Genomic DNA, 61,961 nt, shown 5'->3' with positions numbered 1-61,961 from the left:
TTGTAAAATTGAGTGCCCAGAAGTCAAACATAAAGTAAATTCAGACTAATCTCCAAGTGCAGACACGACCTACCAGATTTATCAGGTCATAAGCTTTGGTGAGTAAAACCCACTTCATCAGTTTTACTCACAAAAGCTTACACCCAAATAATTCTCCTAGGGTATGCCTAACCAGTGGGGCTATCTCAGGATACATCCAATACCCCCAAAATAGCTGCCTCACATCTTTTAAATGCACCCATTATTTGGAAACATTTTTCAAAATAATGGCCGTGCTACTTCAGCATCCCTGTAACCCTTGTTTCCCAAATTTTAAGGGATATTTAAATAATATGCTATTTATTTTGAAATTTGGAGGTGTGCATAGCACAAATTGCATATCTTATTTTCACTTTAGGGTTCTCAAGTATTCCTTAGCTTGGAATAAGCTATGCAAATTGCATATCTTGTTTCAAAAGTATTTCCAAATAGCCTTTTATGCTGTCTAGACAGCACCAAATTTTGAAATAACATGGAACAAGGGTTACAGGGATGCCGGAATAAAATGCCCATAATGTCAAACAATGTTTTGAAATCACATGTGCATGTAAAAGATACGGAAGAGCTATTTTGGGATGTCTCCAGTATCCCGAAATAGCTCCACTGTCTTGACATACCCTAAGGTGCCACAAGATTCTCCATTGTTTTGGCAAAGATTTGTTTTATCCCAATCTCAGATTTTATTCAAGCATGTGCATTGGGATCTCCCAAGAGCATGGAAGCTTTTGCCTGGCTCTCACTGCAGCAATGATGGATAACCAGAATCCAGACCCATATTGCCAGCTGGTGCCTTTTAAGGTCTCCCCCACAAGACATGCAGGAAGTCATGACACATGGAACAAGACAAGAAACGGAATTGGCCTTAGTAGAGTTAGTTGATCAGAATCCATTAATCAGAATAATGAAATTGTAACTTCCCAGTGTGCGAAGGGCAACCAATTTGCTTCACCTATGAGAGCAGCGTCTGATAGTGTATGTCGTGAATATTATTAATATTCTCTGTCCATCTAGGTGTTTGTACTATGTCCATTACCTGAAACCCTGGGCACACGGGAGAACAAGAGAACGTTCAGTAGAGACGGGAGACAACATTCTGCCTCAGAGTTGGAGTCGTTCACCGTGATTCCATGTCACGTTCCAATGCAACTGGCTCTCCCAATCCCTCCACCTTCATCTTGTTGGGCATCCCTGGCCTGGAGGGGGCCCATGTCTGGATCGCCATCCCCTTCAGTGTGATGTACGCCATCGCCTTCTTGGGTAACTTTACCATCATGCTCATTGTGAAGATGGAACCAAGTCTCCATGGGCCCATGTACTATTTCCTCTGCATGCTGGCTGCCACTGACCTGGTCCTGTCCACATCCACTGTACCCAAAATGCTGAGCATCTTCTGGTTCAATGACCGAGAGATAAATTTCAGTGCCTGTCTCACCCAGATGTTCTTCATTCACTGCTTCACTGCAATGGAATCGGGAATCTTTGCATCCATGGCGTTGGATCGCTATGTGGCCATCTGCAATCCTCTGAGACATTCCACCATCCTGACCAACCCCATTGTGGGCAAGATTGGCCTGGCCATGTTGCTGCGTGGTGGCTTGATCACATTGCCCTGTCCCTTGCTGGCGAGGCTTTGGCCATATTGCAGAACCAATGTCATGCTTCATACATGCTGTGAGCACACAGCAGTAGTGAATCTGGCTTGTGCTGACATTCGCATCAGTAGCTACTACGGCCTCTTTGTAGCAGTCCTTCTCTTGGGTCTTGACGTGCTTTATATAGCTGTGTCATATACCCTGATACTCAGGGCCATCTTCAGTCTCCCCACCAAGGACGCCAGACTTAAGACTTTTGGGACCTGTGGTTCCCACCTCTGTGCCATCTTAGCCTTTTACATCCCAGGTCTCTTCTCTGTCCTCACATACCGGTTTGGCCAGAGTGTGGCTTTGCATTTCCATGTTCTCTTTGCTAATGTGTGTCTCCTGTTCCCCCCGATGCTGAACCCCATTATCTATGGGGTGAGGACAAAACATATCCGGGACAGGCTGCTCCGGCTCTTTACTCAGAAAGGGACCTAAAGTTTTCTTGTGATACTTTGGCTCTCAGATGGAGGACTGGGCAAAGCTGGCTGGAGACATGCTGCTGGACCCTCTTCCCTGATCCACTTGCCTGGTCATTCAAGGACACATTAATCACTTTCCTGAATTTATTTTGTACTATCAGTGTGACACATTGGGGTATCTTTCTGTGTGTATCTCATGGAATGGACCTTTCTAATTTCTGTTAATTGGTCCCCTAAGGAATCATCTCCTGATTCACATCTTCCACCAAGGACCCTCACCTGTTCCTAAAATGGCTCCACACCTGCCGCTTGGTTCTCCTCCGCTACCTCTGTCACTCACTTGATTATATCCATGTCACTCCTCCCCCAGAGAAACTTAAAGGGAGCCATTCCAGATGTTGATAGGTGTGACGCTGTGCATGATTCAAGGAGCTACTTCAGCACTCAAAAACTCTCATTTTTTGGCAGATAACTTGGCAATTAACTGAAATGAGTACTGTATCTCATTCCTATATCAAAGAGGAAAAACAAATATAAGACCCATTCACTTCTAGTACAAACACGTTCTTACATCTTGTGGAAAGTTTTGCTTAGGTTTAAAAATTTAATGTATACTTTTCATTTGTTACGAACACTGTGGGAAGACTCCTGGGATAAATCTCAGCTCTGAGAGGGCTGTGGGGCCTAGTGCACTACAGCGGAGCAGAGAGGTAGAGATATCCCGGCTCTATAACACCATGACCATTCTGAGGAAGCCCAGTGGTCCACCTTGTCCAGTCTTCCAACACTAGCCAATACGAAGGGATTCAGAAGGAATTAATGGAATATAGGCATCATAAAGGGATTCATCACCTATCACCCACTAACATGTTCTGGAAAACCGACATTATGGACACATGGACCGTGTTGTTGGATCCCTGCCCACCCTGCCTAATACCCGTTGATGGCCTTATTGTCCAGGTATTTACACTTGGCCTTCACAGTCAAAGGGTTTCACAAGTTGACTGTTGAAAAAATTATGTGATTCGCTTCTTTTTAATCTGATGCCCTTTAATTTCATTGGCTGACCCCTAGTTTTTATATGGTGTGCATAAGTAAACAACATATCCTTATTCACTTTTTCCACACCACTCATGATTTTATAAACCTCTATCATATTCCCCCTTAGTCTCTTGTTTTCTAAAATGAAAAGTCCACGTTTTTTTAATCCCTTTTCATTAAAACAGGTCAGGATCCGTTCTCAACCCCTAATAATTTTTGTTGCATTTTTCTGGACCAAGGACAGGGTTGTCCCATTACTCAGTGAAGAGGGAACAATACAATATGAGATACTGTAGAATAGGTAGAGGTGCTTAATGATGTCTTTGTTTCAATTTTCACCAGGAAGAGTGGTAGTAATTAGGCGGTTGGCATAGTGAATGCCTGTGAAAATAAAGTAGGAAAATAGGAAAAGAACATGTCAACAATTGCTTAGGAAAAGCTAGATGTTTTCGAGTCACCATGGCCTGATGCAGGGCATCTTAAAATACTTTTCCCTACTCTGTTCACTCCCTCCGGGGTACCTGGCATTGGCCACTGTCAGCAGACAAGATACTGGGCTAGATGGACCTTTGATCTGACCCTGTCTGGCCATTCTTGTGTTCTTATAACTTCTTAGGTGAGGCAGAAACCCTGCTGGGATTCCACAGAGATGGACTTAAGCATCCTGGGATAGCTGTCTTCTGGTACTGCACAGAACTTCTCCAGACAATTCCTGCAGCCTGGGGCATCCCTCCTCTGCTCAGGAGGAGCTGAGTGAGTGCAGGACTTTGGATCTTTGAAGGCCAGGAATGGTGTTCTTTGACAGCACCTCGCCTATACAATTGTAAAGGAAGCCCAGAGAAGGGGCACGTGAAGGGCTCTGGGCTGGGCAGTTTGTTCCCTGACCTTCAGAGCTCACAGAGGGGGGCTCTGGGCCTGGGGAAAGAGAAGAACTCACCTGTCTGGAAGTCTGTCCTAGTCTACGCATGTTTTGTCCCATCTTCGCCACTGCTGAAGCTGAGAGCATAAGAATGGCCAGACGGGGTCAGACCGAAGATCCATCCAGCCCAGTGTCTTGTCTACCCACAGTGGCCAATGCCAGATGCCCCAGAGGGAGGGAACACAGCAAAGAGACCCATCCGGGCTAATCCTGAGCTGGAAAAAATGGCCGGGTGCCACTAAAGTGGCCCCCATTGACGCCAGCTGGAGATCCAGCCCAGGGCAGCCAATGGAAAAAGAGACTAGATCTGAACCATTTCTGCTGACTGCGCATTGCCTGCTGACTGGCTGCAGTAGGGGAGCGGTGAGAAAGTGAAGGGGGATTTTCATGAGTGAGATTGGATGGCTCAGTCCTGATGGCCGTGGCGCCGTGCTGGCTAACTGGTCCCTTGGAGGGAATCTCTGCAGACAGGCACCATGGAGCAAACCCACGAGGCTCAGCTGCTGTCCCTGGACTTAGAGGCAGCCCCTGTTATTCAGAGATGCTGTGAGTTGGCCTGGTGTGAAGGATATAGAATCCTAGAATCCTAGAATCCCAGGGTTGGCAGAGACCTCAGGAGTCATCGAGTGCAGCCCCCTGCCCAAAGCAGGACCAACCCCGACTCAGTCATCCCAGCCAGGGCTTGGTCAAGCTGGGACTTAAACACCTCTAGGGATGGAGAATACACCCCCTCCCTAGGGAACCCAGCCCAGTGCTTCTGGTGAAATAGTTTTTCCTAATATTCAACCTAGACCTCCCCCATTGCAAATTAGGACATTTGCTCCTTGTTCTGTCACCACTGAGAACGGCTTCTCTCCAGCCTCTTTGGAACAATCCCACCCTTCCCCCTTCCCCTCTGCAGGAAGTTGAAGGCTGCTAGCAAATTCCCCCTCACTCTTCTCTTCTGCAGACTAAACAAGCCCAAATCCATCAGCCTCTCCTCGTAGGTCACGTGTTCCAGCCCCCTCATCATTTTTGTTGCCCTCCGCTGAACCGTCTCCAATTCATCCACATCATATGCAAACTTCTTTTACGCTTCTGTACCAGTGACAATGGACTCAGTCAATAATAGAATTTCCACTCCATGCATCTGACGAAGTGGGTCTTTGCCCATGAAAGCTTATGCTCCAATAAATCTGTAAGGGTATGTCTACACTAGCCCCCTAGTTCGAAGTAGGGAGGCTAATATAGGCATTCGAAGTTGCAAATCAAGCCTGGGATTTAAATATCCCGCGCTTGATGTGAATCTTCCCAACTGGTCGTTATTTTTTGAAATTTACAAGTCCGGACAAACTGCCCGCGTCTACACGCGGCAGGGACCCAGTAGTTCGAATTAAAGCCCTAAATCGAACTACCTGTTATTCCTCCTGAAACTGTTTTATCATGTGCTGGCTTGGGGTGTCCTTGTCCCATCCTGGTGGAAGGTATTTACATGTTCCGTGGGAGTTAGCCATGCTAGCCATACTGCATCGAGTTCATGTCCCAGACACTCACTTGCCGAGAAAAAACATCTGCTTTTGAGAAGGTCTCTCTGTTACTCATAGCAACACTCTTGCTCACTTTGGTTCAGGTCTCAGACCTTTCACTAGGCCCTGCCTCTGCTCTACCCCTTCTCTGAGGCCACCCCCTTCTCACTGCATCACCCTGCCTCCCCCATCCTCACTCACCTTCACCAGGCTGGAGTAGGGAGTTGGGGTGCAAGCTCCGGTCTTGGCCAAAGTGTTCAGAGTATGGGAGGGCTCAGGGTGGGTGATGTTGGTCCAGGAGGGGTCCTACTTTGAAGTAGGAATAAGATCCTCCTGAAAAGGGCGCTTTTTCTGGAGGATCGGGGCCAGTGTAGACGCTCTTTTCCGGCTTTTCTAAAAGCCGGAAAAAAGCGGCAGACATTTTTATTTAAATGCCACGGGGGATATTTAAATCCCCCTCGTATTTCCCTATTGCGATTTCAAAAATTACCATGCCCCTTCTGGAAAAGGGGCCAATGTAGACGAGCCCCTAAAGTATATATTGGGTTGGGAGATGAGTGAAGGACAGTGTGGCTGTGTCTAGATTACATGCCTCTGTCGGCAGAGGCATGTAGATTAGACACATAGGCAAAGTCAAATGAAGCCGCGATTTAAATGATCGCGGCTTCATTTAAATTTACATGGCTGCCGCGCTGAGCCGACAAACAGCTGATCAGCTGTTTGTCAGCTCAGCGCGATAGTCTGGATGCTCCCCTGTCGACATCAAAGCCCTTTGTCGCCAGCTCCATTATTCCTCGTGGGATGAGGTTTACCGGAACGGCCGACAAAGGGCTTTGATGTCGGCAGGGGAGCGTCCAGACTAGCGCGCTGAGCGGACAAACAGCTGATCATCTGTTTGTCGGTTCAGCGCGGTAGCTATGTAAATTTAAATGAAGCCGCGATCATTTAAATCGTGGCTTCATTTGACTTTACCAAACAAACAAATCTACATGGCTCTGTCGACGGAGCCATGTAGTTTAGACGTACCCTGTGTGTTTGTGAGAATGACAGACACATTCAGTGTGTAAGAGTGACTGAGATTTGTATTGTTGAGCTCCCTCCATACCCTTCTCTCTGTGTGGAGATGGGGTACAGAAGAGGGGGGAGGAGGGACACCCCGACATCAGTGCCCCTCCCTTCTCTCTCTCACTCCCTGCACACAAGCAGAAGGTAAGTGCATTATAAGTTCTACCTCATGCCCAAATACCCTCACCTCATGTCCTTCCCGCTCCTTCTCTGAGGCCCCGCCCATGCTCCCCCCTTCTCTGAGGCCTTACCCTGCTCACTCTGTCCCCCTTCACCTCTCTTCCTCACTCACTTTCACCAGGCTGGAGTTGGGGTGCAGGCTCTGGTCTTAGGCTAAAGGGTTCAGAGAGTGGGAGGGGCTCCGGGCTTAGCCCAGGGTAGGAGCTTGGGATCCAGATGAGTTTCAGGGGGCAAGTGCTGGGAAGGAGTTTGGGAGCAGAGAGACTCATATCTGGGGCAGGAGAGGGTTCAGGGCTGGTAAAGGGGTTCAGGAAGCAGTCTCTGGCTGGGCACCTTTGAACTGAGACTCCTTCCAGGTGATGGAGCAGTGGGGTTAAGGCAGGCTTACCGCTGCCCTGGCCCTGCACCACTCCTGAAAGGAGCTGGCATGTACAGCAACGGCTCCATGGCCCCATGTGCTGCCCTTCAGTTACAGGCACGGAGCCCACAGCTTCTCCTGGCCACGGTTCCCCGTTACTCATCAATGGCAGCTGCAGGAGCGGTGTCTGCAGGCCAGGACAGCATGTGGAGACCCCCAGCTCTGCCTCTCTTAGGGCTGCAGGGACAGGCCAGCCAGGACCAGGAGCAGCAGTTACCATGGGGATAATGACTGCAGCCATGGCAGGTTCGGCATTTCACAACTCACTCCTCATTTAAGCATCAGAGACCAGTCAAAACCCAAAACTAACCCACTTTGCGATCAGTACAAGAAGTAACAACCACCCCCCACAAGTGGTTGAGAGCAGCCTTCAACTTCCTGAATAGGGTTCCAAAGAGGATGGAGAGAGGCTGTTCTCATGGGTGGCAGAAGCAGAACAAGGAGCAATGGTCTCAAGTTGAGGTGGGAGAGGTCTAGTTTGAATATTAGAAGAAAAGATTTCCCTAGGGGCGGGATGAAGCATGGGGATGGTTTCCCTAGGGAGGAGGTGGAATCTCCATCTCCAGAAGTTTCAAAGTCCTGGTTTGACCAAGCCCTGCCTGGGATGACTGAGTTGGGTTGATCCTGCTTTGGGCAGGGGCTGGACTCGATGACTCCTGAGGTCTATGCCCATTCTGGGATTCTAGGATTCTGTGATTCACGTGATGGTTCCCTGTTCTGTTCATTCCCTATGGAGCACCTGCCATTGGCCAATGAAGGAAGACGGGACACAGGGCTAGATGGACCTGTGGCCTCACCCCGTAGGGACGTTCTTCTGTTCGTATCGTTCTCCTCACACTGAGGGAGCGGCAGACTGGGTCATAAACTCACCCCATCAGGGTTCTGACCAGGGCAAAATGGCACCGCTCGGGTTCTTCGGCAGGAGAACTGGAGGAGAGGGGGTGGGGAAATGGCTGAAGACCATCTACTGCTGGTCCATGAGTGGCTAGTGAAAGCGTCTGTGTAACTGCATCAGGGTGTGTCCCTGCCTGTGTGTGGCTACGTGGGCACGGCCTAGAGAGGATCATGACGTGGCAGCTCCACAGTGTGATGGTGGGTGAGGTCTCAGCACCTCCATCTTGTCCCCGGGGAAGTCCGTCATCTCTACCCAGTGGAGAGGCCCTGCTAGACTTTGAGTCCTTTCCTCTCTGGTCGCATGCAGTGACTGATGGAGAGAGAGTGGTCACAGCAGGGAATCCAGGACTACGGGGTTCTGTGAGCTAATCACTATGATCATGGCCGTGTCAGGTCACCCTATGCCTCTGTTTACCTCCCTGTATAATGGGGACATGCTCCTAGTCGCTTTCCTCCTTAGGGGTTTTGGGGATCCTTCCGTGCTGCAGAAGGTTCTCCTGTCTGCCCTTGGTCATCTTTCTCCAGATCTCTCTGTCTACAGTCTACCGAGCCATCTTGGCATTTACATGGTATCAGACCCTGAGGGCAGCTAACGTCAACCCAAATTCTCTTACTAATCAACAGCATTTTTTCCATACACACAAAGGCACAGAGCAGCCAATTCTGCTCTGACTTGGCAGAGAGCCCAGGAGTTCTCCTCCCCCCTTGAGACGATGCCTTAATTACTGTTAACTCCAGAGCTGGATGAACACCAGGGAGGTGCCGGCAGCCTGGTCTCCCACCTATTAACATGCAGATCTCTTCTCCGCTGGAGGCCGAGTGAACCCCCCTGGGACTGCCCAGAGCTGGGTTATAACCAGTGCTCACCTCGGTGTCGGTTCTCGGCGTGGGACACTGCTGCAGATGCGGGGCTGAGAGACATGCAGGACGCGGCTGCCTGAGGAAGAGTCTGAGGGAAGACACGTCCCTCTCAGCACTCACAGGTACTAGCTCTAGCTGAGGGGCTCCCCTCCTCTGCAGACCCAATGAAATGTTTGTTCACTACGAAGGAAAGTGCTTTCCACTCTGCACAGCCACCCATTACCCAGGGCCTTTGCCACAGGGCGTGTGTGCACCAGTGTCACTGGCCAAACTGTCCCGCTTGGCTGTGCGCCCTCAGCCAATGGCCTCCAGCCCCGAGGAGGCGCATTTCCACGGCCCAGGGATGGCAGGAATTAGCATGTTTATACTGCAAAGCAAAGTCTGATGCCTTGGCCTGTGGTTTGCTCAGACTCCACTGAGGCAAAAGCTCTCTTTGTGCAGGAACTGGGTGAAGACCTCAGGAGCTAACAATGTGTTAATGCCCAGAGACTGTCGCCTCCTCCCCTTGCTTTGCAGGGCTCTGCTGGTTAATGGGGAAGAGAATCAGTTAGAATCATAAAATCGCACAGCTGGAACAGGCCTCAGGAGTCATCGAGTCCAGCCCCCTGCCCAAAGCAGGACCAACCCAACTCAATCATCCCAGCCAGGGTTTTGTCAAGCTGGGACTTAAAAACCTCTAGGGATGAAGATTCCCTCCCCCCCCCTTCCTAGAGAACCCATCCCAGCATTTCTCCTCCCTCCCATTCACCTTGGTCTCTCAGGACAGGACAAGAAGCAAAGGGCTGAAATTGCAGCAAGGGAGGTTTACGTTGGACAATTGGAAAAACTTCCTACCTGTCAGGGTGCTGAAACACTGGAATAAGTTGCCTGGGGGGGTGTGGAATCTGCATCACTGGAGACATTTGGGAGCTGGTTGGATTGACATCTCTCAGGGATGATCTAGACGGTGTTTGGTTCTGCATGAGGGCAGGGACTGGACTTGAAGAGCTCTCAAGGTCCCTTCTAGATCTAGTGTTCTATGATTTTAGCTCCCACCACAGCGGGATGTGGGTGATCTATGCCGCTAGGAGACCCTCTGTCCTTTTTGAACGTACTGTCTACTCTGAAGCACCAGGGCAGCCCTGCTGTAGCATTTCAATGTAGACAAGCCCCCAAGTCGATCTTACAGAAAAGCATCGAATCCACATCTGCAAGTGTGTGCGGCTGGAGAATCCACCCCTTCCCTTGCAGTTTGTCCCAGTGGCTAATCCCCCAGTTTAGGCAGCTAATGGCGATTTGGCCACATCATCGCACTGGGAGCTCCCGATGAACTGCAGGGCCAGAGAATGCTCATAGGGAAGAGAGTCCTTGCAGTGCTTGTAGCAAGCAGTTTGCTGCGACTGAGAGAGGGGACAGGTCCTGGCTTGGAGAAGGCATTCAAGGGAAAGCTCTGTCTGTAAAAAGCAGCAGCTTGATGTGTGGACCACTTGTTTCAGTGCCTGATGGACAGACATTATCTGTTAGCACTGACTGCAATGACTGGATTTAGAAAGATCCAATGTGGATGGGTGAGGAGAGGTCTCAGAGGGATGAGGATTATTTCAGATGAGGCAGAAAAAGCCAGAGAATTGGAGCAGTCTGAGAATCAAGTGACTGTATGCAACCTGCCTCTTGGGAAGTCAATATGTTTGGGGCAGGAGTGTTCCCAGGTTGATGATGGATTTAAAAGTAGCTAAGTAGTTTCAGGAACCAACTAGAGAGAGAGAGAGAATAGCAAATAAAAGGAAATAACTTTTCCTTATTCATTTTTCCCATACCAGTCATGATTTAATAGTCCTCTATCATACACCCGCTTAGTCTTCTCTTTTCTAAACTGAAATTTCCAAATCTTTTTAATCGCTCCTCATATGGGACCTTTTCCAAACTTTTAATAATTTTTGTTGCCCTTTTCTGAACCTTTTCCAGTTCCAAGATATCTTTTTTTGAGATGAGGCGACCGCATCTGTACACAGTATTCAAGATGCGGGAGAACCGTGGTTTTATAGAGAGGAAATACAATATATTTTGTCATACTCTCCATGGGTATGTCTACACTACCCTCCTAGTTCGAACTAGGAGGGTAATGTAAGCATACCGCACTTGCAAATGAAGCCCGGGATTTGAATTTCCCGGGCTTCATTTGCATAAGCGGGGAGCCGCCATTTTTAAATCCCCGCTGCTTCGAACCCCGTGTAGCGCGGCTACACGGGGCTCAAACTAGGTAGTTCGGACTAGGTTCCTATTCTGAACTACCATTACTCCTCATGAAATGAGGTGTATCGGTAGTTCAGAATAGGCACCCTAGTCCGAACTACCTAGTTCGAGCCCCGTGTAGCCGCGCTGCACGGGGTTCGAAGCAGCGGGGATTTAAAAATGGCGGCTCCCCGCTTATGCAAATGAAGCCCGGGAAATTCAAATCTCGGGCTTCATTTGCAAGTGCGGTATGCCTACATTACCCCGCTAGTTCGAACTAGCGGGGTAGTGTAGACATACCCTATCTCATTTTAAATGATTCCTAACCCTCTAGTAGCTGTTTTGACTGCCGCTGCACAGTGAGTGGATGTTTTCAGAGAACTATCCACAATGACTCCAAGATCTCTCTCTAGAGTAGTTGCAGTTAAATTAGTCCTCATTATATTATATATATCGTTGGGATTATTTTTTCCAATGTGCATTACTTTACATTTATCAACATTGAATTTAATTTGACATTTGGTTGTTCAATCAACAGATTTAGTCACTTAGTTTGGTGAGGGCTTTTTGAAGCTCTTCACAGTCTGCTTAGTCTTCGCTATGTTCAGCAGTTTGGTATCATCCGCAAATTTTGCCACTTCACTGTTTACCTCTTTCTCTAGATCATTAAGAAATAAATTGAATAGGATTGGTCTTAGAACAGACAGTTGGGGGACCCCACTAGTTACCTCTCTTCACCCAAACAACTTACAATTTATTCCTACCCTTTGGGTACGTCTAGACTACCGGGTTTTGTAAGCTGCTTTGTCGACAGAACCCTGTAGTCTAGACACAACCCTACAGGCAATAACACCTTCTGTCGACAGAACTCTGTCGACAGAAGGTGTTATGCCTCGTAAAATGAGGTATACCAGCGTCGACAGAACTGCTGAGTTCTGTCGACGTTATGTCGACAGAACTCAGCGGTAGTGTAGATGCTTGTATAGTTTTGTCGATAAAAGTCCACTTTTGTCGACAAAACTCAGTAGTCTAGACACACCCTTTGTTTCCTGTCTTTTAACCAGTTCTCAATGCATGAAAGCAACTTTCCTCTTCTCCCATGATAACTTACTTTACTTAACAGCCTTTACTTAACAGACCTTGTCAAAGCCTTTCTGGAAATATAAGTACTCTATATCTACTGGATTCCCCTTGTCCACATGTTTGCTGATCCCCTCAAACGCATGATTTCCCTTTACATGATTTTCCAAATTTCAAAATGAAGCACTATTCTGACAAGTCCCTCAACCCCTGTGGAACAATGGATTCACAGGTGCCGAAATAGTGTGCCCATTATTTCAAAATATATTTTGAAACAACGGGGGCATTTAAAGATGCAGAATTGCGATTTTAGGATACCTCTGCTATACCGATATAGCCCCACTGTCCAGATGTAGACTAATTATGGTTTTTTTTCTCCCCCCCTCCTTTCTTTTTCTGCTTTAAATTTGGGGTTTCTATCCCTGTTGCTTCACTCATCTGAAGTGGGTTGTGCCCACAAAATCATAGAATCATAGAACCATAGGACAGGAAGGGACCTCAAGAGGTCATCGAGTCCAGCCCCCCGCCCTCAAGACAGGACCAAGCTCCATCTACACCATCCCTGACAGATGTCTATCTAACCTGTTCTTAAATATCTCCAGAGAGGGAGATTCTACCACCTCCCTTGGCAATTTATTCCAATATTTGACCACCCAGACAGTTAGGAATTTTTTCCTAATGTCCAATCTAAACCTCCCCTGCTGCACTTTAAGCCCATTACTCCTTGTCCTGTCCTCAGAAACCAAGAGGAACAAATTTTTTCCTTCCTCCTTGTGACACCCTTTTAGATATTTGAAAACCGCTATCATGTCCCCCCTTAATCTTCTTTTTTCCAAACTAAACAAGCCCAGTTCATGAAGCCTGGCTTCATAGGTCATGTTCTCTAGACCTTTAATCATTCTTGTCGCTCTTCTCTGTACCCTTTCCAATTTCTCCACATCTTTCTTGAAATGTGGCGCCCAGAACTGGACACAGTACTCCAGCTGAGGCCTAACTAGTGCAGAGTAGAGCGGCAGAATGACTTCACGAGTTTTGCTTACAACACACCTGTTGATACAACCTAGAATCATATTTGCTTTTTTTGCAACAGCATCACACTGTTGACTCATATTCAACTTGTGGTCCACTATGACCCCTAGGTCCCTTTCTGCCATGCTCCTTCCTAGACAGTCGCTTCCCATCTTGTATGTATGGAACTGATTGTTCCTTCCTAAGTGGAGCACTTTGCATTTCTCTTTATTAAACCTCATCCTGTTTACCTCTGACCATTTCTCTAACTTGCTAAGGTCATTTTGAATTATGTCCCTATCCTCCAAAGAAGTCGCAACCCCACCCAGTTTGGTATCATCTGCAAACTTAATAAGCGTACTCTCTATCCCAATAGCTACATCATTGATGAAGATATTGAACAGGACGGGTCCCAAAACAGACCCTTGAGGAACTCCACTTGTTATCCCTTTCCAGCAGGATTTAGAACCGTTAACAACAACTCTCTGACTACGGTTATCCAGCCAATTATGCACCCACCTTATCGTGGCCCTATCTAAGTTATCTTTGCCTTGTATATCAATAAGAATATCATGCGAGACCGTATCAAATGCCTTACTAAAATCTAGGTATATGACATCCACCGCTTCTCCCTTATTCACAAGGCTCATTATCTTATCAAAGAAAGCTATCAGATTAGTTTGGCATGACTTGTTCTTCACAAACCCATGCTGGCTATTCCCTATCACTTTATTACTTTCCAAGTGTTTGCATATGATTTCCTTAATTACCTGCTCCATTATCTTCCCTGGGACAGACGTTAAACTAACCGGTCTATAGTTTCCTGGGTTATTCCCTTTTTTATAGATGGGCACAATATTTGCCCTTTTCCAGTCTTCTGGAATCTCCCCTGTCTGCCATGATTTTTCAAAGATCATAGCTAAAGGCTCAGATACCTCCTCTATCAGCATCTATTGAGCATCTCCGCCATTTCCAAGTTTCCTGTTACTGCTTCTCCCTCCTCACTAAGCAGTGGGCCTACCCTGTCCTTGGTCTTCCTCTTGCTTTTAATGTATTTATAAAAGGTCTTCTTGTTTCCCTTTATGCCTGTAGCTAGTTTGATCTCATTTTGTGCCTTTGCCTTTCTAATCTTGCCCCTGCATTCCCGTGTTGCTTGCCTATATTCCTCCTTTGTTAGTTGTCCTAGTTTCCATTTTTTATATGACTCCTTTTTTATTTTGAGATCATGCAAGATCTCCTTGTTAAGCCAAGCTGGTCTTTTGCCATATTTTCTATCTTTCCTACACAGCGGAATTGTTTGCTTTTGGGCCCTTAACAACGTCCCTTTGAAATACTTCCAACTCTCCTCAGTTGTTTTTCCCTTCAGTCTTGCTTCCCATGGGACCTTACCTACAAGGTCTCTGAGCTTATCAAAATCTGCCTTCCTGAAATCCATTACCTCAATTGTGCTGGTCTCCCTTCTACCTTTCCTTAAGATCATGAACTCTATTATTTCGTGATCACTGTCCCCTATACTGTCTTCCACTTTCAAGTTCTCAACTAGTTCCTCCCTATTTGTTAAAACCAAATCCAGAACAGCTTCTCCTCTGGTAGCTTTTTCAACCTTCTGAAACAGAAAGTTGTCTCCAATGCAGTCCAGAAACTTTTTGGATAGCCTGTGCCTCGCTGTGTTAGTTTCCCAACATATGTCTGGATAGTTGAAGTCCCCCATCACCACCAAATCTTGGGCTTTAGATAGTTTTGTTAATTGTTTAAAAAAGGCCTCATCCACCTCTTCCACCTGGCTAGGTGGCCTGTAGTAGACTCCTAGCATGATATCACCCTCGTTTTTTACCCCTTTTAGCTTAACCCAGAGACTCTCTACACAGCTATCTCCTATGTTCATCTCCACTTCAGTCCAAGTATGTACATTTTTAATATACAAGGCAACCCCTCCTCCCTTTTTTCCCTGTCTGTCCTTCCTGAGCAAGCCGTACCCTTCCATACCAACATTCCAATCATGCATCCCATCCCACCAGGTTTCTGTAATACCAATGATATCATAGTTGTATTTATTGGTTAGCAATTCCAGTTCTTCCTGCTTATTACCCATACTTCTCGCATTTGTATATAGGCATCTAACATACTGATTTTATCTTGCCTCCCTGTTGTGCCCTGACCCTCCTTGATATCATAAGATTTTGATGTTATGGGTTTGGACCATCTGCACATGCGCAGAACGATCTGCGCATGTGCAGATCGCCAGACAGTATGGCGAGCCCCGTGGATCGGTGAGCCCTGTATATATCTATCCCCCTAAACTCCCTCTATCTATCTATCTATCTATCTATCTATCTATCTATCTATCTATCTATCTATCTATCTATCTATCTATCTATCTATCTATCTATCTATCTATCTATCTATCTATCTCTAAGGGCACATTTAAACAGTAACATTATTCCAAAATAACAAAGACCATGCCTACACATCAAGCCATTATTTCAAAATAATGTTGAGCTGGAGGATTTTTATTCCAAATTCTGTAACCCTCATTTCACGAGGAATAATTGAAGTCAAAGGAAGAGTGCACTTCCTTTGACTTCTGGCTCTGTAGACACCGCCAAAAGCTGAATTAAACTATTTGTACTTCAGCTACACAATTGTTGTAGTTGAATTTGCGTAGTTTAGTTTGACTTTTGTCCTCCTGTGTAGATATATCCTAAAGTGCTACAAGACAATTCTTTTTTTTTTCTTTTTTTTTTCTTTTTTAGTTTCATTCCACACTTTTCAGGCTTTACACATATAACAACCTCCCCCATTCTCAGAACTTGTCCTGGAACTCCCTTTTCTATCTGCTGTGTTCTTGGGTAAACAAGACTAAGCACGTATTCAAAGTCGATTATTCCCCCACCATATTCCTTACGCATTCAAACATTATGTTCCTTTGGGGCACTGCTGTGAAGAACCAGGTGTTTCCATAGAGACTAAAAGAATGAGGTCCAGATCTTTTCTATGGTGTGTGTTTTAGTTGGGCTGTTTTCCTCTGATACCCATCTTGGCAAGAATTTCATCTCAAAGGGGTAGACCTTACTGTTTAAGGCCTGGTCTACACTAGGACCTTAGCCCGTAAGTTCTAATTTGTAAGTGATACATCCAAACTACCAAGTCCAAAATAATGTTAACGTGGATTCTCTGGTTCCACGTATTCAAACTTATTGGCCTTTGGGAGGCCTCCCGCAGCTTCCTAGCGTTCTCCCTGCGCTTCTGTGTCCGAGGTAGCACATTCATATTAATGGAGCCTGCCTTGCACTCTGTTCAATTCTTCCTCGTTGGAAGTCATAGAACTTCGAATTTGTAAAATCGGGTACCCAGAATTCGAAGTTAGTAAATTCGGACTCATCTCCTAGTATTGCTTTTTACCCAAGAACACTTATGCCCTAAGAATTCTGTCAGTCTCTAAGGTGCCAGAGACCTCTCCGTTCTTTTGGTAAAGATTTGATTTTTTTCCAATCACATATTTTTATCAGGCAGGTGCATAGGGAATTCCCAAGAGCATGGACCCCCTATGCCCCGCTCCCAATGCAGCAATCCAGACCCATATTTCCAGCTGGTGCCTTTTAAGGTATCCCCCACAAGACCTGCAGGAATGACTGACACGTAGAACAATATGAGAAACAGAACTGGCATTAGTAGAGTTAGTTGTTCATAATCCATTACTCTGAATAATGAAAATGTAATTTCCCAGTGTACAAAGGGAAGCCGAATTGCTTCACCCATGAGAGTAGCCTCCAGTGGTTTATGTCATTTATCTTGTTAATATTATGTATCCATCTAGGCTTTTGTACTGCGTCCAACACCTTAGACGCCAGGCACACGGGAAGACAAGAGAACCTACAGAACAGACAGGAGACGACGTTCTGCCTCGGAGTTCGAGACGTTCACCGTGATTCCATGTCACATTCCAATGCAACTGGCTCCCCCAATCCCTCCACCTTCATCTTGTTGGGCATCCCTGGCCTAGAGGCAGCCCATGTCTGGATCTCCATCCCCTTCAGTGTGATGTACGCCATCGCTTTCTTCGGTAACCTCACCATCATGTTCATTGTGAAGATGGAGCCGAGTCTCCATGGGCCCATGTACTATTTCCTCTGCATGCTGGCTGCCACTGATGTGGTTCAGTCCACATCAACTGTACCCAAAATGCTGAGCATCTTCTGGTTCAATGACCGAGAGATAAATTTCAGTGCATGTCTCACCCAGATGTTCTTCATTCACTGCTTCCTTGCAGTGGAGTCTGGGATCTTCGTGGCCATGGCCTTGGATCGCTACGTGGCCATCTGCAATCCCCTGAGACATTCTACCATTCTGACTACCCCCATTGTGAGCAAGATCGGCCTGGCCATGTTGCTGCGTTGTGGCTTGATCACATTGCCCTGTCCCTTGCTGGCGAGGCAGTGGCCATATTGCAGAACCAACGTCATCCTTCATACTTGCTGCGAGCACACAGCCGTGGTGAGTCTGGCCTGCACCGACATCCGCATCAGTAGCTACTATGGCCTCTTTGCGGCCATCTTGCTGATGGGTCTTGACGTGCTTTCTATAGTTGTGTCGTATACCCTGATACTCAGGGCCATCTTCAGCCTCCCAACCAAGGACGCCAGACTTAAGACTTTTGGGACTTGTGGCTCCCACCTCTGTGCCATCTTAGCTTTTTACATCCCATGTTTCTTCTCTGTCCTCACATACCGGTTTGGTCACAATGTGGCTTTGTATTTCCATGTTCTCTTTGCTAATGTGTGCCTCCTGCTTCCCCCCATGCTGAACCCCATCATCTATGGGGTGAGGACCAAACAGATCCATGACAGGCTGCTGCATTTCCTTATCCATAAAGGAACCTAAAGTTTTCTCTTCCTACATTATCTCTCAGATGGAGGACTATGCAAAGCTGGCTGGAGACATGATGCCAGTCTCTCTTCCCTGAACCATTTGCCTGGACATTCACGGAGACATTAATCCCTTTCCTGATCTTATTTTGTAGTATCAATGTGACACCGTGGGGAATCCTTCTGTGTGCATGTCCTGGAATGGACACCTTTCTCACTTTTGTTACTTTGTGCTCTAAGGCCACATCTCATGGCCCACATCTTCCACCAAGGACCTGCACCTCCCCTGACTCTTCCTAACAAGGCTGCATCCCTGCCACTTGGCTGTCCTCTCCTCCCACTGTTACTCACTTGATTATGTACATGTCACTCCTCCCTCAGTGAAACTTCAAGAGAGCCATTCCAGATGTTGATAGGCGTGACATTGTTATCCGTGATTCAAGGAGCTACTTTGGCACTCAAAAACTCTTTTTTTTTACATATAACTTAGCAATTAAGTAAAATGAGTGCTGTATCTCATTCCTATTTTAAAGGAAAGAAAAACAACTAGTTAGTGAGGGAATTTGAGGGAACACTTGGAGGGACACTTCAAGGACTACTTGAGGTCTCTTCACATCAGGACGCATCTTCGTCTCCGTCGGCAGACAGAAGACTAACCATTGGAAGCCTGCCTAGTGTCACTCAAGAGCCACACTCAACTTCAGTAATTATCAAGGGTGGAGGTGTTTTACTAACCTGTTGCAGACATGTGTCAGTGCTTGAGACTAAGTAGTTTAGCTTTAAGTGAAAGCACTCTTGTGTTATCCTGTTTGTACCACCCATCTATCGGTCGGACAACAGTGTCTCCCCTTAATGATTTCCTGACACCACCTTGCAGACAGTAAAAGTTACCGAGAGGTTTGTGTTGAAAGAACCCGGGTAACAGATTTTAGAGGCCCAAGCGAAGATGGTTGAGAGGAAGGAGACGGTTGGTACAAACAGTTGGCAATTTTTCCACTGCAATAGGAGGTAAAAGAAGACGGGAAGGGGCTCCCTACAAGTGCCCATGTCACAGTTTGTGAGCTCATCATAGAATACTTGGAGTGAAAGAGACCTCGAGAGGTCGAGTCCAGTCCCCTGCCCTCACGGCAAACAGATGCTGTCAATCCAGGTTTTCAGTCCTTCCTTTCAAACAAGCTTTAACCCAAGGCACTTTCCCCTTGATTCTTATGGCCTTTATGCGTACGGATCTGGCAGCCACTCGAATAAGAGATATTGTAGAGATAGCAAAGCAGGCTGATGAGGTTCAAAAAGACCTTCACACTCCTAAAAAGAAACCGGAGAAGATGGCTGCCATAACCACCCCAAATAGCACTCAGGGAAAGGAGAGGGGAGACAGACCTCTTAACGGGTGAGGCAGAACCCCTGACCCATGGTGAGGGGACATTTGGAAGCGGCTCTTGAAATACGAGTCAAAGGAAGCAATAGACAGTCTGCCTAACCCTGAGCTCCTAGCAAAGCTGGCAGAACACAATTAAATACGGATGAATGGGGGAGATTCACTGTTTATGTGAAGTTTGCAGGAGGGGCCCTCGGACAGAATTTACTGGTAGACTCAGGTGCCACATATTCCTTGATTATACACAAAAAAATACCCTGTCTGGACCTCCAGCTGGAGTCTTCGAGTCCAACCCCTGCCCAAAGCAGGACCAACCCCAACTCAATCTTCCTAGCCTGGGCTTGATCAAACCAGGACTTCGAAACTTCTAGAGATGAAGATTACCCATCTCCCTAGGGAAACCCACTTCATCCCGCCCCTAGGGAAATCTTTTCTTCTAATATTCAAACTAGACCTCTCCCACCTCAACGTAAGTCCATTGCTCCTTGTTCTGTTTCTGCCACCCCTGAGAACAGCCTCTCTCCATCCTCTTTGGAACCCCATTCAGGAAGTTGAAGGATGCTCTCAAATCCCCCCTCACTCTTCTCTTCCCTCAGCCTCTCCTCGTAGGTCATGTGCTCATCATTTTCCTTGCCCTCCACATGACTCTCTACAATGCGTCCCCATCCTTTCTGTAGTGGGGCCCCCAAATTAGACACAATACTCCAGATGTGGCCTCACCAGAGCCAAATAAAGGGGAATAATCAATTCTCTAGATCTGCTGGCAACGCTCCTCCTAAAGCACCCTAAGGGATCCCTCTTCTGTCATCCATTCCCAGCTTCTGACAAACAGAAGCTACGGACAACATCTCTACTTATCCTCATTAATAGCCATTGATGGACCGAACCTCCACGAATTCATCGTGATGTAGTGGGTCTAGTACAAGGCAGAGTTGATCTGCACAGTGCAGACACGGCTGATAGTGGTCAAAAACCAGCTGATTGGGATCTACCAGTAGATCTTGGAGCCTCTGACAGGGGATCCCAACTGGTTTGGCCGGGAAGCTATCCAATGCTGGCACTTCAGTTGCCCCTCCCTCTACTGTTATGCCCGTCCTGCCCGCTGCCTTGAAGCTGCCCCCTGGGAGCCTCCTGCTTGTTGTGAGGCATGTGGGAGGGAGAAGGGGATGTCAGGGTGTCCTTCCTCCCCCCCCCCCACTGCTGAACCCCACCTCCACATGGAGAGAAGGGGGTGGAGGAAGCTTGACAATGCAAATCTCTGTCACTCTCACACCGTGTGTGTCTCTGCCATTCTCACAAACACGCAGGGTCCTTCTCTCATCTCCAGACCTAACACACCTGTGCAGGGTGGTTGTTATATTCTACTGCTCGCAAAGTGGGTTAGTTTTGGGTTTTGACTGGTCTCTGATGCTTAAATGTAATTGTTTGAGGAGTGAGTTGTGAAATGCCGAACCTGCCATGGCTGCAGTCATTATCCCCATGGTAACTGCTGCTCCTGGTCCTGGCTGGCATGTCCCTGCAGCCCTAAGAGAGGCAGAGCTGGGGGTCTCCACATGCTGTCCTGGCCTGCAGACACCGCTCCTGCAGCTGCCATTGATGAGTAACAGGAAACCGTGGCCAGGAGAAGCTGTGGGCTCCGTGCCTGTACCTGAAGGGCAGCACATGGGGCCATGGAGCCGTTGCTGTACATGCCAGCTCTTTTGAGGGGTGGTGCAGGGCCAGGGCAGGAGTAAGCCTGAATTAACTCCGCTGTTCCACCACCCAGACACCATCTCAGTTAAATGGTGCCCAGACAGAGCTTGCTTCCTGAACCTCTTTCATAGCTCTGAACCCCCTCCTGCACCCAATCTTGTGCCCCAGACATGAGTCCCCCTGCTCCCAAACTCCTCCCCAGAGCTCGCACTCTGAAACTCCTCCTGGACCAATAGCACCCACCCTGGGTTAAACCCAGAGCCCCTCCCATACTCCAAACTTATGAAGATGGCATCAAGATGTAAGCCAACTGCAGCTACCTATTTTACATAGCTGGAGTTGTGTACTTTAAACCAACCCTCCAGGTCTTGTGTGGACCTGGCCTAATGCAGAGGCAGTGTGTCCAGGGCCCTCTTTAGGCTTTGGACATACAGACCCAGGTGTTTCAATATTGTCGTATTACGCACAGGTGTTCAGTGTATGTTTAACACTTTGGCTGTGTCTAGACTACATGCCTCTGTCGGCAGAGGCATGTAGATTAGACACATTGGCAAAGGTAAATGAAGCCGCAATTTAAATTATCGCGGCTTCATTTACATTTACATGGCTGCCGCGCTGAGCAGACAAACAGCTGATCAGCTGTTTGTCCGCTCAGCGCGCTAGTCTGGACGTTCCCCTGCCGACATCAAAGCCCTTTGTCGGCCGCCCCGGTATTCCTCGTGGAATGAGGTTTACCGGGGCTGCCGACAAAGGGCTTTGATGTCGACAGGGGGAACGTCCAGACTAGTGCGCGAGCCGACAAACTGCTGATCAGCTGTTTCTCAGTTCAGCGCAGCAGCCATGTAAATGTAAATGAAGCCGCGATCATTTAAATCGTGGCTTCATTTACCTTTTCCAAACAAACAAATCTACATGCCTCTGCCGACAGACGTACCCTTTGTGCATGATGTTCCTGATCTGCAAAGCCAGTGAATGGGCCTTGTCTAGGTTGCTAGAGTTATCTATGTGTGTCTGTGCAGTATTATTTATGATAGTGCCTTTTCAACTGGTAATAACATCAAAGCCCAGGCTGGCCAACGGAGGAGAAAGAAAGAGCATGAAGCAAGGGCCTAGTGAAAGGCCCGAGACCTGAACCAAAGTGAGCAATAGTGTTGCTATGTGTAACAGAGAGGCCTTCTCAAAAGCAGATGTTTATCGGCAAGTGAGTGTCTGGGACATGAACTCGATGCAGTATGGCTAGCATGGCTTACTGCCACGGAACATGTAAATACCTTCCACCAGGATGGGACAAGGACACCCCAAGCCAGCACATGATAAAACATTTGCAGGAGGAATAACAGGTAGTTCGATTTAGGGCTTTAATTCGAACTACCGGGTCCCTGCTACGTGTAGATGCGGGCAGTTAGTCTGGACTTGTAAATTTCAAAAAATGGCGACCGGCTGGGAAGATGCAAATCAAGCACGGGATATTTAAATCCCAGGCTTGATTTGCAACTTCGAATGCTGGAGAGAAGCCGTTCTCAGTGGTGACAGAACAAGGAACAATGGTCCTAATTTGCAATGGGGGAGGTCTAGGTTGAATATTAGGAAAAACTATTTCACTAGAAGCGGCGAGGAGTCCTATGGCACCTTATAAACTAACTGAAGTGTAGAAGCATAAGCTTTCGTGGGCAAAGACCCACTTCGTCACATGCATCTGACTCCTCGCCGCTTTTGCAGATTCAGACTAACACGGCTACCCCTCTGATATTTCACTAGAAGCGCTGGGCTGGGTTCCCTAGGGAGGGGGTGGAGTCTCCATCCCTAGAGGTGTTTAACTCTCAGCTTGACAAAGCTCTGGCTGGGATGGTTGAGTTGGGTTGGTCCAGCGTTAGGCAGGGGGCTGGACTTGATGACTCCTGAGTTCTCTTCCAGCCCTAAGATTCTAGGATTCACTTGTTGATTCCCTGTTCTGTTCTCTCCCTCTGGGGCACCTGCCGTGGGCCAAAGGACGAAGACGGGACACTGGGCTGGCTGGGCATTTGGTCTGACCCAGTCGGGCCGTTTCTCTTTTCTTCTCTTCGTATTGTTCTCCTCACACTGAGGGAGCGGCAGACTGGGTCATAAACTCACCGCGGTCAGGTTCTCACCAGGGCAAAATGGCACCGCTCGGGTACCTCGGCTGGAGAACTGGGGGGAGAAAGAGGGGAGGGAGGAACTGCCTGGAGACCATCCACTGCTGGGCCCATGAGTGGCTACTGGAAGCGTTTCTGTAAATGCAGCAGGGTGTGTCCCTGCCTGTGTGTGGCTGTGTGAGCACGGCCAACAGAGGATCATGAGGTGACAACTCCACAGTGTAACGATGGGTGAGGTCTCAACACCTCCATCTTGTCCCCGGGGAAGTCCGTCATCTCTACCCAGTGGAGAGGCCCTGCTAGACTTTGAGTCCTTTCCTCACTGGTCAAGCACGCAGTGACTGATGGAGAGAGAGTGGTCAAAACAGGGAATCCAGGACTACGGGGTTCTGTGAGCCAATCACTATGATCATGGCCGAGTCAGGTCACCCTATGCCTCTGTTTACCTCCCTGTATAATGGGGACATGCTCCTAGTCACTTTCCTTTCTTAGGGGTTTTGGGGATCCTTCCATGCTGCAGAAGGTTCTCCTGTCTGCCCTTGGTCATCTTTCTCCAGATCTCTCTGTCTACAGTCTACCGAGCCATCTTGGCATTTACATGGTATCAGACCCTGAGGGCAGCTAACCTCAACCCAAATTCTCTTACTAATCAACAGCATTTTTTCTATACACACAAAGGCCCAGAGCAGCCAATTCTGCTCTGACTTGGCAGAGAGCCCAGGAGTTCTCCTCCCCCCTTGAGACGATGCCTTAATTACTGTTAACTCCAGAGCTGGATGAACACCAGGGAGGTGCCGGCAGCCTGGTCTCCCACCTATTCACATGCAGATCTCTTCTCCGCTGGAGGCCGAGTGAACCCCCCTGGGACTGCCCAGAGCTGGGTTATAACCAGTGCTCACCTCGGTGTCGGTTCTCGGCTTGCGACACTGCTGCAGATGCGGGGCTGAGAGACATGCGGGACGCGGCTGCCTGAGGCAGAGTCTGAGGGAAGACACGTCCCTCTCAGCACTCACAGGTACTAGCTCTAGCTGAGGGGCTCCCCTCCTCCGCAGACCCAGTGCAATGTTCGTTCACTAAAAGGGAAAGTGCCACCAATTGCCCAGGGCCTTTGCCACAGGGCGTGTGTGCACCAGTGTCACTGGCCAAACTGTCCCGCTTGGCTGTGCGCCCTCAGCCGATGGCCTCCAGCCCCGAGGAGGCGCATTTCCACGGCCCAGGGATGGCAGGAATTAGCACGTTTATACTGCAAAGCAAAGTCTGATGCCTTGGCCTGTGGTTTGCTCAGACTCCACTGAGGCAAAAGCTCTCTTTGTGCAGGAACTGGGTGAAGACCTCAGGAGCCAGCTGTGTGTCAATGCCCAGAGACTGTCGCCTCCTCCCCTTGCTTTGCAGGGCTCTGGTGGTTAATGGGCAAGAGAGTCAATTAGAATCATAAAATCCCACAGCTAGAACAGCCCTCAGGAGTCATCGAGTCCACCCCCCTGCCCAAAGCAGGACCTTAAGTTCTAGACTTTAAGTTCAGAAGGGATCATTATGATTATTTAGTCTGACCCCCTGCATAGTGCAGGCCACAGAATCTCATCCACCCCTTTTAGAATAATCCTCTCACCTAGATCTCAGATACTGAAGCCTTCAAATACTTTGAAGTCCCCAAGATGCAGAGACTCCTCCAGCTGTGATCTGTGCCCCATGCTACAGAGGAAGGCGAAAAACCTCCAGGGCCTCTGCCAATCTACCCTGGAGGAAAATTCCTTCCCGACCCCAAATATGGCGATCAGCTGAACCCTGAGAATGTGGGCAAGACTCACCAGCCAGACACCCAGAAAGTTCTCTATAGTAACTCCTATCATCCCTCCATTGACCTATTTCCCACTGATAGTGAATGGTCAATTAGTTACCAAGATCATGTTATCTCAAACCATCCCCTTATCATAGAATCGTAGAACTGGAAGAGACTGAGGATTATTTCAGATGAGGCAGAAAAAGCCAGAGAATTGGAGCAGTCTGAGAATCAAGATAGTGATAGAAATGTAGCCGTGTTAGTCCGGTATGTGGCTGATGGATATTATCACCTCTGATATCATTAGCTCACAGACATTTACCTTCCCCCCGCCACCATCCCCTTCTGTTCTGAAATTTGATTTGTCCTTTTCATATGTAAAAGCGACGAGGAGTCCTGTGGCACCTTATAGACTAACTGAAGTGTAGGAGCATAAGCTTTCGTGGGCAAAGACCAGCCTGCTGGGAAGTCAGTGTGTTTGGGACAGGAGTGTTCCCAGGTTGATGATGAGGGTGGACGGTGTGTGTCCCAGAATCATAGGAAGATAGACTGCGTAGCTAAATGTGCAGAGCAGAACAGCTGTGTTGTCACTCTCTCTAGGATGCAGGAGATGGCAGTTAAGCTCCCATCTCTGGACACTGTGGACACTGGTAATCGATCAGGGAATTTGATAGCTGGTTCTATGTGGAAATAGAGGTTGGAGGTGGAAGGACGAGAGACTTGTGAGTCTACAGCTTATTGTTGTTACCTCACTGACTGGGGGGAGGAGAGACTGACATGGCCATTGTGAGCAAGGGAGACACACCCAGCCAGCCCTTTGTCTTTGTGGAGTCAAGTTTTGAGCACACAGGCTGAGGGGGAGGGCCCAAACTTCCTTTGGCAAAGAATTCTTGCAGCTCAGACCTGAAGAGCCAAGACTTCAATGGTGAGGAGTGAAAGATGTGGTATGAGAAAAAGTGCTGTCAATGGACACTGGATATGGATTTGTTCCTATTGCTGATGTTAACTCTTGTAACCAATGTGCTGTTGTTACACAGAACTGTAAAAACGTACAATGTGCATAATGTTTTGAAAAAACCATTGACCCCGTCAAGAAATGTACCAGATGACAGACTGTACCTTAAAGGATCTTGGGATATTGATAGATCATGGTTCATGCCTGTAACTGATCGTGGAACGTCTTACAGGACAAAGAAGGTTCCAGCCATAAGGTGCTGTGTGGAAAGGGAAACTGAGGCACAGCACCATTATGTTACATGGCGAAGGGCCAAGATGCCTATTCAAAGGGGGATGAGAATACCTACATTAACCCAGTGGTGTTTGGATTTCAGAGAATTGCCAGAGTCGGTCTGGATCAATTTACGATTTTCTTTAGCTCTGGGCAAGATCACCTGACACACATGGGGCTCATGCTACAAGAGTATGATTGACTATGCTTTTACCATTGACTTTGGTTTTTACCAAGTTTTACCTTGGGTTTATAAAACCGGGCAAGGATGCTGTTGTCATTATGACAGACCTTTCCGTGATGAAGCCTGTTTTAAGTAAATTTGGTTTCCATACACTTGTCCAGCTCTGCTCTGTTCTTTCTAACATTGGATTAGAAACTGCAATGACACAAGCCAAAACATGGGGAGGCCTATGATGCCCTCAGTGATGTTACTTGCATCCCTTCCTGCATCAATTTTGTGTTGGGGGTGTCAAAAGGACGAATGCCAATGGACAAGGTTTTAATACGGCCAACTTCACTCTGAAAAGCTTTTCCGTGTGTCATGTGACTGGATTTTCAGGGGAGCAGCTAGATCACTGCTGCACCTATGGGGGGGGGGGATTTGCCCCAAAAGTTGGTACAAAGAGGGCCATGTGAGGTGTCCCATGAAAGCTTCTGTTCTACTGATTCTGTATATGCCAATTGCTCAGCCACAGACAGAGAATTTTCCAGCATCCATACAGAGTACATGTTTCAAATCCACATACAGATATTATACAATTGCATGAATAGCACGTACAGAATCAGGAGAACAGAAGCTTTCAAGTGACGCCTCACATGACCCCCTTGGTATACACTTTGGAGCAAACACCCCCCATGGGTGCAGCAGTGATCTGGCTGTTCCCCTGAAAATCCAGTAACGTGACACACGGAAATGCTTATCAGAGTGAAATTGGCTGTGTTAAAACATTGTCCAGTGGTATTTGTCCTTTTGAAGCACTAGGTGTCTTTAGATGTTAGTAACTCTTGGGATGTTGCGACTACGTCTATGACTGTCTTCTAGACCATTTAGAAATAAATTGAATAGGATGGGTCCTAGAACAGACAGCTGGGGGACCCCACTAGTTACCGCTGTCCACTTGAAAAACTTACAATTTATTCCTACCCTTAGGTTCCAGTCTTGTAACCAGCTATCAGTCCATTAAAGGACCTACCCCCCTACCCCATGATAAAGTACTTTACTTAAGAGCCTTTGGGGAGGGATTTTCTCAAAGCCACTGGATCCCCCTTGTCTACATGTTTGTTGACCCCCTCAAAGGCATGATTTCCCTTTACATGATTTTCCAAATGTCAGTGTAAAGCACTATTCCGACAAGTCCCTCAGCGCTTGTGGAACAATGGTTTCAGGGGTGCCGGAATAGTGGGCCTATTGTAACAAAATATATTTTGATATAAAGGGTGCATTGAAAGATGTGGAATTGCTATTTTAGGATACTTCTGGTAATATACAGGGCTCAACAAACTGCAGAGAGAGCTACTCACCAGCCCTGCACTGAGCATGCACATGAATGGGGTGCACGGAGCAACCGGCTGAAATCTACTCGCCACGGGTGAGTAGAATCAACGGTTTGCTGAGCCCTGCCGATAGAGCCCCACTGTCTAGATGTAGCCTAATTGACAGGGTTTTTTTCTCGTTCTCTCCTTTCTTTTTCTGCTTTAAATGTGGGGGTTCTATCTCTGTTGCTTCACTCATCTGAAGTGGATTGTGCCCACAAAAGCTTATGACAGCTATCTATCTATCTATCTATCTATCTATCTATCTATCTATCTATCTATCTATCTATCTCTAAAGGTACATTTAAACAGTAACATTATTTCAAAATAACAAAGAGCATGTCTACACATCAAGCCATTATTTCAAAATAATGTTGAGCTGGACGATTTTTACTCCAACTTCTGTAACCCTCATTTCACGAGGAATAATGGAAGTCAAAGGAAGAGTGCACTTCCTTCGACTTCCTGTTGTGTAGCCAGCGCCAAAAGCTGAATTAAGCTATTTGTAATTCACAACTGATGTAGCTGAAGTCGCGAAGCTTAGTTTGACTTTTGTCCTCCTGTGTTGATGTATCCTAAGGTGATAGAAGAAAATTGTAGGGTTTTTTTTTTTTAGTTTCATTCCACACTTTTCAGGCTTTGCACATATAACAGCCTCCCCCATTCTCAGAACTTGTCCTGGAACTCCCTTTTCTATCTGCTGTGTTCTTGGATAAACAAGACTGAGCGCGTATTCAAAGTAGATTATTCTCCCACCATATTCCTTAGGCATTCAAACATTATGTTCCTTTGGGGAACTGCTGTGAAGAGCCTGGTGTTTCCATAGAGACAAAAAGAACGAGGTCCAGATTTTTTCTATGGTGTGTGTTTTAGTTGGGATGTTTTCCTCTGATACCCGTCTTGGCAAGAATTTCATCTCAAAGTAGTAGACCTTACTGTTTAAGGCCTGGTCTACACTAGGACCTTAGCCCACAAGGTCGAATTTATAAGTGATACATCCAAACTACCAAGTCCAAAATAATGTTAACGTGGATTCTCTGGTTCCACGTATTCACACTTATTGGCCTTTGGGAGGCCTCCCGCAGCTTCCTAGAGTGCTCCCTGCGGTTCTGAGTCGGAGTTAGCACATTAACATTAATTGAGCCTGCCTCGGACTCCATTCCATTCTTCCCCATTGGAAGTCATACAACTTCGAATTTGTAAAATCAGGTACCCAGAATTCGAACTTAATAAATTCGGACTCATCTCCTAGTATAGCTATGTCCCAACAGATTTATCAGGGTATAAGCTTTGGTGAGTAAAACCCACATCATCAGTTTTACCCACAAAAGCTTATGCTCTACGAATTCTGTTCATCACTAAGGTGCCAGAGGACTCTCCATTGTTTTGGTAAAGCGTTGTTTTTTTTTCCCAAACTCAGATTTTTATCAAGGAGATGCATAGGGAATTCCCAAGAGGATGGATCCTCTAGCCCGGCTCTCATTGCAGCAATGATGGAGAACCAGAATCCAGACCCATAAGGTGTTTTTTAAGGTCCCCCCCCAAGACATGCAGTAATAACTGACACATAGATCAAGATAAGAAACGGAATTGGCATTAGTAGAGTTAGTTGTTCATAATTCATTACTCTGAATAACGAAAATGTAATTTTCCAATGTACGAAGGACAGCAAATTGTGTATGTTGTGTATCTTATTAATATTGTGTATCCATCCAGGCTTTTGTACTGCGTCCATCACCTTAAACGCCAGGCACACGGGAAAACAAGAGAACCTACAGAAGAGACAGGAGACAACGTTCTGCCTCAGAGTTGGAGACTTTCACTGTGATTCCATGTCACAATCCAATGCAACTGGCTCCCCCAACCCCTCCACCTTCATCTTGTTGGGCATCCCTGGCCTAGAAGCGGTGCATGTCTGGATCTCCATCCCCTTCACAGTGATGTACGCCATTGCCTTCTTGGGTAACTTCATCATCATGTTCATAGTGAAGATGGAGCAGAGTCTCCATGGGCCCATGTACTATTTCCTCTGCATGCTGGCTGCCACTGACCTGGTCCTGTGCACGTCCATAGTACCCAAAATGCTGAGCATCTTCTGGTTCAATGACCGAGAGATAAATTTCAGTGCCTGTCTCACCCAGATGTTCTTCATTCACTGCTTCACTGCAGTGGAGTCTGGGATTTTCGTGGCCATGGCCTTGGATCGCTACGTGGCCATCTGCAATCCCCTGAGACATTCTACCATTCTGACCACCCCCATTGTGAGCAAGATCGGCCTGGCCATGTTGCTGCGTGGTGGCTTGATCACATTGCCCTGTCCCTTGCTGGCGAGGCAGTGGCCATATTGCAGAACCAACGTCATCCTTCACACTTGCTGCGAGCATACAGCTGTGGTAAAACTGGCCTGCGCTGACATCCGCATCAGTAGCTACTACGGCCTCTTTGTGGCCGTCTTGCAGATGGGTCTTGACATATTTTCTATAGCTGTGTCATATACCCTGATAATCAGGGCCATCATTAGCCTCCCCACCAAGGACGCCAGACTTAAGACTTTTGGGACCTGTGGCTCCCACCTCTGTGCCATCTTATCCTTTTACATCCCATGTTTCTTCTCTGTCCTCACATACCGGTTTGGCCAGAATATGGCTTTGTATTTCCATATTCTTTTTCCTAACGTGTGCATCCTACTTCCCCCCATGCTGAACCCCATCATCTACGGGGTGAGGACCAAACAGATCCGCGACAGGCTGCTGCATTTCTTTACGCATAAAGGAACCTAAAGTTTTCTCTTCCTACATCAGCTCTCAGATGGAGGACTATGCAAAGCTGGCTGGAGACATGGTGTCGGGCCCTCTTTCCTGAACCTTTTGCCTGGACAGTCAACGAGACATTAATCCCTTTTCTGACCTTACTTCATAGTTTCAATGCGACAACCAGGGGAATCTTATCCTTCCGTATCCTTGTACCAGGAGATTTCAGCAAATCCAGTAATGTGCCTGAATCACTATTGTTTCCTGATTGAACTTTAACAAGCAAGCTAAAAGGTGCAAAATAGGCCTAGGCAGCATGAACAAGTCAGGTACTCAGAACTCAGGCTGATTGCCTGCTCGAGTGAAGAATTATTTCCAGAGACAGGGAAACATCTAGGAAGAAAGTACAGTTGCATGCCATGTTGGGAAACAGCTTGGCAGATTTTGTTCAGGGGTAAGGGGGTCATGGATCCTGGAAGGCTGGTGCCTTTACTAGCCCGGGAGCCTCCCTGCAGCTCCACAAGCAATGGAATACCTGAGTTGGTGCAGGAAGTGGGGAAATCCGAATGTTAGGCAAAGAAGAGAGCTGCTTGGCAAGGGTTGTGGATGGTTGCTACAGCACTGGGTCAGGAGTGGGTCAGCTAAAAGAGACAGTGCAGGAATTGGAGAGAATCAGAGCAGAAAAGGAAGCTGAAGTGAGTAATCTGAATGCAGAATCTGACGGTCTCAGAGCCACAAGTCTGACTCAAGCTGCTCAGATTGTCGGAATGCAGGAGGAGGTGTGTGACTGGAAGAGGGTCCAAAGCAAGTTGCAGAAGGGTCCGTGTTAAAACAGCAGGCGACCGAGAGTGCAGCAAGAGCAGTAAGAGCCTTTTAAAATACTCCCAAGGCAGAGCTCAGGCAGAGCATGGAGAATGCTGGAGACAAATTTGTGCCCTTATGGCTCAGATAGCACAACAAAGGGGGATCCTGGCAGAGATCAGAGGAAATTGCAGCTGGGAGGAAAGATGCAGAGGCAAAGGAGGATCCCGATCCATCCCCCCTTATTGCAATGATGAGGGGAAGGACTCTGATGATTCTCTCTGGATCTTGTCGGGCAGTCTCCATATAGTCCCCTATGGAAGTCGCTGGAAGAGTTGCAAAGACCACCTCCAGTAGCCCCTATAATCAATAGCTCTGTCACAAGGACGGGACCCAGGGGAGGTGATGGAGGAACAGAGTAATGGGTAGAAACGAGACCCTTCACCCCAGACCAGATTAGGGCTGTAGGCCCACTGAATAGAAACACAGCCCTGGGGTGGTTGGTAAAAGTATCGGACAGGGCTGGATTCACTCCGGCTGGTGTGGCAGCTATGTGCAGGCTGTGTATGACCTCTGAGGATTTTTGCAGGGCTCTCTTATGATATCCAAATGGGAGCCCTCCATGGAGCAGATGATACAGAGAAGCACACAAATGTACAGAGGGAAGTAATACAAACCCTCTTCCCAGGAGAGAGCCCCACCCTTATATTCCATCAGGAGAAAGAAGAAGCCGGGGAGAGAGCAGAAAGTGACATAGCCAGAAAGGAAACATGCTGGGCAAACAGATGCTGTCAATCCAGGTTTTTCAGTCCTTACTTTCAAACAAGCTTTAACCCAGGGAACTTTCCCCTTGATTCTTATGGCCTTTATGCGTACGGATCTGGCAGCCACTCGAATAAGAGGTATTGTAGAGATAGCAAAGCAGGCTGCTGAGGTTCAAAAAGACCTTCACACTCCTAAAAAGAAACCGGAGAAGATGGCTGCCATAACCGCCCCAATTAGCACTCAGGGAAAGGAGAGGGGAGTCAGACCTCTTAAGGGGTGAGGCAGAACCTCTGACCCATGGTGAGGGGAAATTTGGAAGCAGCTTTTGAAATATGAGTCAAAGGAAGCAATAGACAGTCTGCCTAACCCTGAGCTCCCAGCAAAGCTGGCAGAACACAATTAAATACGGATGAATGGGGGAGATTCACTGTTTATGTGAAGTTTGCAGGAGGGGCCCTCGGACAGAATTTACTGGTAGACTCAGGTGCCACATATTCCTTGATTATACACAAAAAAATACCCTGTCTGGACCTCCAGCTGGAGTCTTCGAGTCCAACCCCTGCCCAAAGCAGGACCAACCCCAACTCAATCTTCCTAGCCTGGGCTTGGTCAAACCAGGACTTCGAAACTTCTAGAGATGAAGATTACCCATCTCCCTAGGGAAACCCACTTCATCCCGCCCCTAGGGAAATCTTTTCTTCTAATATTCAAACTAGACCTCTCCCACCTCAACTTAAGTCCATTGCTCCTTGTTCTGTTTCTGCCACCCCTGAGAACAGCCTCTCTCCATCCTCATTGGAACCCCATTCAGGAAGTTGAAGGCTGCTCTCAAATCCCCCCTCACTCTTCTCTTCCCTCAGCCTCTCCTCGTAGGTCATGTGCTCCAGCCCCCTCATCATTTTTCTTGCCCTCCACATGACTCTCTACAATGCGTCCCCATCCTTTCTGTAGTGGGGCCCCCAAATTAGACACAATACTCCAGATGTGGCCTCACCAGAGCCAAATAAAAGGGAATAATCCCTTCTCTAGATCTGCTGGCAACGCTCCTCCTAATGCACCCTAAGGGATCCCTCTTCTGTCATCCATTCCCAGCTTCTGACAAACAGAGGCTACGGACACCGTCCCTACCCATCCTCAGTACTAGCCATTGATGGACCGAACCTCCACGAATTCATCGTGGTGTAGTGGGTCCAGTACAAGGCAGTGTTGATCTGCACAGTGCAGACATGGCTGATAGTGGTCAAAAACCAGCTGATTGGGATCTACCAGTAGATCTTGGAGCCTCTGACAGGGGATCCCGACTGGTTTGGCCGGGAAGCTATCCAATGCTGGCACTTCAGTTGCCCCTCCCTCTACTGTTATGCCCGTCCTGCCCGCTGCCTTGAAGCTGCCCCCTGGGAGCCTCCTGCTTGCTGTGCAGGATGTGGGAGGGAGAAGGGGGTGTGCTGATGTCAGGGTGTCCCTCCCCCCCCACTTCTGTATCCACCTCCACATGGAGAGAAGGGGGTGGAGGGAGCTTGACAATGCAAATCCCTGTCACTCTCACACCGTGTGTGTCTCTGCCATTCTCACAAACACGCAGGGTCCTTCTCTCATCTCCCGACCTAACACACCTGTGGGGGGTGGTTGTTACTTTTCTACTGCTCGCAAAGTGGGTTAGTTTTGGGTTTTGACTGGTCTCTGATGCTTAAATGTAATTGTTTGAGGAGTGAGTTGTGAAATGCCGAACCTGCCATGGCTGCAGTCATTATCCCCATGGTAACTGCTGCTCCTGGTCGTGGCTGGTCTGTCCCTGCAGCCCTAAGAGAGGCAGAGCTGGGGTCTCCACATGCTGTCCTGGCCTGCAGACACCGCTCCTGCAGCTGCCATTGGTGAGTAACGGGGAACCGTGGCCAGGAGAAGCTGTGGGCTCCGTGCCTGTACCTGAAGGGCAGCACATGGGGCCATGGAGCCGTTGCTGTACATGCCAGCTGCTTTCAGGAGTGGTGCAGGGCCAGGGCAGGAGTAAGCCTGAATTAACTCCGCTGTTCCACCACCCAGACACCATCTCAGTTAAATGGTGCCCAGACAGAGCTTGCTTCCTGAACCTCTGTCATAGCTCTGAACCCCCTCCTGCACCCAATCTTGTGCCCCAGACATGAGTCCCTCTGCTCCCAAACTCCGCCCCAGAGCTCGCACCCTGAAACTCCTCCTGGACCAATAGCACCCACCCTGGGTTAAACCCAGAGCCCCTCCCATACTCCAAACCTATGAAGATGGCATCAAAATGTAAGCCAACTGCAGCTATCTATTTTACGTATCTGGAGTTGTGTACCTTAAACCGACCCACCATGTCTAGTGTGGACCTGGCCTAATGCAGACGCAGTGTGTCCAGGGCCCTCTTTAGGCTTTGGACATACAGACCCAGGCGTCCCATTTTTGTCGTATTACGCACAGGTGTTCAGTGTATGTTTAACTCTTTGTGCATGTTGTTCCTGATCTCCAAAGCCAGCGAATGGGCCTTGTCTAGGTTGCTAGAGTCATCTCTAGGGGTGTGTCTAGACTACAGGGTTGTGTCGACAAAAGTGGATACCTGCGTCCTTTGAGTTATGTCGATATAATGTCGACAAAACTTAGCAGTTTTGTCGACGTATGTAATCTTCATTCTACGAGGAATAGCGCCCTTTATCGACAGAGTTCTGTCAATAGAAGGCATTATTGCATCTACACTGTCCTTTGCGTCCACACTGTTATGTCAACATAAGAACATAAGAACGGCCGTACTGGGTCAGACCAAAGGTCCATCTAGCCCAGTATCCTGTCTACCGACAGTGGCCAGCACCAGATGCCCCAGAGAGGGTGGACCGAAGACAATGATCAAGCGATTTGTCTCCTGCCATCCCTCTCCAGCCTCTGACAAACAGAGGCCAAGGACACCATTTTATCCCCTGGCTAATAGCCTTTTATGGACCTAACCTCCATGAATTTATCCAGCTTCTCTTTAAACTCTATTATAATCCTAGCCTTCACAGCCTCCTTTGGCAAGGAGTTCCACAGATTGACTACACGCTGTGTGAAGAAGAACTTTCTTTTATTAGTTTTAAACCTGCTACCCATTAATTTCATTTGGTGTCCTCTAGTTTTTCTATTATGGGAACTAATAAATAACTTTTCTTTATCAGCCCTCTCCACACCACTCATGATTTTATAGACCTCTATCATATCCCCCCTCAGTCTCCTCTTTTCTAAAATGAAAAGTCTCAGTCGCTTTAACCTCTCCTCAAAGCGGCTTGCTTTGTTGACAGAACTGGACGTAGTCTAGATGCTCTTTGTCGACAGAAGCTTTGTCGACAGTATCTGTCAACAAAACTTCTGTCGACAAATCCCTGTAGTCTAGACATACCCTATGTGTCTGTGCAGTATTGTTTATGATAATGCTGTTTCAAATGGTAATAACATCAAAGCCCAGGCTGGCCAACGGAGGAGAAAGAAAGAGCATGAAGCATGGGCCTGATGAAAGGCCCGAGACCTGAACCAAAGTGAGCAAGAGTGTTGCTATGTGTAACAGAGAGTCCTTCTCAAAAGCAGATGTTTATCGGCAAGTGAGTGTCTGGGACATGAACTCGATGCAGTATAGCTAGCATGGCTAACTCCCACGGAACATGTAAATACCTTCCACCAGGATGGGACAAGGACACCCCAAGCCAGCACATGATAAAACATTTGCAGGAGGAATAACAGGTAGTTCGATTTAGGGCTTTAATTCGAACTACCGGGTCCCTGCCGCGAGTAGACGGGGGCAGTTAGTCTGGACTTGTAAATTTCAAAAAATAGCGACTGGCTGGGAAGATGCAAATAAAGCGCAGGATATTTAAATCCCAGGCTTGAGCTGCAACTTCGAATGCCTACATTAGCCTCCCTACTTCGAACTAGGGGCTAGTGTAGACATACCCTTACAGATTTATTGGAGCATAAGCTTTCGTGGGCACAGACCCACTTTGTCAGATGCATGGAGTGGAAATTCTATTGTTGACTGAGTCCATTGTCACTGGTACAGAAGCGTAAAAGAAGTTTGCATATGATGTGGATGAATTGGAGACGGTTCAGCGGAGGGCAACCAAAATGATGAGGGGGCTGGAACACGTGACCTACGAGGAGAGACTGAGGGATTTGGGCTTGTTTAGTCTGCAGAAGAGAAGAGTGAGGGGGGATTTGCTAGCAGCCTTCAACTTCCTGCGGGGAACGGGGGGGAGGGAGAGGGAAAAGGAGGGTTGTTCCAAAGAGGCTGGAGAGAAGCCGTTCTCAGTGGTGACAAAACAAGGAACAATGGTCCTAATTTGCAATGGGGGATGTCTAGGTTGAATATTAGCAAAAACTATTTCACTAGAAGCGGCGAGGAGTCCTGTGGCACCTTATAGACTAACTGAAGTGTAGGAGCATAAGCTTTCGTGGGCAAAGACCCACTTCGTCAGATGCATGTGATGAAGTGGGTCTTTGCGCATGGAAGCTTATGCTCCTACACTTCAGTTAGTCTATAACGTGTCACAGGACTCCTCGCCACTTTGCAGATTCAGACTAACACGGCTACTCCTCTGATATTTCACTAGAAGCGCTGGGCTGGGTTCCCTAGAGTGGGGGTGGAGTCTCCATCCCTAGAGGTGTTTAACTCTCAGCTTGACAAAGCCCTGGCTGGGATGGTTGAGCTGGGTTGGTCCAGCGTTAGGCAGGGGCTGGACTTGATGACTCCTGAGTTCTCTTCCAGCCCTAAGATTCTAGGATTCACTTGTTGATTCCCTGTTCTGTTCTCTCCCTCTGGGGCACCTGCCATGGGCCAAAGGACGAAGACGGGACACTGGGCTGGCTGGGCATTTGGTCTGACCCAGTAGGGCTGTTTCTCTTTTCTTCTCTTCGTATTGTTCTCCTCACACTGAGGGAGCGGCAGACTGGGTCATAAACTCACCGCGGTCAGGTTCTCACCAGGGCAAAATGGCACCGCTCGGGTACCTCGGCTGGAGAACTGGGGGCAGAAAGAGAGGAGGGAGGAACTTCCTGGAGACCATCCACTGCTGTGCCCACGAGTGGCTAGTGGAAGCGTTTGTGTAACTGCAGCAGGGTGTGTCCCTGCCTGTGTGTGGCTGTGTGGGCACGGCCTAGAGATTATCATGACGTGACAGCCTCACAGTGTGATGGTGGGTGAGGTCTCAGCACCTCCATCTTGTCCCCGGGGAAGTCCGTCATCTCTACCCAGTGGAGAGGCCCTGCTAGACTTTGAGTCCTTTCCTCACTGGTCAAGCACGCAGTGACTGATGGAGAGGGAGTGGTCACAGCAGGGAACGCAGGACTACGGGGTTCTGTGAGCAAATCACTGTGTGATCATGGCCATGTCAGGTCACCCCATGCCTGTCAGCCGACAGTCAGGGCAGTGTGTGTGTGTATGTTTCCAAGAAAAGGCTTAACGTCCATGTCTTTACTGCTAGGACCGGGGTATCGTCGCAGAGGGTGGCCAGGAGGCCAACAGACGCCCCGTTATATAGGAAGAGCTTATTACACCTTAGATTTTTAGCTGCTAGAACACAGGGTTCCTTCTCAGCTTGCAGCCTAGGAAAGGCTGAAAAGGTGCCCCAACGGATCTTGTCACCTGGGAGTGACACAGATCCAAACGCCCAAGCTCTCCCTATGTCTGTCCCTTTATGACCGGCTGAAGTTCTTTTAAATTGTGCTTGGTTCTGTTACAGCAACTGAAGGAGTCAGGTTAAAGCTTAAACAGTTACAGGTTTATTAAAAGACTTATAAAAGCATATGGTTACAATGGCTATTGCTCTCTTTCTTAACTGTTAACAAATACAGATTTTTAAAATGGTTACAAAGAAAATAAAGATAGAAAATAGAAATAATGGTACCAAGTGACAGCTTAATCTTTAAAGAGCTCTAAGTCTATGTATATATATACTTAAACAAAGGACCACATCCAGGTACAATTTTTACCCCTTTCTGTGCCTCTCGACTCCAGCGTGTCAGGCCAGAGCCGGCCCCTCAATTCCTAGGAAAGACGAATACGAGGTTGGCGTCCCCGTGGAACCTCAGGAGATCAAACACCTAACCCGACCAGCTGATAGATGGTAGATTGACACTCAGAGGAAATGTGCTGCTGGACCCATCTATATACCCCTGGGGGCCCGTATCCTCTTTCTTATCTAAGAGGCCAAATTCTACTGGTCCATTTTGTGGCGCCAGTTCTTACAAGCAAGTTTCAAGTTAATTTACACTTGCAAGAGAGATAACTAAATTGTGAATACTAGACATTTTTTTACTGGGCGAGAGATTCCTCCCCTCGCAGACGGCTGTGTGTTCGTATCAATATGGGTTAAGTCAAGGACACTCCTTGGCAGCCTCTTGGTCAGCAATTGGCATATCTCTGTTTACAGCCATTCACAGTCACACAGCCTGGGCCTTCTGCTCTGTGTGCCCTGTATGCTCCAGGCAAGCAAAAATGGATGTTACAAAGGGGGGTTCCTGTCTGGCTACAATGCCTTAGTTTACCTCTCTGTATAATGGGGACATGCTCCTTGTCACTTTCCTTTCTTAGGGTTTCTGGAGATCCTTCCGTACTGTATAGTGTTCTCCTGTCTGCCCTTGGTCATCTTTCTCTAGGTCTGTCTGTCTGTCTGTGGAGCACAATTTGCGTACCTTTTTCAGATAAATCTTTGTAGTCTAGACATAGCCCCAGTTACATTTTGCTCCTATGCCCAGCTGCTGCATTCTTTGTGCCACTGAATCAAGTTCTTTCCCAAAGTTCTCTACTTACTTGACTATGGAAACTTGGCTTTTTAGCTCTCTAATGGTCTCTTCTCAAACCCCTTGCAATTTTCATTCCCATTTTTCTGTATGTTTTTTTCCACCCCATCAGTCTTGTTGATGATTTCCCTCAGGGTTGGGGAATTTGTCCCTTTGAAGCACTAGGTGTCTTTAGATGTTACTAACTCTTGGGATGTTGGGAACACGGTTCTGACTGTCCATAGGAATGTGCTCCATTCCATTCTTCATTTTGTTCGCCTCCTTCAAATGCAGCCTCCCTTGTCCCTTCAAAACTTACCTATTCCAGACTCGGCATGTTTTAAAGTCGCACTCCATCCCTAGAAGTGTTTAAGTCTTGGCTTGACCAAGCCCAGGCTGGGATGATTGACTTCAGTTGGTCCTGCTTTGGGCAGGGGGGTTGGACTCGATGCCTCCTGAGGTCTCTGCCAAACCTGACATTCACGTGACGGTTCCCTGTTCTGTTCATTCCCTCTGAAGCACCTGCCATTGGCCAATGGAGGAAGACGGGACACAGGGCTCGATGGACCTGTGGCCTCACCCCGTAGTGCCGTTCTTCTCTTTGTATTGTTCTCCTCATACTGAGGGAGCGGCAGACTGGGTCATAAACTCACCCCGTCAGGGTACTGACCATGGCAAAATGGCACCGCTCGGGTAGCTCAGCTGGAGAACTGGCAGCGAGGGGGTCGGGAAATGGCTGAAGACCATCTACTGCTGGTCCATGAGTGGCTAGTGAAAGCATTTGTGTAACTGCATCAGGGTGTGTCCCTGCCTGTGTGTGGCTGTGTGGGCGCAGCCTAGAGAGGATCATGACGTGACAGCCTCACAGTGTGACGGTGGGTGAGGTCTCAGCACCTCCATCTTGTCCCCCGGGAAGTCCGTCATCTCTACCCAGTGGAGAGGCCCTGCTAGACTTTGAGTCCTTCCCCACTGGTCAAGCACGCAGTGACTGATGGAGAGAGAGTGGTCACAGCAGGGAATCCAGGACTACGGGGTTCTGTGAGCTAATCACTATGATCATGGCCGAGTCAGGTCACCCTATGCCTCTGTTTACCTCCCTGTAAAATGGGGACATGCTCCTAGTCACTTTCCTTTCTTAGGGGTTTTGGAGATCCTTCCATGCTGCAGAAGGTTCTCCTGTCTGCCCTTGGTCATCTTTCTCCAGATCTCTCTGTCTACAGTCTACCGAGCCATCTTGGCATTTACATGGTATCAGACCCTGAGGGCAGCTAACCTCAACCCAAATTCTCTTACTAATCAACAGCATTTTTTCCATACACACAAAGGCACAGAGCAGCCAATTCTGCTCTGACTTGGCAGAGAGCCCAGGAGTTCTCCTCCCCCCTTGAGACGATGCCTTAATTACTGTTAACTCCAGAGCTGGATGAACACCAGGGAGGTGCCGGGAGGCTGGTCTCCCACCTATTAACATGCAGATCTCTTCTCCGCTGGAGGCCGAGTGAACCCCCCTGGGACTGCCCAGAGCTGGGTTATAACCAGTGCCCACCTTGGTGTCGGTTCTCGGCGTGCGACACTGCTGCAGATGCGGGGCTGAGAGACATGCGGGACGCGGCTGCCTGAGGCAGAGTCTGAGGGAAGACACGTCCCTCTCAGCACTCACAGGTACTAGCTCCAGCTGAGGGGCTCCCCTCCTCCGCAGACCCAGTGCAATGTTCGTTCACTAAAAGGGAAAGTGCCACCCATTGCCCAGGGCCTTTGCCACAGGGCGTGTGTGCACCAGTGTCACTGGCCAAACTGTCCCGCTTGGCTGCGTGCCCTCAGCCGATGGCCTCCAGCCCAAGGAGGCGCATTTCCACGGCCCAGGGATGGCAGGAATTAGCACATTTATACTGCAAAGCAAAGTCTGATGCCTTGGCCTGTGGTTTGCTCAGACTCCACTGAGGCAAAAGCTCTCTTTGTGCAGGAACTGGGTGAAGACCTCAGGAGCTAACAATGTGTCAATGCCCAGAGACTGTCGCCTCCTCCCCTTGCTTTGCAGGGCTCTGCTGGTTAATGGGCAAAAGAGTCAGTTAGAATCATAAAATCCCACAGCTGGAACAGCCCTCAGTAGACATCGAGTCCAGCCCTTTGCCCAAAGCAGGACCAACCCAACTCATAGACTCATAGGGTACGTCTAAACTACATGCCTCAGTCGACGGAGGCATGTAGATTAGCCAGATCGGCAGAGGGAAATGAAGCCGCGATTAAAATAATCGCGGCTTCATTTAAATTTTAATGGCTGCCCCGCTCAGCCGATCAGCTGTTTGTCGGCAGATCGGGGCAGTCTGGACGCGATGCGCCGACAAAGAAGCCTTTCTTGATCGGCACAGGTATGCCTCGTGAAACCAGGTTTACCTGTGCCGATCAAGAAAGGCTTCTTTGTCGGCGCGTCGCGTCCAGACTGCCCCAATCTGCCGACAAACAGCTGATCGGCAGAGCGGGGCAGCCATTTAAATTTAAATGAAGCCGCGATTATTTTAATCGCGGCTTCATTTCCCTCTGCCGATCTGGCTAATCTACATGCCTCCATCGACGGAGGCATGTAGTTTAGACGTACACCTAGACTTGAAGGTCAGAAGGAACCATTATGATCATCTAGTCTGACCCCCTGCACAGTGCAGGCCACAGAATCTCACTCACCCCCTCCTAGAATAATCCTCTCACCTAGATCTCAGATATTGAAGCCTTCAAATACTTTGGAGACCCCAAGATGCAGAGAATCCTCCAGCTGTGATCTGTGCCCCTTGCTACAGAGGAAGGCGAAAAACCTCCATGGCCTCTGCCAATCTACCCTGGAGGAAAATTCCTTCCTGACCCCAAATATGGAGATCAGCTAAACCCTGAGCATGTGGGCAAAACTCACCAGCCAGACACCCAGAAAGTTCTCTATAGTAACTCCTATCATCCCTCCATTGACCTATTTCCCACTGATAATGAATGGTCAATTAGTTACCAAGATCATGTTATCTCAAACCATCCCCTTATCATAGAATCGTAGAACTGGAAAAGAATAAGGATTATTTCAGATGAGGCAGAAAAAGCCAGAGAATTGGAGCAGTCTGAGAATCAAGATAGTGATAGAAATGTAGCCGTGTTAGTCCGGTATGTGGCTGATGGATATTATCACCTCTGATATCATTAGCTCACAGACATTTACCTTCCCCCCGCTACCATCCCCTTCTGTTCTGAAATTTGATTTGTCCTTTTCATATGTGTTCACTTTTTTTTAATTGTATCCTTTGGTATATATGGTTGTGACAATTTTCTTCCACTATTTGATCTGAGGAAGTGGGTCTGGCCCACGCAAGCTCATCACCTAATAAACCATCTTGTTAGTCTTTAAAGTGCTACATAGTCCTGTATTTGGTTTCTGAGAATCAAGTGTCTGTATGCGACCAGCCTGCTGGAAAGTCAGTGTGTTCGGGACAGGAGTGTTCCCCGGTTGATGATGAGGGTGGACGGTGTGTGTCCCAGATTCATAGGAAGCTAGACTGTGTAGCTAAGTGTGTAGAGCAGAACAGCTGTGTGCTCACTCTCTCTAGGATGCAGGAGATGGCAGTTAAGCTCCCATCTCTGGACACTGTGGACACTAGTAATCGATCAGGGAATTTGATAGCTAGTTCCATGTGGAAATAGAGGTTGGAGGTGGAAGAATGAGACTTGTGAGTCTACAGCTTATTGTTGTTACCCCACTGATTGGGGGGAAGGGGAGACTGTCATGGCCATTGTGAGCAAGGGAGACACACCCAGCCAGCCCTTTGTCTTTGTGGAGTCAAGTTTTGAGCACACAGGCTGAATGGGAGGGCCCAAACTTCCTTTGGCAAAGAATTCTTGCAGCTCAGACCTGAAGAGCCAAGACTTCAATGGTGAGGAGTGAAAGATGTGGTATGAGAAAAAGTGCTGTCAATGGACACTGGATATGGATTTGTTCCTATTGCTGATGTTAACTCTTGTAACCAATGTGCTGTTGTTACACAGAACTGTAAAAACGTACAATGTGCATAATGTTTTGAAAAAACCATTGACCCCGTCAAGAAATGTACCAGATGACAGACTGTACCTTAAAGGATCTTGGGATATTGATAGATCATGGTTCATGCCTGTAACTGATTGTGGAACGTCTTACAGGACAAAGAAGGTTCCAGCCATAAGGTGCTGTGTGGAAAGGGAAACTGAGGCACAGCACCATTATGTTACATGGCGAAGGGCCAAGATGCCTATTCAAAGGGGGATGAGAATACCTACATTAACCCAGTGGTGTTTGGATTTCAGAGAATTGCCAGAGTCGGTCTGGATCAATTTACGATTTTCTTTAGCTCTGGGCGAGATCACCTGACACACATGGGGCTCATGCTACAAGAGTATGATTGACTATGCTTTTACCATTGACTTTGGTTTTTACCAAGTTTTACCTTGGGTTTATAAAACCGGGCAAGGATGCTGTTGTCATTATGACAGACCTTTCCGTGATGAAGCCTGTTTTAAGTAAATTTGGTTTCCATACACTTGTCCAGCTCTGCTCTGTTCTTTCTAACATTGGATTAGAAACTGCAATGACACAAGCCAAAACATGGGGAGGCCTATGATGCCCTCAGTGATGTTACTTGCATCCCTTCCTGCATCAATTTTGTGTTGGGGGTGTCAAAAGGACGAATGCCAATGGACAAGGTTTTAATACGGCCAACTTCACTCTGAAAAGCTTTTCCGTGTGTCATGTGACTGGATTTTCAGGGGAGCAGCTAGATCACTGCTGCACCTATGGGGGGGGGGGATTTGCCCCAAAAGTTGGTACAAAGAGGGCCATGTGAGGTGTCCCATGAAAGCTTCTGTTCTACTGATTCTGTATATGCCCATTGCTCAGCCACAGACAGAGAATTTTCCAGCATCCATACAGAGTACATGTTTCAAATCCACATACAGATATTATACAATTACATGAATAGCACGTACAGAATCAGGAGAACAGAAGCTTTCAAGTGACGCCTCACATGACCCCCTTGGTATACACTTTGGAGCAAACACCCCCCATGGGTGCAGCAGTGATCTGGCTGTTCCCCTGAAAATCCAGTAACGTGACACACGGAAATGCTTATCAGAGTGAAATTGGCTGTATTAAAACATTGTCCAGTGGTATTTGTCCTTTTGAAGCACTAGGTGTCTTTAGATGTTAGTAACTCTTGGGATGTTGCGAATACGTCTATGACTGTCTTCTAGACCATTTAGAAATAAATTGAATAGGATGGGTCCTAGAACAGACAGCTGGGGGACCCCACTAGTTACCGCTGTCCACTTGAAAAACCTACAATTTATTCCTACCCTTAGGTTCCAGTCTTGTAACCAGCTATCAGTCCATTAAAGGACCTACCCCCCTACCCCATGATAAAGTACTTTACTTAAGAGCCTTTGGGGAGGGATTTTCTCAAAGCCACTGGATCCCCCTTGTCTACATGTTTGTTGACCCCCTCAAAGGCATGATTTCCCTTTACATGATTTTCCAAATGTCAGTGTAAAGCACTATTCCGACAAGTCCCTCAGCGCTCGTGGAACAATGGTTTCAGGGGTGCCGGAATAGTGGGCCTATTGTAACAAAATATATTTTGATATAAAGGGCGCATTGAAAGATGTGGAATTGCTATTTTAGGATACTTCTGGTAATATACAGGGCTCAACAAACTGCAGAGAGAGCTACTCACCAGCCCCGCACTGAGCATGCACATGAATGGGGTGCACGGAGCAACCGGCTGAAATCTACTCGCCACGGGTGAGTAGAATCAACGGTTTGCTGAGCCCTGCCGATAGAGCCCCACTGTCTAGATGTAGCCTAATTGACAGGGTTTTTTTCTCGTTCTCTCCTTTCTTTTTCTGCTTTAAATGTGGGGGTTCTATCTCTGTTGCTTCACTCATCTGAAGTGGATTGTGCCCACAAAAGCTTATGACAGCTATCTATCTATCTATCTATCTATCTATCTATCTATCTATCTATCTATCTATCTATCTATCTATCTATCTATCTATCTATCTCTAAGGGTACATTTAAACAGTAACATTATTTCAAAATAACAAAAACCATGTCTACACATCAAGCCATTATTTCAAAATAATGTTGAGCTGGACGATTTTTACTCCAACTTCTGTAACCCTCATTTCACGAGGAATAATGGAAGTCAAAGGAAGAGTGCACTTTTCAGGCTTTGCACATATAACAGCAATTCCACACTTTTCAGGCTTTGCACATATAACAGCCTCCCCCATTCTCAGAACTTGTCCTGGAACTCCCTTTTCTATCTGCTGTGTTCTTGGATAAACAAGACTGAGCGCGTATTCAATGTAGGTTATTCCCCCACCATATTCCTTAGGCATTCAAACATTATGTTCCTTTGGGGAACTGCTGTGAAGAGCCTGGTGTTTCCATAGAGACTAAAAGAATGAGGTCCAGATTTTTTCTATGGTGTGTGTTTTAGTTGGGATGTTTTCCTCTGATACCCGTCTTGGCAAGAATTTCATCTCAAAGGGGTAGACCTTACTGTTTAAGGCCTGGTCTACACTAGGACCTCAGCCCACAAGGTCGAATTTATAAGTGATACATCCAAACTACCAAGTCCAAAATAATGTTAATGTGGATTCTCTGGTTCCACGTATTCACACTTATTGGCCTTTGGGAGGCCTCCCGCAGCTTCCTAGAGTGCTCCCTGCGGTACTGAGTCGGAGTTAGCACATTAACATTAATTGAGCCTGCCTCGGACTCCATTCCATTCTTCCCCATTGGAAGTCATACAACTTCGAATTTGTAAAATCAGGTACCCAGAATTCGAACTTAATAAATTCGGACTCATCTCCTAGTATAGCTATGTCCCAACAGATTTATCAGGATATAAGCTTTGGTGAGTAAAACCCACATCATCAGTTTTACCCACAAAAGCTTATGCTCTACGAATTCTGTTCATCACTAAGGTGCCAGAGGACTCTCCATTGTTTTGGTAAAGCGTTGTTTTTTTTTTCCCAAACTCAGATTTTTATCAAGGAGATGCATAGGGAATTCCCAAGAGGATGGATCCTCTAGCCCGGCTCTCATTGCAGCAATGATGGAGAACCAGAATCCAGACCCATAAGGTGTCTTTTAAGGTCCCCCGCCAAGACATGCAGTAATAACTGACACATAGATCAAGATAAGAAACGGAATTGGCATTAGTAGAGTTAGTTGTTCATAATTCATTACTCTGAATAACGAAAATGTAATTTTCCAATGTACGAAGGAGAGCAAATTGTGTATGTCGTGTATCTTATTAATATTGTGTATCCATCCAGGCTTTTGTACTGCGTCCATCACCTTAAACGCCAGGCACACGGGAAAACAAGAGAACCTACAGAAGAGACAGGAGACAACGTTCTGCCTCAGAGTTGGAGACTTTCACTGTGATTCCATGTCACAATCCAATGCAACTGGCTCCCCCAACCCCTCCACCTTCATCTTGTTGGGCATCCCTGGCCTAGAAGCGGTGCATGTCTGGATCTCCATCCCCTTCACAGTGATGTACGCCATTGCCTTCTTGGGTAACTTCATCATCATGTTCATAGTGAAGATGGAGCAGAGTCTCCATGGGCCCATGTACTATTTCCTCTGCATGCTGGCTGCCACTGACCTGGTCCTGTGCACGTCCATAGTACCCAAAATGCTGAGCATCTTCTGGTTCAATGACCGAGAGATAAATTTCAATGCCTGTCTCACCCAGATGTTCTTCATTCACTGCTTCACTGCAGTGGAGTCTGGGATTTTCGTGACCATGGCCTTGGATCGCTACGTGGCCATCTGCAATCCCCTGAGACATTCTACCATTCTGACCACCCCCATTGTGATTAAGATCGGCCTGGCCATGTTGCTGCGTGGTGGCTTGATCACATTACCCTGTCCCTTGCTGGCGAGGCAGTGGCCATATTGCAGAACCAACGTCATCCTTCACACTGGCTGCGAGCACACAGCTGTGGTAAAGCTGGCCTGCGCTGACATCCGCATCAGTAGCTACTACGGCCTCTTTGCGGCCGTCTTGCAGATGGGTCTTGACATATTTTCTATAGCTGTGTCATATACCCTGATAATCAGGGCCATCATTAGCCTCCCCACCAAGGACGCCAGACTTAAGACTTTTGGGACCTGTGGCTCCCACCTCTGTGCCATCTTAGCCTTTTACATCCCATGTTTCTTCTCTGTCCTCACATACCGGTTTGGCCAGAATATGGCTTTGTATTTCCATATTCTTTTTCCTAATGTGTGCATCCTACTTCCCCCCATGCTGAACCCCATCATCTACGGGGTGAGGACCAAACAGATCCGCGACAGGCTGCTGCATTTCTTTACACATAAAGGAACCTAAAGTTTTCTCTTCCTACATCAGCTCTCAGATGGAGGACTATGCAAAGCTGGCTGGAGACATGGTGTCGGGCCCTCTTTCCTGAACCTTTTGCCTGGACAGTCAACGAGACATTAATCCCTTTCCTGACCTTACTTCATAGTGTCAATGCGACAACCAGGGGAATCTTATCCTTCCGTATCCTTGTACCAGGAGATTTCAGCAAATCCAGTAATGTGCCTGAATCACTATTGTTTACTGCTTGAACTTCAGCAAGCAAGCTAAAAGGCCCAAAATAGGCCTAGGCAGCATGAGCAAGTCATGGACTCAGAACTCAGGCTGATTGCCTGCTCGAGTGAAGAATTATTTCCAGAGACAAGGAAACATCTAGGAAGAAAGTACAGTTGCATGCCATGTTGGGAAACAGCTTGGCAGATTTTGTTCAGGGGTAAGGGGGTCATGGATCCTGGAAGGCTGGTGCCTTTACTAGCCCGGGAGCCTTCCTGCAGCTCCACAAGCAATGGAATACCTGAGTTGGTGCAGGAAGTGGGGAAATCTGAATGTAGGGACAAGAAGAGAGCTGCTTGGCAAGGGTTGTGGATGGTTGCTACAGCACTGGGTCAAGACTGGGTCAGCTAAAAGAGACAGTGCAGGAATTGGAGAGAATCAGAGCAGAAAAGGAAGCTGAAGTGAGTAATCTGAAGGAAGAATCTGATGCTCTCAGAGCCACAAGTTTGACTCAAGCTGCTCAGATTGTCGGAATGCAGGGGGAGGTGTGTGACTGAGAGAGGGTCTGAAGCAAGTTGCAGAAGGGTCCGTGTTAAAACAGCAGGCGACCGAGAGTGAAGCAAGAGCAGTAAGAGCCTTTTAAAATACTCCCAAGGCAGAGCTCAGGCAGAGCATGGAGAATGCTGGAGACAAATTTGTGCCCTTATGGCTCAGATAGCACAACAAAGGGGGATCTTGGCTGAGATGAGAGGGAATTGCAGCTGGGAGGAAAGATGCAGAGGCAAAGGAGGTTCCCGATCCATCCCCCCTTATTGCAATGATGAGGGGAAGGACTCTGATGATTCTCCCTGGATCTTGTCGGGCGGTCTCCATATAGTCCCCTATGGAAGTCGCTGGAAGAGTTGCAAAGACCACCTCCAGTAGCCCCTATAATCAATAGCTCTGTCACAAGGACAGGACCCAGGGGAGGTGATGGAGGATCAGAGGAATGGGTAGAAACGAGACCCCTCACCCAAACCAGATTAGGGCTGTAGGGAAATCCGTCGGCCCTCTGAATAGAAACACAGCCCTGGGGTGGTTGGTAAAAGTATCGGACAGGGCTGGATTCACTCCGGCTGATGTGGCAGCTATGTGCAGGGAGAGTATGACCTCCGAGGATTTTGCAGGGCTCCCTTATTGTCTTTATTAAACTTCATCCTGTTTACCTCAGACCATTTCTCCAATTTGTCCAGATCATTTTGAATTATGACCCTATCCTCCAGAGCAGTCACAACCCCTCCCAGCTTGGTGTCATCTACAAACTGAATAAGCGTACTTTCTATGCCAATATCTAAATCGTTGATGAAGATATTGAACAGAGCCTGTTAAGTTCAGAGGAGTTAAGTTCAGAACTGGAGGTAATAGGGGAAGATCAAGTAGTCCCAGATGAAACTTTGAGTGTAATCCACATGGTCATTGACACTGGAATAACAGAGAATGAAATAAAGGCAATAAACTACCCTAACAGTCATGAGCAAGAGCTCAGGGCTCAGAGTAAAACCCAGGCATTCCCAGCATGAGAAAAATATGATTCGGACGTCAGTGAGTCTGAATAAAAACTGCTAGATTTAAATGTGTTATCACTCCCTTCCCCCACCCCGGCAAAGAAGGTGGGTTGGGGAGGGGGAGAGGGGATAGTCTATGTTTATTTTGTTTTACAGGAGCTCCTGTAAGCAGAAGCTTTGTTGGTGATGTGGTCCCTTGGGTGGTCCTGGCTGTGTATGTGGCTGTCTGGAGTCTGTCATTTGCAGGTTTACGCCTCTGGTGCTGTCACGTCTCAAGCTATCGTAATCGAAACATGGGAGAGCCATGCATGGAAGATGCTGGAGTGTGAAGTAAACAATACTCTCGATATTTTGGATTCTATTTATGTTTCAGGAGAAAAGCTCAGTCGCCTATCTGTGGGAGAAAAATCAAAGAACTCCAAGGCTGTGTCTAGACTGGCAAGTTTTTCCGCAAAATCATCTGCTTTTGCAGAAAAACTTGCCAGCTGTCTACATTGGCCGCTTAAATTTCTGCAAAAGCACTGATGATCTCATGTAAGATTGTCAGTGCTTTTGCGGAAATACTATGCTGCTCCCATTCGGGCAAAAGTCTTTTTCCGAAAAACTTTTGCACAAAAGGGCCAGTGTAGACAGCTGAGATTTGTTTTCCACAAAGAATCCCCGATCGTGAAAATGGCAATCGGGGCTTTTTTGCGGAAAAGCGCGTCTAGATTGGCCACGGACGCTTTTCCGCAAAAAGTGCTTTTGTGGAAAAGCATCCTGCCAATCTAGACGCGCTTTTCCGAAAATGCTTTTAATGGAAAACTTTTCCGTTAAAAGCATTTGCGGAAAATCATGCCAGTGTAGACGTAGCCCAATTGTGTCTAAGGGTGGGGACACTGGAGGAAATCAAAACTCTCTAAAAGAAAACTGCTGTAAGGGTTAAAAGTTTTCCAGGCCTCTCTCCCTGTAACAGAGAGAAATCAAATTAACTCTAATCAAGACCCTTACGATGCCTCCTATCTCAACTTCATGGAGACTCCTAGTCTGTCACAATTTGTCATGTAAACTCTTATCTTTGTCACAGTTTGCCTTGTAGACTCCTCACTCAGGTTCTCATGTGCCTTTGTACTGTAAAACTTACTTCTAGCACTCCTGGGGTGTGTCTAGACTACATGCCTCCGTCGACGGAGGCATGTAGATTAGCCAGATCGGCAGAGGGAAATGAAGCCGCGATTAAAATAATCGCGGCTTCATTTAAATTTAAATGGCTGCCCCGCTCTGCCGATCAGCTGTTTGTCGGCAGATCGGGGCAGTCTGGACACGCCGCATCGACAAAGAAGCCTTTCTTGATCGGCACAGGTAAACCTGGTTTCACGAGGCATACCTGCACCGATCAAGAAAGGCTTCTTTGTCGACGCGGCGCGTCCAGACTTCCCCGATCTGCTGTCAAACAGCTGATCGGCAGAGCGGGGCAGCCATTTAAATTTAAATGAAGCCATGATTATTTTAATCGCGGCTTCATTTCCCTCTGCCGATCTGTCTAATCTACATGCCTCCGTCGACGGAGGCATGTAGTTTAGACGTACCCCTGGTGTGAACAGAAACGTCTCAGAGTACTTCTGCTGAGACTTTGATATGTGTAACGCGGGAGCCCGTCCTGCTCCCCGTCGCCTTGCTCACCCCCCCTTCGCGTAGTCCCCTTCACCACTTGTGCTACCCCACTTCCCTCCTTCTCGTGCTGTGCGCCTCTCCTTCAGTGTTTTGTGCCTCCTTCCTCCTCTGCTCTCCCCTCCTCCTCTGTTCTTTCCTCCTCCTCTGCTCTTTCCTCCTTCTCCGCTCCTTCCTCCTCTGTTCGCTCTCCGTCTCCCTCCTTCCTCCTCCTTGCCCCTCCGTCCTCCTCTCCCGTCTTCCCCCGTTCCCCCTTTTTAAATCCCCTGCCGGCGTCCGGTCCTGGTGACGTAGGACGCCACATCACCAGGCTCCTCCCCCACCGTGCGTCCGTGTCCGGTGACGTCAGACACCACTTCGCCGGGCTCCGCCCCCGCCGCACGTGGTCGTCCGGACGTCGCCCTGCCCCCGCCGCGCCGCCCGTTATCCGGGCCGCGGCAGAGGAGCAGGCTCCGCAGTGCCGCCGCGCTCCCTGGGTGGCGCCCAGGAGAGACAGCGCGATCACGGGCTGAGTGCGGGGTGGGCCGCTGGGTGGGGTGTGGGGGCGGCGCGACCCGTCACAATATGTTAAAGAAAAAAATCAACAACTAATCTGTCTGAACATACTGTATAAAGGATCCCTGAACTGTCTTTCAGGGCTGCTGCTGCTCTCACTCTGGTAGCGGTCAGCCTGCATGCATGCATAATAAAGTTTTCCTTCTAGATTTCTCTCCTACCTCACTGCTTTGACTTCCAGCCTCGGACCCTTTCTGGGGACTCTGTACCCCAGGGGAGCGAGATTTCCCCAACATAGCTCCCTTTGATGGATATCACCCCACTTCTTTAAGATTAAAAGGCCTAAGTAGGAGAAACATCACTGTAGGAATGAGGGGAGAATTGACCTGGATAATGGTTTGGACTGTAAATGGTAGTCTGATTTGGTGGCTAGGGAACCCCCGATTGATTGGCGGGAATTTCACTATTCTTATGCATAACATGCTATTTCCTCCGTGGGGAGAAGCAGACTTAGTGGGAGTTACTGGAGACTACTACCCAAACAGAAAATTAGGTTGCCACCGGGTAGGACTACACAGGCTGTTGCCCACATGTAGCCAGGCTGTGTGTGTTCAACTGTGGACTGATCTGCCTGGAAAAACAGCCACTGGAGACCAGTCAGATTCAACCTCAAATATGCCACCAACTTAACTGGAAAACAGGCAAATTCTTGAAAAACAGAACTGCAAATATCCACACCAGGAGGGGAATGGCAAATTCTCCTGCCCTGTTCTATCAAGGACAAGTGGTCTCCCAGGGAAGAACTCTTGTCTCCACGATGTGGAGAGTAACATAGGTTCATCCGGTGTGCTAGTAAGGAAGTCATCAACATGCAGGTCAATATGACAGGAAAATGGCTTCTGCAGGGGCCTCATGGAGTGGAAAGTTATGATGTTTGGGTTCTGGACCCTCCAGTCAACAACTTAATCAGACCTTATGTCCTCCGAACCAATGTCAAAAAACAATTGGTGATCAACCCCGCCCATTCTGTCAAGAAGGTTATTCTAGACCTAAGCTTGACAGATGTCTCAGTGATGGAATCCCGCTGTAAACAATTTGTTCCACACTTACTTGAAGGTTGGAAGAACTGGGTGAAGTCACAAGGTTCCCCCAAACTAAGAAGTCCTAGAATCGGACATAGAAGGGTAAAATGGGTAAAAATGGGCAGACATTGGTGCAGAAGGAAAAGTCTTTAATGACATTAATGAGGAGGTGCTGGCAAATAAAATGAATGCTGTGGGAGCTCACATTAAGAACCTGGCCACACCCATTAAGGTATCATTCGATCAGTTAAGCTCTCTGCAATACCAGGTAGCCCTATCTTAGAGGCATGGGGAAAGACCCGAGAGGGAGATCACCGTTGCCTCTTATACTTCCTTAGCTATGCCATATATGCAAATGCAAGTATGGATAATTGATGTAATCAAAGCTAGAATTAGGGAGGGTATGAATGGGGTGCTCCCGGTAGAACTTAGAACTATCATTTGGAAAAATGCCACCAAACCAGAAAGAGAGCTACAGGCCTGGTGGAGAATTGTCAATTTCACCAATGATTGGGAGTCAGAAGAAATCACAGTCTTTGTTTTGCTAATGTCCCAAGCAGAAATGAGATGGGTCTCCCCCATCGTGGCATTAGGCCTGAATGTTAATCAGACTATAGTGGGACCAGTTGATCACAGGATATGGGTGGTAAAAGATGGCCAAAAATGGAAAACAGTGGAATTTGGAACTTGTTTAGAGGAAACTGGAATTGGATATGAATGTAACAAAGATGCCCAGCAACTCCAGGATGTGTGTTTAGAAACAACTGAAGGAAAATGCTATTAACCCTTTTGCAAGGAACCATTCTGTGCTTGTTTATGTAGGAGATCATTGGGTATGTCTTCCAAGTTTGGTGTCCTACATTTCTTGTTAATTTTATGCATGAAATAGATCATAAACCTTATGAAAACAGACGCTTTTGTAATATTGTAGTCATTAGGGGATGTGATTTTGCGTTTAAGGTACCTGAATTTAAATATAGCCAGTTAAAAGTGTCCTATGCTTTGTATGCCACTGTAAAACCTGTGCCACCAGGAATGAATCTAACTGCTTTACAGAGATTGCTTGTACATCCTGATTTATAGAACCAGTTGCACACTGCCAAACAGGAAGGGCACAGAGTCGTGATTACCGTACATCATAATTCAGATGAAATTAAACAGGCGTTCGCAAGAATTGGACAGGATCTTGCACACCACTGGTTAGAAGTATTGTTGGGACAGTCCCCCACCAGTACAGGGATCCTAAATTTGGCCTTACATCCAATTGTAGTCACCTTAGAGTTCCAGATAGCAGTGGTTCTTGTTACCAGCCTAATGACATGCCGGACATGGCGCAAAATCCAGCAGTTGCAAGTCCCCCGACAGGTGAACCAGTGGTTACTGCCACCATCGCTCTTACCCCCGAAAAATGAAGATATTGAGCTTGTTGTCTCCCCCTTAAATGGGAGAGTAGGGTAAAGGAATCGCTCGTCAGTGGCTATCCTGGTGTGCAAAGTATGGGATGCCAACAAGAAGACCATTTGCTTGGTCTCGGCTAAGAGCCTGGAGCTTTGGTTGGATCTCTGCTTGGGTGCATCCAGGAAAGGTATGACGGCGATTTAGTAAAGGCCCCCTTGTGTGCAAGGTGACCTTTAAGAAGGGGAACTGTACGGGGAGATTTCGGCAAATCCAGTAATGTGCCTGAACCACTATTGCTTATTGCTTGAACTTTAGCAACCAAGGTAACAGGCCCAAATTAGACCTAGACAGCATGACCAAGTCATGGAGGGGAAGAAGGGAGAGATTGGATGCCACAGAGAAGGCAGCTTGACCCCACGTCCTTCCTGAGGCCCAAATGTCTATGAAATCACTGAGCTATACATTTAGAAAAACTGGAAGTTTGTCTAAATGCCCTAAGACATGTATCTGTCAGCACTCCCCCCCCCCCCCCACGCCCCTCCCGAGCATGAAGTCTCTGAAAAAGAAAAAAAACACCGGTGAAAGTGATGATCAGAAAAAAACCTCTTACCTAACCTTTAAAAAGTGCTTGCCTAACAAGTGTTTGAGTGACATGTTATTGTAATACTAATGGATAAAGGGAAGGGAAGTTTGAATTAGGGGGGGACAATTTTGGGAACACCTGGAGGGACGCCTCGAGGACTTCTTGAGGACTCTTTACATCTGGATGCATCTTCGTTCCCACCGGCAGACGGAAGACTAACCATCGGAAGCCTGCTTGGTGTCACTCGAGAGCCATACTCAACTTCGGTACGTATCGAGGGTGGGGTGTTTTATTAACCTGTTGCGGACGTGTGTAAGTGCTTGAGACTAAGTAACGTTTAGCTTTAAAGTGAAAGAGCTCTTGTGTTGTCCTGTTTGTACCATCCGTCTATCGGTCGGACGACCGTGTCTCCCCTGAATTATTTCCTGACACCACCTCGCAGAGAGGAAGTTACCGAGAGGTTTGGGTTGAAAGAACCCGGGTAACACTTCACCTTCCAACAGAGGTGACATACCCCCCAATTCCTCCAGCACTAGGGCAGGGTGGCAGGACTGGCTCTTGGAGCCAGCCCCAGGTCAGAGACACCTGGAAGCGCCGTAATATACTTCCTGGTCCCAGTACCAGCCCTGCCTCCCCCTCACTCACTGGAGTCCCCAGCCTTCGGCATGGCCAGGCAGCCACCCCTTGAGAAGTCTCCAAGGTCATGCAGTGGCCATGCTCCTGGGTGGGCCTGGCCCAAACAGTGAGTGGCCTTGTGACATGACCTGTGGGGTCACAGTGATGCTCAGATTCACAGCACCTATCAAAAGGTGCCATTATGGTAGACTCCAAGAAAAGGCAGCACTAGACTTAGCTCCTACATTTCACGATGCTCGGCAAACCCTGCCTCGCTTCTAATTGGTTTAATCATGAGGTATCCGCACTGTCTCCAGTGCATTGCCCTCCGCACATCCCTCGGGGTGCCATAAGCCCAGGCACTGGGCAAATCAGAGGCTTGTTTATCTGTCTCATGCTCTCTGCTCAGGTGAGGTAGAAACCTTGCTGGGATTGCACAGTGATGGATATAAACCTCCCCTCCCAGCTCTCTGGCCCAGTGCAGAGTCGCTCCGGACACCGCCCACTGCCCACATCTGCCCCTCTCTGTGGCTCAGGAGTTGGGTGAGTGCAGGGCTCGGGAGCCCAGAAATGGCCTCATTAGCGTCACCTGCTCTGCGGGATAACACAGAGGAAACACAGAGCTGAGAGAGGTGAGGGGGGATCCCACAGGTTGTCTGAGACCCAGGAAGCTGAGAGGGGGCAGGCGCTGAGTCTGGGGAGACAGCCACATCTCTGGAAGGCTGGTCGCCAGAAAAGGTGCTTAAATGGGGAAAAATTTAACAGCACAGATGGGACAGGGATGTTAATGGGGCTTGCTGGAGAAAAATAATTCAGTGCGAATTTCTCTCCCCTACATGCTGCTGTTTTACTGATTTAAGGGGAGTATGTACCCCACAATGTGATCAAGGTACAATGCCCCCATGCAACGTGAATTCAGCTGGGATGAGTTAGCAGACCAGAATGACACAGAGAGACGGGTTAATCTGGAGACCGGCTTTGAGAATCGAGGTCGTAGGGACTGACAGTCTGCACAATTAGTGTGAGAAAAGCAAAGAACTAAAATAAGTGAATAAACAGACTTCAGTCTAGGACTGGGCTTCTCATGCGTCACTGCACCGTGACCCCCTTCTGATACAAAAATTGTTTGGTGACCCCCAGAAAAGGGGCACCCAAACCCGCTCCTGCCCGAACCCCACTGCACTGCTTAGGGGAAGAACCCTGAGCCCTAAATCTCTCAGAAGGAGGCTGAAGTTGCATCTCCAGGATGTCAGGCCCAGGCAGGTGGCTTTAAACCAGAGACCTGCCATCCAGGGCTCACTCGGCCGTAGCCCTGTACAAACTTGCACCATTTAAACTGAACTGGTTTAACTACACATCCGCACACCCTGGTGTGGACACTTTTACTATAGCTCAGATCTCTCCCTAATCTTCTTCAACTAACCCGCAACTAGTCCTCCGGAGTCTGAAATCAAAACACCCACAGTCTTTTGTCCCAGGGGAACTGAAGGGCTGTGTCTAGACTGGCATGATTTTGCGGAAATACTTTTAACGGAAAGTTTTTCCATTAAAAGTATTTCCGCAAAAGAGCGTCTAAATTGGCCCGGACGCTTTTCCACAAAAGCACTTTTTGCGGAAAAGCGTCCGTGCCAATCTAGACGCGCTTTTGTGCAAAAAAAAGCCCTGATCACCATTTTCACAATCGGGGCTTTTTGGGGCAAAACAAATCTGAGCTGTCTACACTGGCCCTTTTGCGCAAAAGCTTTGCGCAAAAGGGACTTTTGCCCGAATGGGAGCAGCATAGCATTTCCGCAAGAAGCACTGATTTCAGACAGTAGGAAGTCAGTGCTCTTGCGGAAATTCAAGCGGCCAGTGTAGACAGCCGGCAAGTTTTTCCTCAAAAGCAGCTATTTTTGCGGAAAAACTTGCCAGTCTAGACACAGCCAAGGAGTTTAGATTGAACCTGATGTTAAATCAGTGCAATCCTGTCTGAACACGGGTCCCAAGCTCTACTTTGCATCCCGTGATCCCCCGAGAATCAGGACAGGATTTGGTGGGAGTTCTTGCCTGCACACAGCCATTAGCTGCACACAGCCATTCTGGATAGAATTCTGCCCAGGGCTCATTCATCACAGGCTGAGCTGTGAATGCCAGTGGGATTAGCGCTGATGGGGGGAGTAACGTTACCAGAAGGCCCCGCAGAACCAGGCAGGCAATATCTGGAGGTGAATTCCCAGCTCGGGCCGATATTCCCCCATTAGCTGTGACCCAGCTCGGTAACCAGAAGTAAAAGTGGTTCTGGCTCCTCATTACAGAAAAGATGTGGATGCAATGCAGAGGATCCAGCGGAGGGCACCCAAAATGCTGAGGGGCCTGGAGCACATGACCTATGAGGAGAGGCTGAGGGATTTGGGCTTGTTTAGTCTGCAGAAGAGAAAAGTGAGGGGGGATATGAGAGCAGCCTTCAACTACTTTGAGGGAGGTTCCAAAGAGGCTGGAGAGAGGCTGTTCTCAGTGGGGGCAGATGGCAGAACAAGGAGCAATGGGCTCAAGTTGCAGTGGGGGAGATCGAGGTTGGATATTAGGAAAAACTATTTCCCTAGGCGGGTGGGGAAGCGCTGGGCTGGGTTCCCTAGGGAGGGGCTGGAATCTCCATCCCTAGAAGTATTTAAGTCCCAGCTTGTCCAAGCCCTGGCTGGGATGATTGAGTTGGGTTGGTCCTGCTTTGGGCAGGGGGCTGGACTCGATGACTCCTGAGGTCTCTGCCAGCCCTGGGATTCTGGGATTCTAGGATTCTATATCCACACCAGACCAACACGCAGCATCTCTGAATAACAGGGGCTGCCTCTAAGGCCTGGGACAGCAGCTGAGCCTCGTGGGTTTGCTCCACGGTGCCTGTCTGCAGAGATCCCCTCCAAGGGACCAGTTAGCCAGCACGGCGCCACGGCCATCAGGGCTGAGCCATCCAATCTCACTAATGAAAATCCCCCTTTGCTTTCCCACCCCTCCCCTGCTGCAGCCAGTCAGCAGGCAATGCGCAGTCAGCAGAAATGGTTCAGATCTGATCTCTCTGATTGCTGCCGTGGGCTGGATCTCCAGCTGGTGTCAATAGGGGCAACTTTAGTGGCACCCAGCCATTTCGTCCAGCTCAGGACGAGGCCGGATAGATCTCTCTTGAGCAGGTTTGGCATGGAGAGGCTGTGGTGCACATAGTTAGTGGAGGGTAGGGAAAAAGAACCACCGCTGTGACATGCTGCCTTGCCCGTGCTTACAGCTCAGACCTCTCTCACAAGGGTGAAATGGCTGCATTGCAGGTCCCCAAAATAGGTGATTTGCATCACATTTTCCCCACAGCATTAGCATGGGATGGATGTACAAACTGCTCCATTCCCATCACACAGTGAATGATTGTTTAATGATCCATTACAGGAGCAGGAAGCAGCCATGCCGTAGAACTGAACACACCCCACCGGTCTCACCATGGCCACTTCCAACTGGACCACACCTCACTCCACCACCTTCATCCTCCTCGGCATCCCAGGGCTAGAGGAAGCCCACGTCTGGATCTCCATCCCCTTCTGCTCTGTCTACATCCTGTCTGTCATGGGGAACTGCCTCCTCCTGGCTGTGATCAAATCTGAGCCGAGCCTCCATGAGCCCATGTACCTTTTCCTCGCCATGCTGGCATTCGCCGACCTGGTCATCTGCACCACCACCGTGCCCAAAACCCTCTGCATTTTCTGGTTCGGGGACCAGGACATTCATATTGACGGTTGCCTGGCCCAGATTTTTTTGATTCATGCTGTTAGTAGCATGGAGTCCGGGTTCATGCTGGCCATGGCCTTCGATCGCTACGTCGCCATCTGTAACCCGCTGCGACACTCGGCCGTCCTGACCCATCAGGCCATAGCCAAGATAGGGCTGGGCATTGTGCTGAGGGGGGCCGTGTTACTCGGCCCACACCCATTCCTGCTGAAGCAGCTCCCGTATTGTGGGACCCATGTCATTTCTCACACCTATTGTGAGTTCATGGCCTTGGTGAAACTGGCCTGTGTGGACACAGCGGCCATGAGAGCTTCTAGCTTGCTCGTGGCATTTCTATCGGCAGGGGTAGATTTCATTCTCATTGTCCTGTCCTACATCCTGATCCTCCGGGCTGTCTTCAGCCTGCCTTCCAAGGAGGCCCGGCGCAAGTCCCTCAGCACCTGCAGCTCCCACATCTGCATCATGCTGGTGTTCTACACCCCTGCAACCTTTTCCTTCCTCTCCCACCGCTTTGGCCACGTGGAGCCTCATGTCCACATCCTCATCGCCAACATTTACCTGCTCTTCCCACCCATGATGAATCCCATCATCTATGGGGTGAGAACCCCGGGGATCCGCCAGAGATTGCTCTACATCCTGGGCCTCAAGTCAGCCTAGAGTCCCACATGATGGGTCAGTGGCTGAAGAGAAAGGTCCGTGGAGGCAACATCAGCACCAGTAAGTCCAGGGATTCATATGATTCTGTCACCCCTACCTATAAAAACCCACCTCAGCCCTTCCCACCAGCCTTGCGAGATCAGAGCCTCATCGTGTGAGGGGCCATGTGACATACTGCTAAGACCCTCCCTGTCCCCTCTGCTGCAGTCCGAACAGACGTGTGCCCTGTTATGCCCCCTCATGCCCAGATCACTGCCCCTTGTTACTCAGCATGTGCTCTCTCGTGCCCATTTAGCTCATCAACTCCACACTATCTCCCCCTTCTCACGTCCTTCTGCCCCGTTCCCCCAAGCCAGAAAGGGTTCCCATTGGTCTGACCAGACCCAATCTCAAGGTTTGGTTGGGTGTCTGGTCACAGATACAGCGACCCATTTTCTAGCCCATTTGCCACCCCTAGCTCTCTGTCATGCCCTCTCCTAGCCCTCATGCCAAATGGAGCAGAAACGTCCCTTCCCAGCACTTGGTCACTTCTGAAGTCCCAGTCCCCTTTCAGGGCTTTCTAGAGAACAGTTATATTGACCCTTAAATTCAGATTGTGATCCGAGGCCTTCATCCGGTACAAGCAAGACATTCTGGGTATCAGCAGGCCCCAAGGCACAATGGAGTCAGAGACTATAGCAAAGAATGCTGGGAAACTCTGGAAGGATCCAAATCAGCAGAGTGCCCAGGCAGGTAGGAAGAGCTGTGCTGAGGAGACCCTGGGAAGGAGCAGGCTGCTGTAGGAACTTGCAGGCTGCATCATGGATGGTTCAGAGTGTGGGACGTCACTGCAGGGGAATGAGGAGACCACGAATCAGTGAATGCCGGAGCTGAGGGGCCAGCGCACAGTGTCCCAGGAAAAGGGAAGCAGGAACTCCCAGCTACGGCACTGGGAGAGGACATCAGGAGAGCCTGGGTTACCTTTCGCAGGAGTCAGTGACTGAAGAAAGAGACACTGAGGGTATATCTAGATTACAGGGTTTTGTCGACAAAAGTGGACTTTTGTCGACAAAACAATACCTGCATCTACACGACCGCCGAATTTTGTCCACGGTAAGTTGACAGAATGCAGCAGTTTTGTCGACGGTGATAAACCTCATTCTACGTCTAAACGCTCTTTGTCCACAGAGGTGTTGTCAACAGTATCTGTTGACAAAAGCCTGTAGTCTAGACGTACCCTGAAGGAAGAACAACTTGTTGGAAATTATCCCAGGAAATTGGGGTTAGCTTGACTGAGGACAGCCAACAACCATGTAATTAGGACAAGGGGAGGATCCGGTCATCATGAACAGAAGCAGGCTCTGATATGTTCAGGGACTTTGGAGAGACAGTGGCCATCTTGACCGAGAGCCGCCTCTGGCCTCAGGCCCATTGGAAGTGACAGTGTCCAAATTTAACAAGCCCTGCCCTTCCCACGGTCACTGTAGGAAACACAAGGTTGTGGAATGCATTCAACATGATGAAACACCAGAGCCCTGAGGGGGGGAGGGAGAGAGGGAGGGAGGGAGGCAGACCCTGGGGTAATACACCCGTGTCCCAGCTCCCAACCCCTGACAAGGGCTCCCGGCAGAGTAGCTCCTTTTCTCCAATTCCAGCCACAGAACGGACAGATTGAGGCAGGCCATTGATCCATCCAGCCCAATCTCCTGTCTTCCAGGGCCGAGGGTGCCCAGTGCCAGAAGCTTCACAGGCAATGAACAGAACAATTTTTCAGGCAGAGGTGTGGGATCACACAAAGCATGTGACAATGTCCATGCCAATAATGGAAAATAGCCATTGATGGACTTATGCTTCATGGACTTAACTAGTTCTTTTTCAAACCATGTTATAGACCTGGCTTCTGCAGCATCCTCTGGCAAAGAGTTCCACAGGTTGACGGAGCATTGTGTGAAGAAATACTTCTTTATGTTTGTCGAAAACCTTCCTGGGGTGTGCCTTGGCTCTTGTGTTATGGGAAGGGGTGAATAACTCAGCCTTATTCACTATCTCCACACCAGCATGACTGCACAGTCCTCCATCATATCCCCCCTCAGTCGTCTCTCTACCAAGCTAAACAGTCCCTGTACCTAGCAGTGGCTACATGATGGCCTCACACCATTCCTGATCACCTACATGCTGGACCAAACCTGTGCTCCCGTCCAGCTTCCCACCCCTCCTGGGGAGACAGGGCAGCTTCTTTACCCCTGTGCCATAGCTGGGCTGTTCTGGGTGTTGGGCACATGAATGACACCTCCCTGTCCATCCACTGTTCACTAGAGTAGAGGAAATTCCTGGGTACCAGCCTCCCTCAGGTGCAAGGATCAGACCTGTGATGAATGGGAGGGGTTACAGCCCTTTTCTAGATACCCCAGCCATTCAGTTAACTAAATTCCCTGCAATGGGTTAAACCCAGAAACAGTGGGGATCCAGGAAGTGCTGGCAGGGAGCCAGGAGATCCTACCAGGAAGAGAAAAGAGAATGAGTTTTGAATGGATAATGGAGCTCTGTCTGCTTCAGTAGTTTTGTATCAGTTCAGAGCAAGGACTTGGGGAGAGATGGACTGAGCCAGAGATGAGGCATTTTCCAGCCATGTCCATGCCTAATAAAATCTAAACACTGAA

General features: G+C 48.3%; 5 protein-coding genes across 5 annotated transcripts; all 5 read left to right on the top strand.

Annotated features, from left to right (window-relative positions):
* The first annotated feature begins 1,166 nt into the window (after positions 1 to 1,166).
* On the top strand, positions 1,167 to 2,114 carry LOC102451208 (olfactory receptor 52M1-like). The gene has a single exon (XM_006131057.2). The coding sequence runs from the start codon at positions 1,167 to 1,169 to the stop codon at positions 2,112 to 2,114; it is 948 nt and encodes a 315-aa protein (XP_006131119.2).
* A 15,099-nt stretch (positions 2,115 to 17,213) lies between these two features.
* LOC102450973 (olfactory receptor 52M1-like) lies at positions 17,214 to 18,161 on the top strand. Its single transcript, XM_075923280.1, has one exon. The coding sequence runs from the start codon at positions 17,214 to 17,216 to the stop codon at positions 18,159 to 18,161; it is 948 nt and encodes a 315-aa protein (XP_075779395.1).
* Positions 18,162 to 29,705: 11,544 nt separating this feature from the next.
* On the top strand, positions 29,706 to 30,653 carry LOC102459908 (olfactory receptor 52M1-like). The gene has a single exon (XM_006112433.2). The coding sequence runs from the start codon at positions 29,706 to 29,708 to the stop codon at positions 30,651 to 30,653; it is 948 nt and encodes a 315-aa protein (XP_006112495.2).
* A 15,749-nt stretch (positions 30,654 to 46,402) lies between these two features.
* On the top strand, positions 46,403 to 47,350 carry LOC142827726 (olfactory receptor 52M1-like). Its single transcript, XM_075923265.1, has one exon. The coding sequence runs from the start codon at positions 46,403 to 46,405 to the stop codon at positions 47,348 to 47,350; it is 948 nt and encodes a 315-aa protein (XP_075779380.1).
* An 11,014-nt stretch (positions 47,351 to 58,364) lies between these two features.
* LOC102452283 (olfactory receptor 52K2-like) lies at positions 58,365 to 59,322 on the top strand. Its single transcript, XM_075923254.1, has one exon. It carries the CDS (start codon positions 58,381 to 58,383, stop codon positions 59,320 to 59,322), a length of 942 nt encoding a protein of 313 aa, XP_075779369.1. The 5' UTR covers positions 58,365 to 58,380.
* Positions 59,323 to 61,961: the final 2,639 nt, after the last annotated feature.

This window comes from Pelodiscus sinensis, chromosome 1 (assembly GCF_049634645.1).
Source record: "Pelodiscus sinensis isolate JC-2024 chromosome 1, ASM4963464v1, whole genome shotgun sequence".
Classification (NCBI taxonomy): Eukaryota; Metazoa; Chordata; order Testudines; family Trionychidae; genus Pelodiscus; species Pelodiscus sinensis.
Note: the sequence above shows the minus strand (reverse complement) of the source record. Positions and strands in the feature narration are given on the sequence as shown.

What these genes read in the sequence shown, in the direction of transcription:
- LOC102451208 (XM_006131057.2), top strand. Translation starts at nt 1,167, where the DNA reads ATGTCACGTTCCAATGCAACTGGCTCTCCCAATCCCTCCACCTTCATC.
- LOC102450973 (XM_075923280.1), top strand. Translation starts at nt 17,214, where the DNA reads ATGTCACATTCCAATGCAACTGGCTCCCCCAATCCCTCCACCTTCATC.
- LOC102459908 (XM_006112433.2), top strand. Translation starts at nt 29,706, where the DNA reads ATGTCACAATCCAATGCAACTGGCTCCCCCAACCCCTCCACCTTCATC.
- LOC142827726 (XM_075923265.1), top strand. Translation starts at nt 46,403, where the DNA reads ATGTCACAATCCAATGCAACTGGCTCCCCCAACCCCTCCACCTTCATC.
- LOC102452283 (XM_075923254.1), top strand. Translation starts at nt 58,381, where the DNA reads ATGGCCACTTCCAACTGGACCACACCTCACTCCACCACCTTCATCCTC.